The sequence below is a fragment of the Bos javanicus genome, chromosome 4, assembly GCF_032452875.1.
Source record: "Bos javanicus breed banteng chromosome 4, ARS-OSU_banteng_1.0, whole genome shotgun sequence".
In the NCBI taxonomy this organism is placed as follows: Eukaryota; Metazoa; Chordata; class Mammalia; order Artiodactyla; family Bovidae; genus Bos; species Bos javanicus.
Genome location: NC_083871.1, coordinates 65392610 through 65464698, shown reverse-complemented (window position 1 = coordinate 65464698; position 72089 = coordinate 65392610). Strand labels below are relative to the sequence as shown.

At 41.5% G+C, this 72089-nt stretch overlaps 1 protein-coding gene across 2 annotated transcripts; it reads left to right on the top strand.

The window, feature by feature from the left end:
• Nucleotides 1-20806: 20806 nt before the first annotated feature.
• Nucleotides 20807-41513, top strand: PPP1R17 (protein phosphatase 1 regulatory subunit 17). Of its 2 annotated transcripts, XM_061414195.1 has the most exons (6): nucleotides 20811-20947; nucleotides 26494-26600; nucleotides 30285-30437; nucleotides 31741-31893; nucleotides 39080-39190; nucleotides 40677-41513. In XM_061414195.1, the coding sequence occupies exons 2-5, from the start codon at nucleotides 26519-26521 to the stop codon at nucleotides 39157-39159; spliced, it is 468 nt and encodes a 155-aa protein (XP_061270179.1). In that variant the 5' UTR covers nucleotides 20811-20947; nucleotides 26494-26518; the 3' UTR covers nucleotides 39160-39190; nucleotides 40677-41513. The 2 variants fall into 2 exon arrangements, with proteins under 2 accessions (XP_061270180.1, XP_061270179.1); XM_061414196.1 differs by lacking the exon at nucleotides 40677-41513 and having other exon boundaries at nucleotides 20807-20947; nucleotides 39080-40623.
• Nucleotides 41514-72089: the final 30576 nt, after the last annotated feature.

Here is a 72089-nt window from a genome sequence, read left to right as displayed (position 1 = left end):
CAGATGTTTTGATTAGCAAATATAATTTAAAAATAAAAGCGTACAAAATGCCTCCAGCCCCCATCCTTTCAAATTCGTTCATTTTTCTCCTAGAAGAGGTTTGCTCAGCAGAGTACTGTGCTCAATCTTGGATTGTGTCACTCTCCTCTGGGACTCCTCCAGCCCTCCTCCCATCTCGTGACAGGTCCCAAGGTATCTCTTCACTTGACCCAGTTATTTCTATGTCAGGAGCCAATCCACCTTGAAAGTATGAGTGATCTAATACCTTGTGTTTCAGCCAGCTCCAAGCATTCATATACCACATGCCCACTTCTCCATAAAACTGAGCTACACCCATGCACTGGTGATCTTATCAGTCATTTCAGAGCTTGTTTATCAATTCTAAACCTGCCCCTGCTTCGGTGCAGTTTTCTTCCAGCTTTTCTTCTTTGTGATACTGTGCATCCTCCTGTGAAATTTGTTTTGCTCCTAATCTCTCTAACTGGTAACTCTTGTCTCATAATAGCATAGATTCTAGGAAAGTCAAATTATGCCTTAAAGTAGACTGGCAGATAACTTAAGAACTTCAGATTCAAGCCCTGCCTACAGCTGCTATGGGATTATCCAACCACCTGTGTTACAAAGTCTCATTGTCCCTCACTGGTCACTTATTGCTCTGTCCCGTGGTGATAGCCTCACGTGTCTTCTGGGTCTCTAATAGTCAGCTAACTGCTGTGCATTCCCCACTCCACACCTCTACCCTCATCTCCAGACTGGGGCACACTGGAATGTCTGACTCTCCTCAACATCATACTCAGGCTGTGGGGAACCCTGGAACCCTGTCTCAGACCCTTTCTCCACCAAGATCCACCATGCCAGCACTTCTGATGTGCCCACACCATATAGCCACGTGGCAGACACAGAGGTGCTCAACCAGAAGATCACATAGGAAGCATGGTATAAATCCCCTGAGCTCTGGGATTCCCAAACGTCTGTCAGGGAATCCCAGAGATCTCACAGGGCTCTAGTAGCACAGCAGGAACAGGACACAAAACCCACTGAATCTGAAATTATTTTTCCCCTTTTATCTCTTTCCTAGCTTCTCCTACTCCTGACTCTGCAAAGGCTTTTGTGCTTGTGTGGCGAGAATGTTCCTTTTGTCATAACTTACATTATTTCATGGTCCAAAGATTGGTTCTTGATTTGTGGAGAAAAAAAAAAAAAACAGTTTTGGAATTTTCTAGAAAATTATCTTTTTTCTTTCCTAAAGCCCTGTTTTTATGATTTTTATCTTGATAGCGATGCTACAGTGCTCAAAGCTGAGCTATGACTTCTACATTCTAAACACTATCAGTTCTGCCCTCTCCTGGGTCAAGAATCCTCAAAGTCAGGACCAGGTGTTTATGTCAAAAAAAAAAAAAAATGTGTGGCAAGAGGGCAGGAGGTAAACTTTACCAAGAATATATTAAATGAGCTTTCAAAAAATTACACAATTGCAGACATGAACATCATTTCATGACTGCATCAGTCATAATTGTTTTCCAATACTGGTAATTTCCCATGTTGATACATAGATAGCTTCTCATGTTTCCTTCTTATTAACAATGAAAAGATATCTTTGAACACAGGCCAGACAGTTTTGATAGATTAAATTAATAAAAGTGGGATACCCAGACCAAAATGTGAACATTTTTAAAGCTTTAGATACATATTACCAAACTATCCCCATTTCAAAATAAACTCACCAGCGATGACCTTTATTACATACTCTTCATAAATCGTTATCATTCAACTCCACCAATCTGATAAATGAGTTTGGTTTGCATTATCTGAATATTAGTGAGATCAAACATATTTACATTCATTTCTGACTCATTTCTTCCTTTATTCTCGTTTTTTCTTTTTTCATTTCAATTGCTTATTCATAGTCTTAGCACGTGTTTCGGAATGTGGAAATAAGTGAAGATCACTCAAATGAGAACAAGCAGAGACTATTCATTTCAGAGCTTCCTATAATGATGGAGTCGGCCAGCAGCACTGTGTTTGGCAGTGGCTCTAGGGCAAGCAGGGGAGTGGGAAAGCTTTGTAGTGAAATGAGTGGAGGCCTTCGAGAACACTGTGATTGAAAGTTGTTGGCATGGGGAAGCTGGAAATGAGCTAACTGGAAAGGAACTAGTTTGGATGATTGGTTTGGGGAGCATAGTTAATTTTTCTGGTTGGTTCTAAGTTGGAACTGGGGTAAAAATTAAGGAAGATGACAGTAATTATCAACTTAGGGCCATCTGGGGCTGATTGTTGCAGGAACTGTGAGTCAGAATTCCTTTTATTTTTACATATGTTGTTGGTTTGTATATTCAGTCTTTGGGGAGGGGGAAAATATCTCTTTCTCTTTAATATGTAAGAGTTCTTTATAGGATAAGGAGATTCAATCTTTGACATAAATGTTGCACATCAATCATGAGTTTTGAATTTGTTTAAATGAGTTTATATTATATCAATTTTTAAATTTTATATAAACTAATACTTTTCATAACCTCTGCTTCAGTTAGCTAGGAAGATTCTTCACATTCAGATATTATACAATATTCACTGACATGTTCTTTTAATATTTATACTATCTTTTTGAACTTTTAATGTATTTGGAATTTATATTGGTATAAGGTGGGTGGTAGAAAAATAGTTTTTCTCCAAATTAATATGTAGTTGCCTCAATGTCACTTATTAATAAATTCATTTGTTGCCTATCAATAGATTCCCACCAATAGTTTTGGTTTTGATTAAATTATAGTATCAGCCTGTGAATTTTTAATTAAATTCTAAGCTTATGAAGTGCCTCACAGAGCTTTAAAGGGTAAGAGTCTAATATGGGGGAAGGGCAGGGAATAAATACCACTGTGGGCAATTTAAAAGAAAATCCAGAACTAATTGTTGTAGGAGTGTGCATCTCATTCACAAAAGCTGTGTCCACATTTTTTTCCCTTTAAACATAAAATGAAATGTACCAATCTTAAATATATCATTCAACAGCTTTTGACAAATGGGTACACCTGTGCAACTCAAGATACTATCAAAATAACGAACATTACATCACTTCAGAAGTTCCCTCATGTTCTTCCCCAGTCAGCCCTGCCCCACCCTACAGAGGCCAGCACTGCTCTGATTTTTTCCCATCATTCATCTGTTTTTCCTGTTATCCTCTACAACATACTTTGAAATACATCAAAAATTAAAAGACAGAGGAATGAGTAGGTTGATAGCTATACAATAAGCAAATATAGTAAAGTGTTAATGATTAAAACTGGGTTGTAGTTATACATTTATTCCCTGTAAAATACTTGCAACATTTTATGGTTGGACATTTACATAATAAAATGTTAGGGGAAGAAAAGCAAAAACTCAAGGTCTGAAACACTTCTGCAGAAGATCAAGATCAAGGAATACTGATAAATATCCAGAAAAATATAAAAAACTAACCAACAACAGAATAGAGAACCCCAAACAAGCTCATAAGTAGCAGAAACTTTACTCATGGAAACAGCATCTTGGATTGGTGGAGGAAGAGCAAACTTTTCAAGAAATAGTACTTGGACAATCAGTTATCCATGTGGAAAAATAAAACAAGATTTGTTCCTGACAGCATAATACCAAAATGGATGAAGGACTTAAATGGGAAGGCAAAGCTGTAATAGTTTTAGAGGAGGTGTGAGATGCAGTTGACCGATGCTCAGAAACCATTCCTACTTTCTTCTGATGTATATCCCTGCACTGCAGAAATCTTAAAAAAAAAAAAAAAAAAAATTTCTTAAACTCCCAATAGCTAAGACCCAGGATACAAATTAGGTCTCATCAAATAGGTATGCTCACACGAGATTTAGAAGGTGGCAATGAGGCCAAGGCCACCCATCTGCTGCTTTAGGCTATTTTCTGCTCAAGCAAGACCATGGCAAAGGGAGCAGGCCTCCTGCCCACCTAGTGGAGGGCCAGTTGCAATGGCAGTGGTAGCTGGGCTCTGTCCCAGCCTTCAGTCACCAGTTTCAGAGCTGTTGAGATGTGGTTGATTTGGTGTCCATGACAGCTATGTGATTATGACTTCCTCCTACATCATGGATTTCATTTTGATCCTGGATCTAGATTTTATTAGAACTCCCTCTTTTGAACACTTCTTTGTTAAAATACTTGTATTATTGTTGCCTGTATTAAATACCCTATTGCCTTTTTTTGTGGGAGAGTATTTCTTAAAGATGTACTAAACAAGCCATAAATCAAAGTATTGGGTTGGCCGAAAAGTTCATTTGGATTTTTCCATAAGATGCTATGGAAAGACCTGAACAAACTTTTTGACCAATCCAATAATTCATGTTTAATTTCTGTTCAACAAAAGACACCGTAAGTAGAGGAAAATATTCACAACAGAGCTGATAGTTTTTGCTACACATATTTTTGGTACAGATTACAATCAAAAATAGTTTTAAACTAGTATGAATCAATAATAGAAAGTAGGATGGTTAAAATGCAGAAACAAGAGGAAAGTCTAATTAATATCATGTACAGATTTGAGAGTTGGACCATAAAAAAGGCTGAGCACCCAAGAATTGATGCTTTCAAATTGTGGTGCTGAAGTAGACTCTTGAGATTCCCTTGGACAGCAAGGAGATCAAACCAGTCAATCCTAAAGGAAATCAACTCTGAATATTCACTGGAAGGACTGATGCTGAAGCTGAAGCTCCAATACTTTGGGCATTTGATGCGAAGAGTCAACTCATTGGAAAAGATGCTGGGAAAGATTGAGGGTAGGAGGAAAAGGGGGCGACAGAGGATGAGATGGCTGGATGACATCACCAACTCAATGGAGATGAGTTTGAGCAAACTCTGGGAGATAGTGAAGGACAGGGAAGGCTGGCAGACTGCAGTTCATAGAGTTGCAAATAGCCAGACACAACTTAGTGACTGAACAACAACAACAAAACACTTAAACTATATTTAACCTCCTTGGAAATCAACAAAATCCAAATTAAAACCACAAGATAAAATCTCATCAGATTGATAAACATTTAAAAAGTGAATAATACAAAATTATATTGTTCAGTCAGTAACTCGTGTCCAGCTCTTTGCAACCCCATAGACTGCAGCACGCCATGCTCCCTGTCCTCCACTATCTCCTCTAGTTTGCTCAGATTCATGTCCACTGAGTTGAATGCTATCTAACCATCACATCCTCTACTGCCCCCTTCTCCTTTTGCCTTCAATCTTTCCTAGCAAGGGTCTTTTCCAATGAGTCAGCTCTTCATGTCAAGTAGCCAAAGTATTGAAGCTTTAGCTTCAACATATTAGGATATGGAAAAAAACAGAATTCTAGAACGCCCCTAATAAGAATATATTTTGCTGCAGCCACTTTGGAAAAGAGTCTGGATTACCTACAATAATTTATCATGGGCACACTGTTGTCCCAGCATCCCATCCAGTTATCACATTCTCTAGTTCTCAATTGCAAAGTGGTTTTTTGTGTCACCCTAGTTTTGCATAGCTTCCCAGGTGGCGCAGTGATAAAGAACATGCCTGCCAATGCAGCAGATACAAGAGACGTGGGTTTGATCCTTGGGTCAGGAAGATCTCCTAGAGTAGGAAATGGCAACCCACTTCACTCTTCTTGCCTGGAGAATTCCATGGACAGAGGAGCCTGATGGGCTACAGTCCATGGGGTCACAAAGAGTCAGACACGACTTAGTGACTAAACAACAACAACAAATTTTGCACAACTCTATATATAAATTTGGACACAAATTAAAATGAATAATTTCGTAGAAAAATGCAGACGCAAAATTAATCACAGCAGAGACAGAAAATCTAAACAGGACAACTACTGTAGAAGATAAAGAGAAAATAGTTTTACGGATTCCCAACAAAATAAGCACCAGGACCAGGAAGTTTCAGGGAAATTCTACCAAACTTTTTACAGATAAAATAATACTAGTATAACTTAAACTACTCCAGAGCACAGTAAAAAGAAAGAAAAAACCTTCCAAATTCAGTTTGTAAAAAGAGTAGGGTGTGTGCATGCTGAGTCATATCTGATTCTTGATCCCATGAACTGTAGCCTGCCAGGCTCTTCTGTCCATGGGATTTTCCCGTCAAGCATACTGGAGTGGGTTGCCATTATTTCCTTTAGGGGATCTTCCTGACCCAGGGATCGAACCCATGTTTCTTGAGCTTCCTGCATTGGTAGACAGATTCTTTACCACTGAGCCATCTGGGAAGTGTACACTGACACCAAAATTTGAAAAAGATTAACACCAAAAAGAAAACTAGAAAACTATACAACCATTCTCACTTATGATACTAATGGTACTATACAACCATTCTCACTTTTGAACATCAGTGCAAAAATCTTAACCTATTAGCAAATAGAATTTGATGGCACAATGAAAAATCAAATATAGTGAGTGCCCCTAGGAATATAACACTTGTTAATTATTAGAAAGGCTTTAAAATTAATCCAGCATACTAATAAAAATAAAGAAAAAGAGTATATTTTTACCTCTGAAAGAGATATTTGATAAAATTTAGGACCCATCATATTAAAAATACTCAATAATAAAAGAATTAATGATACTTTCTTAATAATGTAACCCAAGTTAGTATAGTATAGTATAGTACCGTGTGCGTGTATGTGTGCACGCTCAGTTGTGTCTGACTCTTTGCAACCTCATGGACTGTAGCCCATCGATTGCCTCTTTCTGTGGAATTGTCCAGGCAAGAATACTGGAATGGGTTGCCATTTAGTACTTCAGGGGATTTTCCCGACCTAGGAATTGAACTCCATGTCCCTTTCATCTCTTGTGTTGACAGGCAGATTCTTTACCACTGTGCCACCTGGAAAGCCAGATACATATTTGGAAAACTTCCAGACTTTTCTTCTAGTCAGGAACAAGAATGCCCACTATCTCCTCAACTATTAAGAATTGTTATCATGCTGTATCATCCAGTACTATTCATAAAGAGAAAACAGATATATAAACTGAGAGGAAAGAAGTAGAACTATCTCTACTTACAGATGAAATAATCATATATCTGAGAAATTCAAAGAATCATGGGAAAACTGCTGAAAACCACAAGAATTTGATAAAATAGCAGCTTTTAAAATCAATATGTAAAAATTATAGCTCTCATATTTATAAACAAAAACTAGCTAGAAACATAGTCGGAAAATTCCCCATTTACAATGGCAAAAAAAGATAAAGTCACAAACCTAGGCACAAACTTAATAAGGAATATTCAAAAGCTACATGAGAAAAACTATAAAACAGTCCTGAAGGACAAAAAATAAGTAAATTTGAGACAAAGATAGCCAGAAGATCCCCGAAAAACAAAAGCAATGAGAGAAGGGAATAGTCTTATTATATATAATAAATCCTCCATAGTTAAATCAGTGTGATACTCGCACTTCAATAGCTGGAACAGACCAATGGAACAGAACAGAAATTGCAGAAATAGACCCAAATGCAAATAGAAATTTAGAATATGATAAAAGTGACATCTTAAGGGTGAAGAGAGGGAGTGAACTTTTAAATAGGTGAGATAACTAGATAGTCATGTAGAAAAGATGAAATTGAATCCATTTCTTTCATGATATACCCATTTCTAAGTGAACTGTATGTTTAAATGTTAGAAAATGAAACCACAAAAATACCAGAAAACATGGACAAATTCCTCTGTAATGTAGAAGTAGAAAAATCTTTTCTATGATATAAATTCCAGATGCAACTGGGGAAAATGATATATTTAATTATATAATTTTTTAAAATTTCTGCACGTCAAAATGAGAAGGAACTGTCTACATAAATAGCAAGCTTCAGGAGAGTGTGTGCAACTTCTATCGTAGACAAAGGCATAACACTAACATAGAAGAGCTACTGAGAAAAGGGTCAGAAGTATGAATCGATTATTCACAGAAAAGAAACGCAGTTGGCTCTTTACTGTATGAAAGAATGTTCAACCTCACCCAAATGAGAGAAATCAGAAGTATATTGAGATATCATTTTGGAAAAACCTGTATGTTTGACAACTATTCTGTTATTGGCTATGAGGAAACATTCTCTCAACACTAACAGTGTGAACAGTGGACAATGGCATATATTTTCGCTCTTTAACTATGCCACTTCTAGGAATCTGTTCCCAAATAAGATGTAGAATATTTACATCAATTTCAGAAAGTTCCCTTGTGCCTATTTTAGTTAACTATCTATGCAAGCAGCTACTCTTCTGATTTCTTTCACCATAAATTGCATTTTTCTATTCTTGAATTTCATATAATCATGCAATAAGTATCTGGATTTTTTCATTTAACAAAGTGTTTTGAGATTCATTTACACTGTTGTTGTAATAGTTGTGTACTCCTTTTCATTGTAGTATAGCATTCCACTATGTAGGATGCTACAAATTTTTTTCATCATTTTCCTATTGATGGACATTAGAGCTGTTACTAGTTTGAAATTTTTTTCTGTTAGAAAATTCTTGTTTCAGTTTTGGTTTTTAAGTAAATATTTAGAAATGGGATTGTACAAAGGATAGATAGTCATGGAGCCTTACCTCTTACTGGTTGTTCTCATATATGATTTTCAAAGCTCTACTGACCCTCCAAATACACATTTTTGTCTAAGTTGATCCATGAGGTTTTTATTTGACAAAATTAAACTTGATTTTATCATTTATGGGGATTGGAGAATAAAAATTAAAGCAAAGGACAAGGGAAGAGGATGAGTATTTATTAGGGAACTGCTATGAGCCAAGGCACTGTATCAGATACTTTTATGTAGTCATCTCTCTTAGTACTTATCCCGACTGTATAATATGGGTATTACTATCCCTGTTTATAGGTGGGAAAATGAGGTCTCAAGATTAAACTGCCTGTGGTCACCCAGAGTGTCACCAGACATGATACAGATTTAGCCGCAGTTCTGTATGATTTGAAACCATGAGCTTTCTTTTGCAGTATATTATATGCTTGGGACAAGAATATGTGGGGAACACGGAGGAAATCATTTAGACAGTAGTGTTAACCTAGTGGGAAAGGTGAGATAGGATCAGATCAAGTCAGCCTTGATCCGAGATGAAGATGTTCACAATTGACCTTAAAGGCAATTGGTATCATTTCAACTTCCTGGATAGTGATGAGAATGTAAGAAAAAGTCCTTTGGAAGCACTGGCAGAGACAAGGGGCTGGTTGACTTAGCCTCCCCATAGTGTGTACAACCAATCCAAACCCAAATGAACATGCAATCTAGTAATAACCATGCCTTGCTTTGCAAGTGCAACTTTGAGGCAGAGCCTCTAACCTCCCCTTCCAACCACAGTGCACCCTGGGGCTGCTCCTCTATCAGCATGCTAGAGCTGCCAGGCCAGGGTGTCCTGGACAGACAGGAAGCAGGGCCAGACTTCTGCATAGATAGAGGCCCTTGCCAGAGACTGAGGCGCTGACCTTCTCGCTGGCAAAAGGCAAGAGAGTTCCCCACTGGGCTTTATGTGTGTGGTAATATGAGGTGTGTAATTTCCTTGAAATCAAGTGCAGAAGTTATAGCCGCTTTTTTCAATACATGCTGGGTTTAAAATTTGCTTTCACATATTCCTAAATGGTGTGTCATTTTTCATGACACTGAAACTAAAGAGGCCAAGTCCTAAAACTTTAAAAGATTTTTTCCATATCCTGAAACCTTAGTCAACACTTTCATATGCTCACAGAAAGTTAATGAACTTACTTACTAATATTTTTGTAGCATGATTCAAATGTGATAACCCCTCATTTAACTACTTCTTTCTGAGCAACAAAAGCTTTAAACCACATGGCACATACCTTAAAATTCCATGTGCCCTTTGGGAAAATATACGTGCTTGCTCCCTCTGTGTTTAGAAGCCCCCATAAACAATGCAGCGTGTTGCACTGCTATTACCATCTGGTAGCTGACATCAATTCCCTCGCTGGTTTCCTCCAACCAGGCAGCCTCATATGAATGCTTGCAGTAACGTTTGAAAGGTTTTGGTGATGCAGTGGGAATTAGGCTCAGTTCCCTCATTGTGTTGCCTCTAGTGGAAATTTCTCAGAATCTGAACAAGTCTCAGATTTGGAAAACACTAATAGCTTAGCTAGAAGGAAGCAAGCATGGAAAAGGACTATGAATTCATTCTCCACAGGCATGTTCATACCGGAGAGGTAACCAGTGACCAGAGAGCATTTGGGTGCCCTTCATGACCCAGATAATCACTATGGTGTGATCACTCACCTAGAGCCAGACATCCTGGAATGTGAAGACAAGTGGGCCTTAGAAAGCATTAGTACGAACAAAGCTAGTGGAGGTGATGGAATTCCAGTTGAGCTATTGCAAATCCTGAAAGATGATGCTGTGAAAGTGCTGCACTCAATATGCCAGCAAATTTGGAAAACTCAGCAGTGGCGACAGGACTGGAAAAGGTCAGTTTTCATTCCAATCCCAAAGAAAGGCAATGCCAAAGAATGCTCAAACTACCACACAATTGAACTCATCTCACACACTAGTAAAGTAATGCTCAAAATTCTCCAAGCCAGGCTTCAGCAATATGTGAACCATGAACTTCCAATCTTCAAGCTGGTTTTAGGAAAGGGAGAGGAACCAGAGATCAAATCGCCAACATCCGCTGGATCATGGAAAAAGCAAGAGAGTTCTAGAAAAACATCTATTTCTGCTTTATTGACTATGCCAAAACCTTTCACTGTGTGGATCACAATAAACTGTGGAAAATTCTGAAAGGGATGGGGATACCAGACCACCTGACCTGCCTCTTGAGAAACCTATATGCAGGTCAGGAAGCAACAGTTAGAACTGGACATGGAACAACAGACTGGTTCCAAATAGGAAAAGGAGTATGTCAAGGCTGTATATTGTCACTCTGCTTATTTAACTTTTATGCAGAGTACATCATGAGAAACGCTGGGCTGGAAGAAGCACAAGCTGGAATCAAGATTGCCAGGAGAAATATCAATAACCTCAGATATGCAGATGACACCACCCTTATGGCAGAAAGTGAAGAGGAACTCAAAAGCCTCTTGATGAGAGTGAAAAAGTTGACTTAAAGCTCAACATTCAGAAAACAAAGATCATGGTATCTGGTCCCTCACCTCATGGGAAATAGATGGGGAAACAGTGGAAACACTGTCAGACTTTATTTTTTGGGGCTCAAAAATCACTGTAGATGGTGATTGCAGCCATGAAATTAAAAGACACTTACTCCTTGGAAGGAAAGTTATGACCAACCTAAATAGCATATTGAAAAGCAGAGACATTACTTTGCCAACAAAGGTCTGTCTAGTCAAGGCTATGGTTTTTCCAGTGGTCATGTATGGATGTGAGAGTTGGACTGTGAAGAAAGCTGAGTGATGAAGAATTGATGCTTTTGAACTGTGGTGTTGGAGAAGACTCTTGAGAGTCCCTTGGACTGCGAGGAGATTCAACCAGTCCCTTCTAAAGGAGATCAGTCCTGGGTGTTCTTTGGAAGGAATGATGCTAAAGCTGAAACTCCAGTACTTTGGCCACCTCATGCGAAGAGTTGACTCATTGGAAAAGACCCTGATGCTGGGAGGGATTGGGGACAGGAGAAAAAGGGGACAACAGAGGATGAGATGGCTGGAGGGCATCACCAACTCGATGGACATGAGTCTGAGTGAACTCTGGAAGTTGGTGATGGACAGGGAGGCCTGGTGTGCTGCGATTCATGGGGTCACAAAGAGTCGGACACGACTGAGCGACTGAACTGAAGTGCCTGAATGACTTAGAGTTGCCTTAGCATATTTTCAGCATGTATCTCATCTTTAGTACAGTGACTTAATCGAGCATCAGAGAAGCCATGATAGAATTAATATTTGAACAAAGCTTTGGATTAGTAACTGAAGAAAAGCCGCATGGCTCTCTTGCTATTCTACTGAGTGGTGATCACCGTTTTAATGTCCAGCTTTGAGAGCATGTTGCTCAAAAAGAATAAAACACTTGGTTTTTACGAGGAAGCAAAGTATGGGTTGTATCTGTTTGCTTCATTGCTGCAAGAGAATGAAGCATGGGAAGACCACCAATGCAGAGACAACTGGGGACAGTGTCACATGCATTACAGGCAAGATAGAGAAAAGAACTTTGACTGGGGAAGAGAGATGTGGGTTCAAGCCACTCCCTTGCTCCTTAGCAGCTATTCAGCATTGACAAGTGACCTAGATCTCTGATAATCAAGTTTCAAATCTGTAACATAAAATAACACATACCTAGTGGGTTGTGATGAGAATTCATTGGAATATAGTTAGATTGAAATGAGCACTTAATAAAAGGGTGTAGGGCAGGGTGATGATGTCTGTTTGGATCAGAAGAGTGCTCAAGAACAATTAGTGTGATTGTGATTCTCTGGGTTAAAATGGCACTTAAGGTCACTGGGACTGTGCCCTCTTTGGTCAAAATGATGCTCAGAACCTCATGGTTCTGGATCTCAACTGGATAAGACAAACCAGTATAGGCCAGGGCCTGGAGTCTAGAGAGAAAGGCACATAAGTGGGGCAAAACTTGGAACAGAATCAGCTGCAGGAATGAGAGAAAATCAATGTAGAGATGACAGTGAGATAAAAGACGGGGTGTGCCTGGAAAACATGGGTATATCACAGATCAAATACCCAGTCAGGTCTTGGAAAGCTGCGGTGTCAGGTCCTGACAGATGATGGGCCCATCCTATGAGATATTCAAGAGGGTCAGCTGACATCAGAGAGTAGGGACACCACTGTCATTTAAAGGCAGTCACCCACATTCCTGGGGAGATGTCATCACTGAGGCCAAAACATCACAATAATTCAAAGTTTCATTTAAAACTTGACAGTCCTTAAAATGATGTTACACTGTTCCTCCTGAAAGAATGTCATTTTTTGTTCTTTTTCAAAAGGATAGGTAAATAGTTGCTGTAGTCTTACAACTTCCAAAATTCAACTGTTCTTGGCTATCTGCCTGAACCATATTTCATGAAAAGGACTTTGAAATTATAGTGACACTGTATTTTATTCACTATTGTATCTGTTGTACCTAACATTGTGTCAGAAGGAAGGTTCAAAGGAAATTGGAAAACACCTAGAATTAAATGAAAATGAAAATACAACACATCAAACTCTGTAGCATGCTGTTAAAGTAATTCTGAGAGGGGAATTTATATCATTAATACATTTAAAATGAAGAGAGAAATGAAGAAAATCAATAACCTATTTTCCTATTCCAAGAAACCAATAAAAGAAAGACAAAATAAATCCAAATCAGGTAGAAAAAAAGAAAATAATACAGATAAAAGTAGAAGTCAATGAAATTGAAATAACAGAACAACAGAAAAAAAAAGTCAATGAAACAAATAGCTTATTCATTGGGAAAAAAATCAGTAAAATTGATATACCATTAGAAAGACTGACAAAATAGAGAGAAGATCACCAAATCACCAATATCAAGCATGAAACAAGGAATATTACTATGTATCCTACACCCACTTAAAAGATAACAAAGTAATAACTTTATGCTCAGAGTTCAGTAATTTAGAAGAAATGAACCACCAATCCTTGAAAACCAACTATCAAAATTTAACCCACAGGAAACAAGTCATCTGTATAAACCTAGAACCTGTAAATAAATTGCAACTGTAATTTGAAAGCCCTCAAAGAAATGTCTAGTCCTAGATGGTTTCAATGGAAAATCTTTAAATAAGACTCATGAAATTTAAAATTTTGCTTTGTGAAACTCATGTGAAGAAGATAAAAAGATAAACTACATACTACAAGAATATCTTTTCAAACCACATATCCAACAAAAGATTAATATCTGGAATATGTAAATAATTCTCTAAACAGTAAACATTGGACAATTAGACAATAAGCAAATGGCACATGTAGACACTTCACTGAAGAGGATAAACAGCAAACTAAATACATGAAAAAATGTTCAACATCATTAGCCATAGTTCAGTTCAGTTCAGTTCAATCATTCAGTCGTGTCTGACTCTTTGTGACCCCACGAATCGCAGCACGCCAGGCCTCCCTGTCCATCACCAACTCCGGGAGTTTACTCAAACTCACGTCCATCCAGTCGGTGATGCCATCCAGCCATCTCATCCTCTGTCATCCCCTTCTCCTCCTGCCCCCAATCCCTCCCAGCATCAGGGTCTTTTCCAATGAGTCAACTCTTCGCATGAGGTGGCCAAAGTACTGGAGTTTCAGCTTCAGCATCAGTCCTTCCGATGAACACCCAGGTCTGGTCTCCTTTAGAATGGACTGGTTGGATCTCCTTGCAGTCCAAGGGACTCTCAAGAGTCTTCTCCAATACCACAGTTCAAAAGCATCAATTCTTCGGTGCTTAGCCTTCTTCACAGTCCAACTCTCACATCCATACATGACCACTGGAAAAACTATAGCCTTGACTGGACGGACCTTTGTTGGCAAAATAATGTCTCTGCTTTTGAATATGCTATCTAAGTTGGTCATAACTTTCCTTCCAAGGAGTAAGCGTCTTTTAATTTCATGGCTGCAATCACCATCTGCAGTGATTTTGGAGCCCAAAAAAATAAAGTCTGACACTGTTTCCACTGTTTCCCCATCTACTTCCTATGAAGTGATGGGACCGGATGCCATGATCTTCGTTTTCTGAATGTTAAGCTTTAAGCCAACTTTTTCACTCTCCTCTTTCACTTTCATCAAGAGGCTTTTGAGTTCCTCTTCACTTTCTGCCATAAGGGTGGTGTCATCTGCATATCTGAGGTTATTGATATTTCTCCTGGCAATCTTGATTCCAGCTTGTGCTTCTTCCAGCCCAGCGTTTCTCATGATGTACTCTGCATAGAAGTTAAATAAGCAGGGTGACAATATACAGCCTTGACGTATTCCTTTTCCTATTTGGAACCAGTCTGTTCCATGTCCAGTTCTAACTGTTGCTTCCTGACCTGCATAGAGGTCTCTCAAGAGACAGGTCAGGTGGTCTGGTATTCCCATCTCTTTCAGAATTTTCCACAGTTTATTGTGATCCACACAGTTAAAGGCTTTGGCATAGTCAAGAAAGCAGAAATAGATGTTTTTTCTGGAATGCTCTTGCTTTTTCCATGATCTAGCAGATGTTGGCAATTTGATCTCTGGTTCCTCTGCCTTTTCTAAAACCAGCTTGAACATCTGGAAGTTCACAGTTCGTGTATTGCTGAAGCCTGGCTTGGAGAATTTTGAGCATTACTTTACTAGCCTGTGAGATGAGTGCAATTGTGTGGTAGTTTGAGCATTCTTTATTGCCTTCCTTAGGGATTGGAGTGAAAACTGACCTTTTCCAGTCCTGTGGCCACTGCTGAGTTTTCCAAATTTGCTGGCATATTGAGTGCAGCACTTTCACAGCATCATCTTTCAGGATTTGAAATAGCTCAACTGGAATTCCATCATCTCCACTAGCTTTGTTTGTAGTGATGCTTCCTAAGGCCCACTTGACTTCGCATTCCATGATGACTGGCTCTAGGTGAGTAATCACACCATTATGATTATTTGGGTCGTGAAGATCTTTTTTGTACAGTTCTTCTGTGTTTTCTTGCCACCTCTTCCTTATATCTCTGCTTCTGTTAGGTCCATACCATTTCTGTCCTTTATCACACCCATCTTTGCATGAAATGTTCCCTTGGTATCTCGAATTTTCTTGAAGAGATCTCTAGTCTTTCCCATTCTGTTGTTTTCCTCTATTTCTTTGCATTGATCGCTGAGGAAGACTTTCTTATGTCTCCTTGCTATTCTTTTGAATTCTGAGTTCAAATGGGAATATCTCCTTTTCTCCTTTGTTTTTCGCTTCTCTTCTTTTCACAGCTATTTGTAAGGCCTCCTCAGACAGCCAATATCATTGCACACCTATTATAATGGCTAAAATAAAAACTAGTGTCAACGTCAATTGCTGGTAAAGATGCAGAGAAACCAGATTGCTCAGACATTGCTAGTGGGAATATAAACAGATATAACCACTCTAGAAAATGGCTTGGTGACTTTTTAGAAAATTAAACAATGCATTACCTTGTTCCCATGTGTTCACTGAATTGTGTTCTCATCATACTGAAATCTGTTTTGAGAGGTGATTGGAATAAAAAGTGTTGCACATTTTTTAAAAAATCAGATATTCAATTGCTATACAGAACAACGGTTGCACCCCTTTGCCTTAATCCCAGAGAAATGAAAACTTAGGCTCACACAAAAGCCTGTACATAAATGTACACAGCAGTTTTATTTGTAATAAATGGTAACTGAATTCAGCCCAAATAGCCTTCAACAGGTGAATGGTTAAACAAGCTGGGGTATATGCATACAATAGAATACTCAGCAATAAAAAAATAACATGAACTACTGATAACATGAATAATCTCCAGAGAATTATGCCAAGAGGAAAAAAACTAGTACCAAAGGTTATATACTATATGATTCCATTTATATAACATTCGGGAAATGACAAAATCACAGAAATGGAGAACAGATTAGTGGCTACCAGAGGGCCAGAGATAATATAGTGATGGAACAGAGACCACAGGAGTGGGAAGTAGGGAGAAGGGTGTGGTTATAGAAGAGCGAGAGGGACCTTCCTGGCAGTGGATATATTCAGTACCTCAACTGTGATTCTAGATACACAAACCTACACAGGTGATAAAATTGTATAAAACTTAATACATACACACAGCTGGAGAAATTGGAATAAGGTAGGTGAATTGTATGGGTATCAATATCTGATTGTGATATTGTGATATAGTCTTACAAAATGTCACTCCTGGGAGAAACTGAGCACAATATAGAAAGGATCTATCTTTCTGTAGCATTTCTTATAATTTCATGTGAAGCTATAATTATCTCAAGTGGATAAATAATATTACCTCTAATTTCTATAAGTACTTACTAAGTATTTGGCAATTTCTAGAAAGTTAAATACAGTTTATATTTTTATTTCAGATGAGAATAAATGATATCAGCATTTTCTTATAGATTATCTCAAATCATCCTCCATTATAAAGAGTTAAAGTTGTATTCAAAGCTTCCCACAGACACTATTTACCAGAAGATATTGATCTAAAACCGTAATTCTCCTCTCTGAGGATTAAAGAGATAACCAAAGTGATCCAGCCAGATCTCTGGGATTAAACACCAGCCTACAAATGTTCAGTGCTCTCTCTCTTTCCCTCTCTTTCTCTTAATTGAAAAGCTGGAGCCCCAACACCCATCAACACAGAGCTGCCTTAGATTGCTTTTGGAAGGCAAATATTTCAAGTGCACATTTTATTGGCTATTGACTGAAATAAACTGTCTGAAAATGTCCATCACTGTGACCACTCTTATTCATAAAGATTGAACATTTGTGATTAAAATAAAAATACATTCATTTAAAGCTATTTACCACTAAGCATTCATCAGAAATGAATCCAGAAGCCAATTGAGCCGCACATCAGAGGGCTCCTGGATCCACAAATCATGTCACAGATACAATGGCTCCTTGCACTTAAACTGGGAACACTGTAGGCCAAGGGTCCATGACTTCAACACTGCACATATGCGGCTGTTATTTCAAACTCTCCGAGGTCTAGATTTACATTACCATCTGCCATCTCAGTTGCTGTTTACATCTGCCTTAAGGGGGGGTTGGGCATAATCAATTAAAGTACGCATAGAAAGCCCTGGGAAAAAAAATCATCACCACCAACAACCTGAACTTGGGAGAAATAGATGTCTATCCAAAGGGAAATAAAGAATTCATACTCTCTTCTCTCTTTGAAAATATTCCCTTTGAACTTGGGAAATTAAGGGACAAAAGACTGTTTTAAAATTCCTAACATTGTTCAGCTTCACTGAAGACCCCCAGAAATCATCTCAACTTATGCTTTATAGCTAATCTAATGATATATACGATGGTAAAAATTAAAACTTTTGCTCTACAATAGACTCTGCTAAAAATTGAGAAGACAAGCTATAGATGGAGAAAACATTTGCAAAAATATATTTCTGATACAGAAGGATTAGTATTTAAAATGTATAAAGAATTTTCAAAGCTCAACAGTTAAAAAAAAAATCAAACAACCTAATTAGAAATTGGGTGAAGGACATGAAGACAAATTTCACCAAAGAAACATTAAGATAGCAAACAAGCATACGAAAAGAGGGTCAACAGCATTACTCATTAGGGGAGTGCAAATAAAATGATGATGAGATAATGTTACACACCTATAAGGATTACTTTTAAAAAAATCAAACACCAAATGCTGACAAGCATGTAGAGGTACTGGATCATTCATAAATGACTGGTGGAAACATGAAATGCTGCAGCCACTCTGGAAAACAGTTTGTCCATTTCTCATAAAATGAAATATGCAATTGCCATATGAGCTAGGAATTGTACTCTTGGGCTTTGTTTCAGATAAATGAACACTTACCAAAGCCTGTACATCTATGTTCATAATAGATTTATTTTTAATAGTCCAGCATTCCCCTGGAGAAGGGAATGGCAACCCACTCCAGTATTCTTGCCTGGAGAATTCCTGGGACAGAGGAGCCTGGTGAGCTACAGTCCATGGGGTTACCAAGAGTCAGACACAACTAAGCAACTAACACACACACACAAACACCAGGTAGAATCCTGATATTCTACAACAGGTGAATATGGAATACTACTCAATGATAAAAAGGAATAAATAACTGATGCATGAAATAACTTAGATGAATCCCTAGGAACAATGCTAAGTTAAAAATAAATAAATAAAAAACTCAAAAATTTGCATACAGTATGGTTCTAGCTGCAAAACATTTTTGAAATGACAAAATAATAGAAAGTAGGCTAATGGTTGCCAGGGATAAGGAGTAGGTTAAGGGCAGGAAGAGTGAGGAAGAGAAGGGGAGGGATGGCTAACATGAAGCAGCCTTGGGATGATGAAATTGTTCTGTATCTCAGCTGTACCCATAATAGTACACCGGTTGAGGCATTGTACTATAGTTTTGCAAGATAGTAACACTGAAGGAAATTGATAAAAGGTCACAGATATTTCTGTATTATTTCTTATGACTGCATGTGAACTTACAATTAACTCCAAAAAAGAGTTTAGTTTTAAATAAGAATTGAAAAGATAGGAAGAAAGTATAATTTTTCCACTTAGGTTTGCAGATGAAGATGCTGCTAACCCACTGGCCAACAAGGCTGTTGATAAGAGGATAAAGCAGGCAGTTCAGAACCAAGAACTGCTTTTAGAGACTTCCCCCAGCATCCAGGGGATCTCCTTTCCTAGTCAGGAGCATTACTCTTCGGCAGCCTCTTCTCTCTCCTAGCTTCCAGTAAGGGCCAAGACAAGCTGGATCAAACAGGGAAGCCTACTGTCTACTGATTCATTACCATGCATGTGAAGAAATTCTCACTCTAGGAGCCAACCTCAGAATGAATTTACTATGGTTCTCGCTCTGTGACTGGGATGCTGGCAAATATCAGAGACATTGACTAGCTCAATACTGGTAGCTAACAGGTAGATGAAGCCAACAAGGGGCTTCTCAGGACCCCGTGCCACATGCATCCTCAGGAAGGAAAGAAAACAATGTGCATGGAAAGCAACCAGACCTCTTCTGTGAGAACCCATTTTTTGGGCCACGTTGGTGGATAGCCCTCCTGAGTGCCCTCAGGGATCTCAAGCCCTTCCAGGCTGTGCTGACCCCTATGTGACCTCCCAGACTAAACCCCTGATCCTTCTGTTCCTCCGACCAGCACAGGACCTTCCTAGAGTGAGCTAATGGAAAACATGGACTCTTCCTTTCCATCTGACAGTGCGTCACCCCCCAACACACACTGGCTTAAATGCCCTTTGACCCTAAGCCTTCCCTGGAGTGAGTGTGGATTCCTAACACTAGAACATATGGTTTAGTTCCTTTGAAGGAGCAGATTTGCCCTGCCCTCCACACCCCACCTGTACAGTGAGGGCTGCATTCTTTGTTATGTTCTGTTTCTTTCTAAAACACTCTCATTGGTGAACAGGACTGCAAACTGGTTTAGAGCATGGACTCTAGCAGTCAATGCCTAGTTCAAACCCTAGCCTCACCCTGTACTAGCAGTGAGAACATGGGCCCTGGGTTTTGCATCAGTAGGATGGGCATGATGACAGCAACTGGGCATGACAGCAGCAACTTATCTTGCAAGGTTGTTATGAGGGTTAGAGTTGATATGCCTGGAGTGCCTGGCAGTGGGAAGCCTTATGCAAAGCAACTGCTACTATTCTTCTTAAGATGCAACAGTAGGTAGTGAGAGTACTCTGAATTTAAATTCAAATGGATTCCAGGGTGCATGGATTTGGGGGCAAGTCACTTAAACTCTCTGTGCCTAAACGTCCATATTTGTACAGTCAGGTCAAAACATTCTTATGCATAGGGTTGTTATTGTTGTTGCCTCAGGGGTAAAGAACCTGCCTGCCAAGGCAAAAGACATGGGTTCAATCCCTGGGTCAGGAAGATCCCCTGAAGGAGGAAATGGCAACCCACTCTAGTATTCTTGCCTGGATAATCCCATAGACAAAGGAACCTTGCAGGATACAGTCCATGGGGTCACAAAGAGTTGGACATGACTGAGCATGCACATGCAGGGTTGTTATTGGGATTAAAGGACCTAGCTGGTTTGTCTGGACTTCTTGCACACCAGGTACTCAAAGCACTATTCTGTGCATTGTTTTTGTAATGGACAATTATTACAATTGGGAGCAGTGGCTGTGAGATGAGTCCTCTTTCCCTCTCCATCCCCCTTACCCTGGCGCCTGAGAAACAGAGCATCCCCATGGCAACAGCAGCAGCTGGTCCCTTGATAAGAGGAGCTGGAGACGGGCAGCAGCAGCCACTGCCACTGAGGAGCCGGCCCAGCTTCAGAGAGGAAGCGCTTCCTTCCCATCCCTTGCCTTCTCATCTCAGCACCTGGACTGCCTGGTAAGTGCTTCAGGTCTTTACTCTGAGAACATTTACGGCGAGAAAAGCAAGTTTCCCGTAAGTTACTGTTTTGTGGTTGCTAAGACAAAGAAGGCTGCAGCTGGTGGTACAGGGGGTGTGAGGGATAAGGGTACTTTCTGGAGCAAAACTAAGCCGGGGCTAGATCGGGACCTGGGAAAGTTACCACTTTCAAATCATTTTTCCAAGAGAAGTGGAGTCCTGAGTTCTGTAAAAACTAGAGCCCTCACAAATTAAATTGCGAAGTTTCACAATGAACACAAGTATATCTGTGTATTCACACAACAGTGTGGAGAGGCTTATCTTCCAAAGCTGAGAGTGTCCTAATCAAAAAACCTTTCTATGCCCTACTTTGAGTAACAGTCATTCCTCGAGGAATACTGCAAATTTAGGTCTTCTAAAAGAACAAATTTGATTTTAAAATGTGGTATTTTTGACCTGAATTCAGCCCTCAGGTTCAAAATAGGTTTGACAAAAGATATGAATTTTTATATAACCAGAGGGTACGTTAATCAGATATCACATTGGGCTGTGGACATAACCTTCTAACTTTTCATTCCGTCAAGTAAATCCAAGCCTGACTAATATAGGGAAATTCTTTAGAATATCACATGACTTAGCTAAGTGTCACCTTGCTCCTCAGAATCAGTGTTAGCATGTTCCCAAGGCCTGGAAAAGGGTGTGTTGCAGTTCATTTTTATCTTTGTCTCTCTTTTTTTTTTGTTTTGCTTTGAAAAATAAAAGTGCATTTTTTTAATTAATTAATTTGTATTGGAGTATTGTTGGTTTACAATGTCATGTTAGTTTCTATTGTATAGAGAAATGAGTCAGCAATACATATACATATATCCCCTCCCTTTTTGGACTTCCTTCCCATTCAGGTCGCCACAGTGCATTAAGTAGAGTTTCCTGCGGTGTACAGTATGTTCTACTTTGAATTGTTCTTATCTCATCATAGCTTCAGAAAAGGCCAGAAATGGGACAAGGAAATTATTCCAGTGGTTCGATGTACATGTTGTAATTACAAGAAGCAGACTAAAAGGGCAAAGAAAACAACTCACATTCTTGAAATGGTAGCATATACTGAGAGCTTGACATACATTGTATTATTACTTTCAATAGCCCTGGAGAAGAGCCACTACCCTGCCCGTTTCACAGATGTGGAAACTAAGTTTCCAAGAGGACGTATAACTTTCCCAAGTTCACCCAGCTAGAGAGTGAGACCAAGCATTTGTTTCTACCTCATATTACCTGACAGCACCGAATGCTTACAGTCAGTGAGGGATTTTCTGTCTATGAATTAAACCACATATTCTAACACCCACCTGAGAATCCACTCATTGTTAAGGTCAAAATGCCCAGAGCCTTTTCTGACCTCATACTCAACCGATCTGTTTAGCCACAGAAATAGCATGACTGTCCTCCTGAAATAGGAATCAGCTCTGAGCTAGTGGGCTCCCCAGGTGGCTCAGAAGTAATGAATTCACCTGCCAATGCAGGAGATGCAGGTGTGGGTTTGATCCCTGGGTAGGGAAGATCCCTTGGAAAAGGAAATGGCAACCCACTCCAGCATTCTTGCATGGAGAATCCCATGGACAGAGGAATCTGGCAGACTACAGCCCATGAGGTCACAAGAGTCAGACACAACTGAGCGACTGTTGACACACACCTGAGCTTGTGGAGTTAGGGTCCCTCCAGGCATCCTCGGCTTCCGCAGGCTGCTCTGGCAGCCTGTCTTGCAACCATGCACTTCCTTCCCTGCAACTCAGTTCCCTAGACCTTTCTGTTTCTGTTCTCAAAAGAGAAAGACATCATTGTCATTAATAACCCCTAGGTATTGACATCAGTTAATGTAGCTCCTCTCAATTGCATTTGTATTTACAAGTGTGTCTCTGAGAAGAGCAATGTGAGAATTAGCAAGAGGAACTACAACAGTTTAGTGGTCAGGGTCCTGAAAACCTCCTTAAACCCCTGAAATACCATCACCTGGTCTTTTGCACATGTGTCACCAATCCAACCACATTCTCTCAAACAGCAAGGAAAAAAGTCAGACAGACCCATGCTTTCTTCTCTAATGGGAAAATCCAAAAACCAAAATTTTTTTGTTGTTAAAGTCAACATAAATTCATTCTGTAGCAAAATCTGACATAAAAGATACATGATTTTATGGTTTAGCGTGAATGCTCGCATTTTTGCTGCAGAAGTAGTGCCTGTGATTGCGGCACTTCCTGTGACCCCTCTGGACAGGCTACATAATCATAGTTTCCTGATTTCCACCACACAGGTAGCCCCAGGCTTTTCAGAAGAAGGTGGGAGGGCCGATATTGACAATCACAGTGGCAGTTAGAGTTGTCACTGTGTGAGTATTAAAATTCAGAGACCACACTGAACCAAAAAGTGGAAAAGAATGCTAAAGAATTGCAAATCTTTGACTAGAAAACAGTTTATAAAATGCCCTTAAGGCATCTCTTCAGTCCCTAGCCCACCAGGTGCTTAGGTATGAAAGAAAGAGCTGATGCTTCAGAAAGTTCCCAAATAACAGGGAGCTGCTGAGGGAGCTGCTGAAAACTTCCCTGGACAGCATGACAAAGGCAACATCCATTTGTCGTGCTTGGTGTGGGGACTGAATTCAAGAGAGGAATGCATGGGCACAGTTAGGAATAGGAAGTAGAAATGTTCCATTTATTAGTTTGAGAATGAGGCCAGCTCCTGATTTACAGCAGCTCAATTATCTGGAGCACCCCTTCTCACTGAGGGTAGAAAAGCAGAGGGAATAAAGATATGGAGAACATCTTCTATTATGTGCTAAACAGGCACATAAAATGACAATCCTGTCAGGCGATGCTTAACTCCAAATGTCTCTCTCTTCTGTGCATTTGTTCCTTTCTTTGTGTGAAGGTTTTCTGCCAAGAAGATTGTAGTGACATCATCCATAATAAAAGTAGCTTCTAATTCCATGGGCAAAACACATCCCTGCCCAGCACGGGGTGGTTTTGTGATGTAAAATCCCAAATGTGAAAAATCATCTCTCAGACCCCTGCAAACAGAGGCTTACCATCATTCTTTCACTCACACTGATTTAAAATAGTGATGTTTTCCCCATAGATACTAGGTGCTGTCTTGAGGAGCAATCATGTGTCAGTTTTATGACTAATCACCAGGGAGCCTTGCCTTGTCCAGGGACTTCTGAACCTCACACAGTTCACCCGCCTAGGGCAGCCTCCTCTTTCTCAAGTCCTGTACTGTGAGAGCCAGTTTTCTCAGATGAGGGCTGGCCATCCCATGGTTCAACATCCAGATGAAAATGAGTCAATGATTTTTCGAATTTTTTCAGTTCCTCAGCTGGTCTTCCTTAGCTAGATATCTAGGAAGGTATAGACAACGTTATGTTACAGTGACTGCCATCAGTTCAATGCCTACAGCACAGAGCTACTGTTTAATTGTCACAGTAACTCTACAGGATCATTACTATTAAGTCTATTCTACAGATAAGAAAACTGAGGCTAAGAATGGGAGACAGAGAGAAACATACCTCCCCAGGTACCAGTCTGTGGGTGTCCCAGTAGGATGCTGACTTTGGCAAATTCTACCACCGAAGCTGCAGCCTGTAGGGAGAAAGGACAGAAATGATTGTATTGCACTTGGGCTTCATCTATCCTCATGACATCATCATGATTTAGTCACTTCATCAAAGTTGTATAGCTTTTAGTTAAAAGACTGAGATTTAACCTAGATCTATTTGGCTTGAAAGCTCAGATTCAAATTAAATAACCAGTTATTGAGCACATAGGAGCAGCCATATGATCCAAGTGAAAAGACCAGCTTACCATAGATTGGAGAAGAGCGGGTACTCCCGCCAGAGAGGACCTAGAGTAGAAGGTAGGAGGTCTGGGTTCAAGTGATGATTCTGACTCTAAGTATGTAATTAATTGTAAGTCATTTTAAGCTCTTTGAGTCTCCATTTATTTTTCTAGAAAATGAATATTTTAACTAGATCCTGCATGGGGTGACCTTCAGCCCAAAGTCTATGAAAGAGCCCATGAATTTCTGCCCAAAGAGATGAAAGATTGAGTAGGTGCACAGTCCATATCTGATGACTTTGCCTCCAGACCTCAGCCCTAAGTTCCCTCATCCCGAATGACGGTCCCATAGCTTTCTTCTTCATGAAAGCAGGTAGGAACCGGCCTCCCAAGTTAGCAGTGTACTTCCTTATGGTTCCAGGGAATTGGCAGTCTCCATACAAACACTAAAAACAATGGCCCGAATTGATTTCTGCTGAAGTCACTCAGAGCAGTCAGTCTTCTCAGAATGACACTAAAAGCTGGCTCAAGTAATCTGTTAATGGCTGCATCTGCTCCGCAATGATCTCAGCTTGTAGGGGGAGAAGCCCTCTAGCCTTCCCAGAGAACATTGGCTTAGTCCTCAGAAGACAACTGAGTTGAACTAATTCTATGAGCTTGAAATGTTAACACAGTTGGTGTGTGTATTCTTCTGCATACCGGTGATCCAAGAATCTCAAGAAAAGAGGACAAACTGGGTCATTTAAATAGTATTCCTCTCCAACCATTATTGCTATGGTAGAACATGAGTAATAAATTATCCAAAAGAAATAGAAGATAGGCAGACTCTAATGAAGATTTCCTATAAATCTCATCTAATGCATTCCTCATTCAGACCTGACATATGTCCATTCGGAATTTCTACTCCTAGTAGACAATGGCTACAACTAATAGCTCTGAAAAGTTCAATGGATTTGCGGTTTAGGAAAGATGGGCAATGGCAGGGGGGCGGGGGAAGAGAAACAGATTTGCTCTAATGTCAGAAATCTCTAGGGAGAAAATAATAAAGATCTATTTCGAGACCTGGATATTTTCCTACAAGAATTGTAATATGAATAGGGAAGAAGTCTCAGTACTTCATAGTTACAAGCATGTAATGGTAGAAAAGCAGAAGCCTTGTTCAATGTGGATTCAAAGGAACCACTATTTCAAGTGTCTTGGGGTCACTAGTGGAAGTTTGCAGAAAGAGAGATATATCCAAGCGTGGCTATTTAATAAGTGTGTGACTGAATAAATTAATTAAATTTTCTGATCCTCAGTTTTCTTACCTGTGAAGTAGGCATAATCCTACTTTGCAGAACTCAACCAAAAAAAAAATAATAATAATAATTCAGGCAAGATTTAATTAAGATTTCCTGTAACTCCCAGATAACTCATTTCTAATTCAGATTTTATAAGGGTTCATTCTAAAACTCACACAGTACTTCTGAAAGATGGCAAATATTGAACATTTGATACATGACAATTACTGACAAATCCATATGTGTGTGTGTGTGTGATTCATTTATTTTGGCTTAAATATTAAGTTTAGAACTTCTAGTAGCTAAGTAGAAAAAGCAGACTTAAAAATAGGATTGAATTGAGAGCATAGCAGTAAATGTTCAGTAAATATACTTATTTAATAAGTGAGTGAATAAGCAGAAGACATACTAATGGTCTTGTTTCTATACTTCTGTGGTGCTGGAGAAGAAATCCACACACCTGCTCTCCTTTGATGATGTCTACTGAGCAAATGCAGCCTCTGGAGCTCTCAGAAGACAGACTGGACAAGCTAGACCCTCGCTGCAGCCACCTAGGTAAATGATACAGTGTGAATGTCTGTGGTGAAAATCAGAAAGGGGGCGTCTCTGCCATTCAGTTTGCAAGCAAGTCAGAGGGAGGTTCCCTGAAACCTGATAGTTTGAGATTTCTGGTGACAGCCAACACCAGATGGACAGGCAAATAGCCCATGGGTCTGTGGGGTCTGTCATGTAAATATTAGCTGAAGCACTGGAGAGAAGTTCATTAGAATTTAAAAGAGAGAAGAGGCATTGTCCTCTTTTTCGGGTCTGTCAGAGTCCCAGGCAGAGCATTTTTGAGGCCATAAATGGAGAGTGGCAGTCTAGCTTGTTTCCAGTATTTCCGACACACTTACACCCCATGTGCAGTGCCAATAAAATATTTCAAATATCTCTCTTTGCCTATCAAGACAGAATTTTAAATAGCCTTTTTCTGCTTTATTGTCAATCTGTTTCCTTTCCAGAACTGACTTTCTGCATAACCTTTGTAATGAAAATACCAGAAACGTTTCTGCCTCTACCCATTTCTAAAAATGAGACACTCAGACTTTTGATGGATGGGCCTTTTGCATATTCATAGCCTTTGTTTATGCCTCGCCTGGTTATGACTCCGCGCCCCCCACCACCTCTCCCTTCTCCCCATTTACTATCAAGATATGTTGTACTCAGGATTTCTCCAAAAATCTGGGAAATGCATTTGAAGTAAAAGTTAAAATTGAAGGAAATGTCTTGCTCTCTGTATGGTGCATGAGTGGCACCCTGGGGTTGAATGGTGACCTGTGACTGGTCCATAGCCAACCTGTACCTCCAGAGACCCCACAGCTGGGCAGTACCCATTCTGAGCTTTCATTCATTCAGCAAAGGTCTATAGTATGTATAATGTGGGGGGAGATTAACTGTGCTCTGTGGTAGTAAAGTTTTGAAATTACATTTTCAGCCAGGCATTGAAATACATAGTCCCTAGAACCTGGTTTTAACTCTGTTGCCATAACCTACCAACAGTGGAATCTTTAGCCTTTTAGCTGGCCTTCTAAACCTGTTTCCTCATTACAAATTATGGCTAAAAATACCTTTCCTTGTGGGCATGATATAAGAACTAAATGAGATAACGTATTTAGAATGGTGAGAGTATTTAACAGCTAGTAAAACAGAGGCATTGACGAATACTAGAAGGTATTGGTCTATCCCACACATGAAAATGAGGTGAAATCACCAAGTTGATAAGTAGCACTCAGTAAAGTCCCCCTTTCATCTCCTTTCCTGTGTGCACAGAAACTTAAAATCATACAGGCCAATGCCTTACACATAGTACAATTTAAATAAGTGTTTATTAAATTGAAATGATTGGATGAAATTATTAAAATCTCCTAGGTAGAAGGAAATATTTATTACTATTGGCTGAAGAATGATGCTATTTCATTTTTGGTTATGCATTATGATCTTTTGATGATGCAGGCATAATGATGTATGGTTACTAAATATGTCTGGTGATACGTTCCTCACACATATTTGTGTGTGCTCAGTCACTCCGTTGTGTCCGACTCTTTGCGACCCTATGGATGGACTGCAGCCCGCCAGGCTCCTCTGTCCATGGGACTTCCCAGGCAAGAATACTGGAGTGGGTTGCCATTTCCTCCTCCAGGGAATCTTCCCAACATAGGGATCAAACCCTTGTTGCCTGAGGTATCTGCATTGCACACGGATTCTTTACTGCTGAGCCACCTTGGGTTTTCTAAAACAAAGAGTCATCCAGATATAATGTCCAATAGACCATAAGTAACTTGGAAACAAAGTATGTTTTACTTCTAGTTTTAGTCCTAGCTCAATGTCTGGCATATATAGTAGGAGCTTTATCAACATTCGTTGAATAAATAAATGAATGAATAAAACAGGCTATGTCTAGACCCATAAAACTAAAGTGAAAATGTTTGGCACATTTAATCCTCCACGTTTTAAAGAAGCTCACCTGAATGTTTTCATTAAAAAAAGAAAGATAAAGCAAGAAAAGACAGATAAGAGGAAGGGAGGGAGGGAAGAGGGGTTGAAAAGATCCAATTACTCCCTAAATTTCCCCAACTTCATTCATAATTATGGATCTAGCCAGGCAATATCCAGGTGATAGTGAGTTTCCAGAGAAAACAGATAGTTTCATTGTTTTGCAGCTTCTTAGAATCCTAAAAGAAGAGCTTTTTATACAAAATATATTTGAGTTCATTCATTCAAGCATACATTCAACAAATATCTATTCATTGTTATTAAGGAGATAAAACACAAGACACCTGTCATCAAAGAGGGCAGGGAAAACATATGCATAAATAATAACTAGATTATCCTTTAAAGGTGTTACATGAGTAAAAATGCTGTGGATATTTATAAAATGAGAAAGAACATGCAGGACTAGAATTAGTGAGGTAAGATAAAGATGGGGTGGGGTGAGAGGGTTGGGCTTTCCTCTGAGCCTTTGGGAAAGTATTGGGGGTTAGCAATGGCCAGAGTGAGAATTTTTTAAGTATTTGAAATATATCAAATGTATCAAATGACTTACCATCATCAACAAATTTAATTCTCTCTGTCTTTGTCTCTCTCACACACACACATAAGCGCGCACATTGATTTAATATTATCCCCATCTTATAAGTTGAGAGAATATTAAAGTTCCTAAGTATTAAGACTCCCCTGCCACAGAAAAAAAAAAAAAAGAAAGAAATTCTTGACAAGTTCTCAGAACTAACAAGAAACAGAGTCAAAATTTTAACTCATATCAGTCTAACTCCACCTAATCATTGTTTCAACATGCATTTATTGGTGGGAAACACAACTAAGAATAAAATTATCGAAAGGAGGTATAACCTTTAATCTCCAAGAAGGCTCTATCCAGCTCAGGAGATAGATCATTAGGGAATGAAGTGCTGAAACAATGACAGAGGAGCTCAAAGCACAGCCACAGAAACCAAAGCACAGAGGAGTAAGAGAGCAGAGAAAATACGTTAATGGGCAACAGGGTATCAGATGGAATTAATTGTATACAACGACATCTGATGGACCTGATGCCGAATCCAGACTTCAAAGGCTCTGGTGAGGTAACGCAGTGGACTGGGGACTGTAAGGTGATGAATAAGAAGATAAGAAGGCCCGGGTTGGGATAAGTAAATAGGAGGATTGTAAAGCCAGGGGGCAGTGTAAAGACCAGTGCTGAAGTGCAAGCCTTAATCACTGGTGTGACTTGACCAGCCATAGAAATGAAAGCTGTGAGGAATAGACAGAACCTTGCTGTAAGACCAAAGAGAGAATAAGGCTCCCTACGGGCCCTTGGGCCTTCCAAAGAGAGTAAGGCTTGAGTAAAGAAAATCCAGGAGGAACATTCTGGCACAGGGAATCTGTTCCCCAATCTGAAATGTAACTTAAACCCACTCTGTGGCTTGCTTAAGTGTATTTTAAAGTTCCTCTTTGCCTTGATTATCCATCCCATTTGAGTTCCCTTCATTTGGAGTTTTACAAAATTCTACTTTTCCCTTTTATTGCATATATCTGTGCATGCAAAGTCCTCCATAGAAGAGGCCACAATCAATAAATGCTTTTCTTTCTCAGATCAAAAGATTCCTCCCTCCCATCAGATTTAACTGTAAACCAACCAGTCTGTGACTGAACCTTTGCTCATGTCATATTCTTTTTTTTTTTTTTTTTGTATCTTGTCAAAATCAGATGATCTTTCAGACCAGTTTATTAAGGATTGTGATCTCAAAAAGAAGCCTATAAAGGGGAAAAATGTACAAGTCACCCTGAATGTTGAGTCAGACCAGAAAAAACCAAGGAGAAAAGACACACCAGCCCTGCATGTTCCGCCTTTCATACCAGGTAATGGACAATGAGGTCAGTTTGCATGTCTGTAAAAGGGAGCTACTGGCTTCTAGACCACATGGATCTTACATTTTTTTCCCCTTAAATAGTTCAATATTTTTCAATCATTGGTACAGTCTCTGTATTTATCTTAGTTACTCTAAGGAAGGTCACTATAACACGTAAATTCTAAAATATGAGTGGATAACAGAATACAAATTTACTTTTCTCTCATCAATGGAAGTTGGGGGAAGTGGAGAGGCAGGCTTTGCTCCAAACAGTCATTCAGGAACTCAAGACAATGGACACCATCAGCATTTGGCTTCTAAAGTCACCATAAGGGGCATCCAGCAGACCCAGGGCAGACAGAATGGAGGGTTGGCAGGCGCACACACTTCCTTCAGTCACTTCCTCACCTGACTGCAAGGGAGGCTGAGAAATGCAGCCCAGGTCTGAGGCAGGAGCAGAGCAAAACAGTCTTGGGAACAGTTAATGAGTCTCTGTAACAACCATGCATGTGACTTGTGACACTCTCTTGTTTCCAAAAGTTTTGTCTTATTTCCTCTACCCCTTCCTTTCAGGCCATTTATTTAATGTCCTCTCTATTCACAACCTACTCTTAGGGAGACAAAAGAAATAGAACTTTTCCTTTCTGGAAAGAAACTTTCCATTTTATAAAACGGAGATAAGAGAAACACATAAGCAGCTGAAATATGCAGTAAGAGATAACATCATAAAGGAGGGCCTCAGATAAGGACCCTGGGAGCTCAGTTTGGGCTATGAACTGTAGACTGGTTTTCTAGAGGAGGCTGTTTTTAGAGAGTTTGTGCATAATGGAGAGAACGTTCATGTGTAGAAGAGGGGAGAGGAAGCAGGTGGTAGAAGCAGAGAACTAGTTAAGCCAGTGAGAACTAGTTAAGCTACATAGTAGCACATAGCTTATGGAACAGCAAATGCCCCATCGCTCTAGCAAGGGTAGGCTTCAGCAGCAGACAAAACTCAGCTCAATTCCTCCAGCACATCTTTGCCTCACTTTCTTCAGCAAAATAACAGTGGTAGTATTAAAAAACCTCATGGTTTTGTGAGGCTAAAATGAAATCAGTCATGTAAAAACCCTTTGTATAAAGCATGTTATCTAGTGTAGCCTCCATAGATATGAATTCTTATGATAAAGAACCTGCTTTTATTAAGATATTTGAAAAGTTGATTATTAGATGTTTGCACATCACCAGATGCATGTGCAAATATGGACACACTGTCCTTGTGTTCTGAGACATATGTGTTTCACCCTGTTTCTCCCTCTGTTCTCCTAACTATGCAGACGTCCTTTCAGAACATTTAATTACAAGATACGATGTCCAAGACATACAACCAAAGGGCAAAATGAGTCCAGTTCTTCATAACACTGACCTGGAACAGAAAAAGCCAAGGAGAAAAGACACACCTGCCCTGCATGTGTCCCCCTTTGCAGCAGGTAAAAGAGCTGGTGCAGGGCATTTGCAAGGGATGATGGGAACAGGTCAAGAGCCTTACCATCTGGAGTGCCACAGGATCAGCCTCTGTCCTGGCCCGGCAGTCTGTGTCTCGCAGGAACATTCACGGGAGGAGTATTTACTGCTGCCTCTCAGGTTTGCCTTCCTTGGCAGTTTCCCTGGGGCTGGCTTGGAGCTGGGTGAGGATCAGAGCATAACTCATGCTTCAGCAGAACTGGTTAGATCCACTGAGTCAATAAAATAGAAATGTCAGTGGGTCCTTGAAAAGAATTTAAATACCCTCCTCCCCAGTCACCCAGGGATCTTACATCCTATGACTGATGGTTGATTCTCCCAAAACACCTGGATATATTGACCAAATCCTCAAAAGAAGAGAGAGAGAGGGAGAGGGAGGGGGAGAGAGAGAGCTGCAAAAATAATGATAGCTCTGTCTATGTGAGTCAAATCAAACCAAAAAATCTTGCTGAACTATGGGCACAGTCCCACACTATAGGGCAGCCAGTGTGTGAGATATAGTTTTGTCCCTGAGAATTTTAGGTACAAGTTGGGAAATTGGGGAATGAGACGAGTAAGTCATGGTCACAGTATAAGATGGGAGTGTGTGTGTTTGTTTTATACAGATAGTCTGGGGTGGGAGAATGGCAGAGGAGAAAATGCACTAATGTTTATTGAAAGCCTACTAAATGTTAGGCACTGGATTTGGCATGTCTCATGGATTTTCAAAAAATCAACTGAATAACACAATGAAATAGATATCATCTCACTTTACAGATATAGAAATTGAGAGAGGATTTAAGTAACTTAGCTACTCTAAAATCTTTTGTTGATGAAATTGATGGATAGATAGCTGATTGGCTAATTGATGATGGGATGATTAGAAGGACTGATGAATGGATCAAAGTGTGCTCATGATCAAACACTGTTATGTGACAGAGCTGGGGCTCCAATCCAGGTTTGTCTCATCTGTGAGCAGTTTTTCATCGTATCATGCTATGGTTTGGACCTATAGCATTACAGCAGTCCAGAAGGGACACTTTTGGGAGACGATGAGATTTAGTCATTATTATAAGACTGTGTTTTCCCATGATTTCATCTAATAACAAAATTGAAAGATGGCTCAGAAGACATCATAAAAAGGCAATCAGGGAAGAAGACTAATTTCTGAGAAAAGCCAGGCAAAGAGGCATGAAGCATGAGGAGGCACTTGTCTGGAGAAATGGACCGAGGACCCATCCATAGGCTGTGACTCTGCCTTAGCCATGCTTCTCATAGTTTTCATGCATCCCTACCTGCCCCTTGATCCTCAAATCCATCGCGTGTTTCCTCCAAGCTCTGCCTTTGTCCACATCTAGTCACCTTTTACGACAGCCAGCTCTAGGTCTCTACCAACAGACACCTCCAAGTCCAGAATGAATCTTTTTAATTCTAAACCTTTTTTTTTTTTTTAATTCGAGCTGGATGTGCAAATACCAAGACTTTGCCTTCTCTTTTAGTATTGTCCTTATCTTTCTTGTTGCTGTTACTGTAGCTGTTATTTAACTGACTTACATCTAAGACTTTTTGATGAAGTCATTAGAAATGGCCTGGGATTGCCTTATGTTGCTGGTATTGACCTTGATAACTGGTCCAGTCCCTCCTATGTAGCCCCCACTCCGTAAGTATCTGTTGATTTGGTATTCTATTTGGCAATCATGATTCAGCATTTAAAGTTCTCCATTAGGAGACTGTTTTCTGCTCCTTCTTTATTGAAGTTAAATTTTATTGAAGTTTTATTGAAGTCCTTTATTTTATTGAAGTCCTTCTAGGGGAAGACTTGGAAGAGGAACAAAACTGTTTATGGGCAGAGAATTACTTTAGTACACAGCATTGAACATGGGTTTTGGAGTCAGAAAGGTGTAGGCTTGATCTCTGGTTCTGCTTCATTCTAGCTTAATGACTTTGGGCAACTAACATAAACTAGAAGAGCCTCCTTTATTTTATCCACCTCTCAAAGAAAAACCATAAAACGCATCTCCCAACATTGTTAAAAAACTTAAATAAAGTGTATAAAGCACCTAGCACACTTCCTGGCTTATTGAAAGTCTTCAGTAAACAATAGTTTGCCTCCGTCCTCTTTTCAACATTATATTCTTTGAGATGTTAAACCATCTCTAAAGGTGAGAATTTTTCTAGCCACAGTGTTTTACCTCTCCATGGAAAGCTGCTGATTCAAGGAACTTCCTAAAATGTTGAGCTCTATTTCTCCGGCAGTGGAGGCTCCCTACATCCCAAAATCAATATTCTAAGAGAACAAGCTTCCTGAACAAATAAAAAATGTTTATCAAACTGTGCAGAGTACACAAGAGTGTTGGGGGAGGGGTTGCTGTATATTCATAGACTATACACATTATTGAATTCCTTGAATCAGCAAATCTCTGTCTTGCAAGTATTTGCAATTATCATGTTCTATGATTCCAGCTTTTAGCATATTAGCTAAAGTATTTATTTTTGAAGAGCCTTTTAGTATCTAAAGATTTGGCAGTAATCAAAATGTTAGTTAAGCTGATAAGGATAGAGCCTTCAGCAGATGTTTAGAGAGACTCACATTGGTTTTAATAAGGATGTTGAGAGGAATTTGCAGAAAAATGCTCTCCAGAGACATCTCCTCTCATTAGCCCTTGGCAAGGGAAGGCTGGACAAGGATTCACTCTCTCCTTTAAATTTCCAGCTAACTACCTTCATTCCTGGAGGTTAACGAGCTTTTGTGACAGATTCCAACCACCAGACAACTCCTCTGAGCAGTAAGGAGTCATCTTGGGCTTCCTCTCCAGCCCAAGCTTTGCTCTCAGTGTGACCCGAGGTTGCCAGGGCCAAAGAGCTGAGGGGCAGGGAGCATTGGGTTGGGATTGGTTAGATCTGAGTAGCCAAGATCCACTTAAGAATCTTTAGTTGAGATCTGTGGCAAAAGAAACCCTAGAAAGTACTGAATAATTTGGCTGAAAGTCTTAAAGAGAAGCCTCCTAGGTAATTGACCCATGAACTGTGAACACTTGGAGATCAAAGCTCAATATTGTGCTTGTAGAAAGGAGACAGGCTTGTCCTTTGAAACTGATGTCTCTTCTGTCCTGCCAAGAATAGAGCACTCTCTCTGGTGTGGTTGACCAGGAACAGTGGTATATTAGGTCTGACTGCCTTAGATCCACACACATCTGTGATGCAGGTGACCACCTTTGGATGGTGCTCTGGCTGGGATCATAACTGAAGACAGGTTGCTGCAGAGCTAACTGACACTTTAGAGGTCTTGGACTGACAGCTTCAGCCTTAAAAGCACATCACGTTCTGAGAAGTAGCCAAGTTCCCTAAACTTGCCTACAGAAAGAGTGGAAGGGAAAGAGTTAACATTTTCTAAATCCCTACTATATTCCAAGTCTTGTGCTGGATATTAGAATATCCTCTGAGACTCTCATAATTTGGTGGGCATACAGATGTCTTGTCCAGTAATTCCTACAATGTGAAAAATATTTTAACAGAGGTTCATGTAAGGTGTGAAAGTGAAAGTATTAGTCACTCAGTCATGTCTGACTCTTTGTGACCCCATGGACTGTGGCCCACCAGCCTCCTCTGTCCATGGAATTCTCCAGGCAAGGATACTGGAGTGGGTTGCCATTTCCTACTCTGGGGGATATTCCCGACCCAGGGAACGAGTCCAGGTTTCCTGCACTGCAGGCAGATTCTTTACCATCTGATCCACCAAGGAAGTCTTCATGTAAGGTGTGGTTGAAGCCAAAAAGAATGTTTGACTAGATCTTTACTGATGGGATCACCTCCTGTGGTAGGTACAAAGTATGTTTCCTCCAGTTTTACAGATGAATAAACTGAAATTCACACAGGTTGAGTTACCTGCTCCAAACTGAATGAATGGCCACTGAAAGCAAAGTTTTCCAGCTCTAAAGCACATTGCATTGCTAACACACCTTAGCTTCTACAGGAAAATGTGAGGATCATGATCAAGTTAAGCCAGTTAAACCAGACTAGTGTTTATCAAAAGTCATTCATCTTTAAATAACCAAAGGTAATAAAATGAAGCATCAAGAGTAAGAACGTAGAGATGACATATAAATGCTACTGATTTAAGCCTCATCCTAAGCAACAAGATCCATGAAATCAAGACTGTGACAAGTTACCACATTTTTTTTTCATTCTAAGACATTAAAGTGAATGCTTAACTACACTAATATAAATGTTAGTTCACTTTCCATTTGAAATTATCTCCTGTGTCCCTGTGGAAAGCCTAGCCTACTTTGGGAAGGGCTGACCTCTTCCTTTCCCTGAAATCTCAGTACTTTTTCCCCCTGCCCAGATGCTTGTATAACTTGGTGTCAAGGATACTAAAAATAACCAGAAAGTTGAATTTAGAACATGTAGAGGAACCAGATGTCAAAATGCCAACATCCAGTGGATCATCAAAAAATCAAGAGAGTTCCAGAAAAACATCTATTTCTGCTTTATTGGCTATGCCAAACCCTTTGACTGTGTGGATCACAACAATCTGTGAAAAATTCTTAAAGAGATGGGAATACCAGACCACCTGACCTACTTCCTGAGAAATTTGCATGCAAGTCAAGAAGCAATAGTTAGAACTGGACATGGAACAACAGACTGGTTCCAAATAGGGAAAGGAGTATGTCAAGGCTTATATTGTCACTATGCTTATTTAACTTATATGCAGAGTACATCATGAGAAACGCTGGACTGGATGAAGCACAGCTAGAGTCAAGATTGGTGGGAGAAATATCAATAACCTCAGGTATGCAGATGACACCACCTTTATGGCAGAAAGCGAAGAACTAAAGAGCCTCTTGATAAAAGTGAAAGAGGAGAATGCAAAAGTTGACTTAAAGCTCAACAGAAAACAAAGATCGTGGCCTCTGGTCTCATCACTTCATGGGAAATAGATGGGGAAACAAAGGAAATAGTGAGAGACTTTTATTTTGGGGGCTCCAAAATCACTGCAGATGGTGATTGCAGCCATGAAATTAAAAGACTCTTGCTCCTTGGAAGAAAGCTGTGACCAACCTAGACAACATACTAAAAAGCAGAGACATTACTTTGCCCACAGAGTTCCATCTAGTCAAAGCTATGGTTTTTCTAGTAGTCATGTATGGATGTAAGAGTTGGACCATAAAGAAAGCTGAGCACCAAAGAATTGATGCTTTTGAACTATGGTGTTGGAGAAGACTCTTGTGAGTCCCTGGGACTGCAAGGAGATCCAACCAGTCCATCCTAAAGGAAATCAGTCGTGGGTGTTCATTGGAAGGACTGATGCTGAAGCTGAAACTCCAATACTTTGGCCACCTGATGCAAAGATCTGACTCATTTGAAAAGACCCTGATGCTGGGAAAGATTGAAGGCAGGAGAAGGGGACGACAGAGGATGAGATCGTTGGATGGCATCACCAACTCAATGGACATGAGTTTGAGCATGCTCTGGGAGTTGGTGATGGACAGGGAAGCCTGGAGTGCTACAGTTCATGAGGTCGCAAAGAGTCAGACATGACTGAGTGACTGAACTGTCTGTCTACTTTGAATCTACCCAAAATTGGATTAATGTGAAGAAATATCAAGGCAAGAAGGATGGGATACTTGGGAACTCAGCATGGCTAACTCTATGTTCTCTTACCAAGAGAGCATACATTCCAAATAAAAATTCAAACTTCTATGTGGCTGATATAAGAGAAAATATCTCCCACTGTGTTTCATAAGTGATTTATACAAAAGCCTTAGTTTCAACCAGACTCCTGAAATTGTTTTTCTCCTCCAATAAATATCAGCTAATTGGTAAAGAACCCATATAAACAAACTAGCGACTGAATCAAATGAATAGTCATTAAGATCAAAGCACAGTTTTCATTAATTTGCCACTGTTGAATGGAGTCCAGTGTTGTAAAAAGGCCTCTTGTGGTGCACAGCTTTCCTCCCTTAAGTTTAGATCTTTATGAAATGCTTCATGAACGGAAAGATCTCTAATTACAGAAAGGGGTGGGAGATTGTGCAAGGCAGTGGTGGGAAAACAAAGCTGATAGATGGAGTGAGATGATAGAAAGCATGGAGGACTGGTCTTGGATCACAGCTCCCTTTCCTTTTATTAAAATGATCCCATTTCATAACTCACAGGATGAGCAGAACCACCCAGACCTTGAATGGCCTTTTCTGGGTTGACCAGTCCAGAAAATGGTTCTCAGGCTTCTAAATTCCACAGATCAGTAAACTTTTAAAGCAAGATATTGTGGAGTCTAAAAGAGGGATCACAACTTTGAGCTTTGCCTAGTGAGGATGCTGAAAATACAGCCATCGAATATCCCTAAAACTTCATAAAAGAAAGAATATTTTGATCCCTTAAAGAAGAGAAAGAATTGTTTTAAAATAAGGACAATTTTTTAAACTAGAGCCATAGAGCTGTATGAAAAAATTCACTGCATTTTTCTTATTTTCTCATTTTGCTCTAAACCACATGAACTTTATCAATCTACTAGCACTGACATTTGGAAATGGCATGTTCAGAGTCTCAGTTCAGTATTTTCCCCAGATGTTAGTAAAATATGTGTAGTTGGACTTCGTGAGGTTTACCAGTTCTTTTCTAAGGGAAAATAAACTAGCAAATTGTGCAAGCAAAGGAAACACTAAGTTGCTCACAGGTACAGCACTGGGCTACGCATTATTTCATACTTCTTATCTAATTGTCACCATAACCCTTAATATAAGTATTAATGCCCTCATTTTATATACAAGAAAATTTCAGTCTGAAAGTGTAACCTGGCCCAGTACAGATTAAGTGAGTGGTAGAATGAGAAATCCAAAGCGGTTAGACTCCCAAATTTGTACGTTTTCCATCCTAACTGCTGCAAGCATAATTGCAGAATGTAGAGAAGGGGGTGAAGGTTGCCTGTGGCTCCCAGGCTGAGCATCTCTTCTAACCAGAGCAGTATTCTCATTGAGCCACAGCTCCTCTGGGAAAGCCAAATAAGGCCACTCAGCGCTCTCTCTCTCTCTCTGTTGGCATCTTTAGCAGTTAGCTTTGCAGCCACTAAAACTTTTCAGGGTTGCCATGCTCCTGTGGACTGTCTGTGCTGTAAAGTCATCTACTATTTTAATTAGAGGCACTTAATTGCAGATGTGCTTTGTTTTTCAGGTGTGACACTTCTCAGGGACGAGAGACCCAAAGTGATCGTGGAAGATGATGAAAAAGATGGTGACAAGATAGCTATTTAAAGATATTTCCCCTGAGACCACTTGTAAATAGGTTAGATTGGTTTCCTATGGCAATCTAGCAAAAAATAGGCTTGTGTCTGCTCTCATTTTGTCATAGTCCACCTTTAACATCCAGGCACCTTTTCCCCAGGAGGCACACTATATCAGATCACTAGTCACCTCTTTGTCTCTTCTTTCTTAGATCTAGTTTCAATCCCACTGCTTGAATTTTCATTTTTCTGATGAAAAGTGGAAAGAAAGCAGACCATCTTAAACTCGGTAGATAATAGGGAAAGCTTTAGTGCTCAGCCCCTGCATCAGTTCATGGAGCAAAGAACATGGATAACAGGGGAACTGTATATTTTTTGGTTTGTGCTGCCGCATGGACTTGACTTCACATCATTCAGCACCAGGTCAAGTGGGGGTTCCCTCGTGCCAATTAGGGAAGAGAATGTTTGGGTTCTAACCCACTGATTGCTTTGGAGAACATAGTCTTTTATCTCTTTTATCCTCTCTCAAGAGTCCAAGTGTCTCTGCGTACATACCTAAGAGCCTTGTAACTGATACCCCTTAGGGTGTAAGTAGTATGTGAGCTGGGAGAGTCAACCTAGGCAACCATGCCTTGGCTGAAAACACCACGCATAGAGAGTGTTCATCTATCTGGAGAGCTTAGCAATATACCCTAGTTATTTTTTAAAAACTTAACCATGTTGACCTGAAATTTTGTGTGTTGTGTCACAAATGAACCTTTACTAACGATAGGTAGAATACCAATATTCACGATGAATTTACTTTTTAAAAAGTTAAATAAGATCAATGGGAGACCATTCCTGTACTTCTGGCAGTCTCACTTGTTTAGACCCCAGTGAGCTTTCATGGGTGAGAGGGGAAGGTGTAGTGCTGGCTAGTAAGCAGGAGTCTATGCATAACCCTGGTGGCAGCCTGCAGTCTGTGGATGCGGTGGAAAGGCTTTCTGCCCAAGGGCCTCATCCTCTGGGTGATGGACATGAGGAAAGATGAAAGGTATTATTCAAAGGTATTAGGGTGGATATTCAAAGAGATGCTGGCTGAAAGCAATCATTTGGAAGCTTTGTTTACACTCTGACTCTGCTGCTGCTGCTAAGTCACTTCAGTCATGTCCGACTCTGTGCGACCCCATAGACGGCAGCCCACCAGGCTCCCCCGTCCCTGGGATTCTCCAGGCAAGAACACTGGAGTGGGTTGCCATTTCCTTCTCCAATGCATGAAAGTGAAAAGTGAAAGTGAAGTCGCTCAGTCATGTCCTACTCTTCGCGACCCCATGGACTGCAGCCTACCAGGCTCCTCGGTCCATGGGATTTTCCAGGCAGGAGTACTGGAGTGGGTGCCATTGCCTTCTCCAACACTCTGACTCTATCAGTTTGTTAATCCTTTCTGTCTTTCTGTCCTTCTCACAAACATGGAAAAGATACAGGACCCTGCTAGTAATAAAGATGCTTCTGGTAACAGGATGCATCTCTGTGCACATTTCTCCTAAAATATCCTATTTTTTTTCGCAGGAAGAAGAGGTTGCAAGAGAGACTTGAGAATTGTCATGTTTGTTTTTAACTCACAGAGATTTTAAAATGTTTCAACCAACCATTAATATTTAATAATCCAATGAGTGGAATTTACATAAAATCTTAAATTTCCAGATTCTCTTGAAAAAACACTTCAAGATCTGGCCACCTTAGCCTGATTTAGAAGCACAGTGACTGTCAGTGGGTGCTAAGCACCAGTCCTTTTAGGAGAAAATACATTCTCCAGCTCACCATCTGCCCCACCACATGTATTTCTCCCTCTGACTTCACCCTCCAGCCTTCACATTTGAGTCTGGAACCCCTGGTGATGATCCCTACTTTGAGTCCCTAAGGATCTCTCCCTCTTTGATCCCAGTAGTCACTCCACTTTCACAGCTTTGGGAGGAGGGGAATAAAATTGCGGCCAGGATGCCATTTGAAGCATAAGTGGTGAAACAAGCCACCATAACATCTTTCACAAGCAACATGCAATTACAGGTATTAGATAAATAGGACTACATCAGCACCAAGGGATTCTTAGTAAGAAAACACAGATGAACTATCATCCTGTCAGCTTCTCTGTACATGCCTGGCATACCTGAAGCCATGCCCACAGGGTGTGCTCAATAAACTCGCAGGTGCTCAGAAAAGCCCTCCTCGTTTCTGACTTCCTGGAATGCTGTGGAAAGTAGACTGGCAATTGTAGAGACAAAGGACTTGAGTTCTTGCCCTGAATGTGCAACATTGAGCAAGACCTTAGAATTCTCTGAGTCTGTCTCTTTATCTTGAAAATGAAGGCAATAATCCCCACTATACCTTCACAGTCTGAGAATTACATAAGGTATTAATAACAACTCTATTCATCTGTAACAGGATAGTTTTAAGATGTATTCAGAATATGGACTGTACCTTTTCTGTTGCCAAATCCCCATTGCCTGGTATTTAAGTCAGTAGCAATTATGTGGACTTTATCACAGCCTCTGAAGAAGTACTTCAAGAGGGAGATCCGGTCCCCTTAACTGAAAGACTAGTCCTCCTCTTTCCAGGAAGATGGTCTTTGTAACACTCCCAGCCTCAAAGAAGCACTCACAGAAATGGTGAGGGACAATGCTAGTCAGAACATCTCAGCAACTCCGGATGTCACTGGGCAATTTGGATTGAAGCCAAGTCTCCCTCACTTCCCTTGATGCATGTGGCCCTTTTCTGAGCAGGTAAATTAGAAGTTTAATGATTACAGTTACATTCGGATTAAAGTTGTTTTCAACACATTTTGAATAACTTCCCTCCAGCTAAATAATTGTCATATTAAGAAAATAGGAGGATTACGTGGTAGCCTATTCAGAAAGAAGGCCCAAATTAAAGGCAATCCCAACAGAACTGGTAAATCAGTTGGCCTTTTGTTCACTCTGAAGGCATCTATCCCAAGCCCAGGCTGCCTGAGAGGAGGAGGGACTAGACAGGAAACTCTCAGCTGTCTTTCACAAAACCCACACAGCACTGGTGTCTTCATTTATCCAGATCTTCTTTAAAAGCTGCTTTCTGAGTTCACACAGTTCAGTTCAGTCGCTCAGTCGTGTCCGACTCTTTGCCACCCCGTGGATTGCAGCATGCCAGGCATCCCTGTCTATCACCAACTCCCGAGCTTGCTCAAACTCATGTCCATTGAATCTGTGATGAGTTCACATAGCCAGCTTCTAATGCCTAATTATCACCTGGAAAGGCAGAGGCGGATGCTGACAAGATGTGGATAGGACCACAAAGGACTCAAGCAGAGTTTCCTTTTAAACACTGCTAAATGAATTTTCCCTCCCTAGCCTGTGTTGTCCATACTGTTTTCTTAAAACAAGGATACACTGAGATGGCATGTGGCCGTGAGAGTAGGTTGATGGAGCAATTACTTTCCCTAGCTACAGGATGAATATGTAGACTCTCTGTAATCTAGTGTGAATGAAGCTCCCTTAAAACTTGTAGTTTCTAAGTGTGAGTTACTCAGAAAACTCCCCAAGGCAGTGAATGAATGCACAGGAAACAGATGGACTAAAAATCTCCTCCTCCTGAACACAGGATTGCCTTTGTTTTTTCTTTGGTTTGCCAAATAAATTGCTTTATTCTGAAGAGTCAACCAGGAGTGTAGCTGCCACAGCAAAACATGTCATTGGACTTGAAGAGGAATGGAGCGGTGGAAAAATTGCCTGCTTCCCAAGGAAGCAGGGGGAAGGGGCTGGGCATCCATGCCCAGACTTGAGCGTCTCCTTCTGGACAGGGGCGAGAAGACCTCCTGACTTGTGTCTAGGATGGTTTGAAAGTATCATCTCTATAGCAGTTCAGAACATGGTAAGGACCATAATCCCTGACCCAAAAACTCAAGGCAGGAGACTCTCCTCAGATATCTGTATTCATAAGGGAAATAATGTAGTATTTGAAATGAGTTATGCCATTGAGAAATCCAAGATACCAACTTGCCTTTCTCAATAAGAGAAGGATAGGTTATTTCCTAACTTGCAGTAGCATGTCCTTCCTCCAAGATAAGATTCCTCATCTTTCAGGAGACTTGTTGAGAAGCAGCAGAAAATGGAAGATAATTGGGCTCAACCAAACCAACATCACTCTTCCAATCTGGTGCCAAATGTGAGCTTTGAGAGTTGAATGAAAACCAGTGAACCACAAATTTTCATGTCCTTGCAATTAAGTGTTAGAACTTCAGAAAAACATGCAAAATGTATTATTTAGTCACTACTTAAATAATGTCCTTAATGAAAAGAAGAGTGTGCTCTGTGCCCTCGTATGTGTTCATTTTCCTCTATCATCCCATTTGATCCTCAAAAGCAATTATAAGAAAACTAAACAGCCAAGGAAATTGACATAGAGGAGGAGCCAGGATGGGAATTCAGGCCTCTGTACTCATGTGTGCTGTGGTCCTGGCAGTTGGGTATGGAAGAATGACTGCTGTGTGCAACCATCTGCAGCTCCTAGCTGCCAGGCACCCAGGGTAGCTCCTACAGGCTTGTCATGGGTCCTGGGATCACCTTAGAAGGAAAGTGTCTGAAATGCTCTCTGGTGTAAGTAGAGTCAAGATTGTGCCCCTCCTGAGGTTCTATAACCAGAGTTTTTATACCAAACTGATCCTCAATTATCAGCTTGGGGCTGCTGAACAGCACTAATAATGTACACAAAGTCAGATTAGAAGACAGTAGTTGGAAAGGTGTGTGAAATCGGGGGATAAGGTGGGGAGGATGTGGAGTGGGGGAGAGGCTGAGCCCAGTGGTAGATGTAGGTTCTGGAATCTTAAATATCTGAGTCCTCTTTTCTGTGATTTCTCTAACATCTTACCAGAAAGGCTTCCTTATGGCAACCTGGCATTGCCTTCCCCCTGAACATTCTGAGGCTCCCAGCTACCTTCAGCAATCAAGAGGATACATGCTGGTGAGAGTCCTGAAATTTAAAACTGATTGCTGGAATTAAAAGATGAACATTAATAACACAAGAATACCTATTTCAGGAAGTTCAAAAAGGAAGACTTCCCACAGTTCTTCTCATGCTGACGAGGTTGTCCTTCACTGCTGAGTGACTGGCACAACTCTTCCTCCCCTGGTCAGCACTATTATAATCTCTTGATGCCAGGGTCTCACATGTGCCAGGAAACACAGATCTTTCCTTGATCCGTTTCCTCCATCCTCTCCCCAGTCACATGTTGCTCTCCCTCCCTATCCTACAGACAGTAGTTGGAACAAGAATGAATCTCACATTCATTGAAACAAACCATCACGCATAGGAAGGGCTTGAGGCATACCAGCCAACACCCATTGCTCTAAGGCATCTGCTCAGAAAGAAAACAAGTACCATGGCCTATCCTGCTCTCCCTAAGCCCCTTAATCCCATAGAAAAGTGGCATGCTTCCCAACTGACAAAGAATTAATCTCAAAAATATACAAGCAACTCCTGCAGCTCAATTCCAGAAAAATAAGCGACTCAATAAAAAAATGGGCCAAAGAACTAAACAGACATTTCTCCAAAGAAGACATACAGATGGCTAACAAACACATGAAAAGATGCTCAACATCACTCATTATCAGAGAAATGCAAATAAAAACCACAATGAGGTACCATCTCACGCCAGTCAGAATGGCTGCTATCAAAAAGTCTACAAGCAATAAGTGCTGGAGATGGTGTGGAGAAAAGGGAACCCTCTTACACTGTTGGTGGGAATGCAAACTAGTTCAGCTACTATGGAGAACAGTGCAGAGATTCCTTAAAAAACTGGAAATAGGACTGCCATATGACCCAGCAATCCCACTGCTGGGCATAAACACCAAGGAAACCAGAACTGAAAAAGACACATGTACCCCAATGTTCATCCCAGAACTGTTTACAATACCCAGGACAAGGAAGCAACCTAGCCCAGGACAAGGAAGCAACCTAGATGTTCATCAGCAGACGAATGGATAAGAAAGCTGTGGTACATATACACAATGGAATATTACTCAGCCATCAAAAAGAATGCATTTGAATCAGTTCTAATGAGGTGGATGAAACTGGAGCCTATTATACAGAGTGAAGTAAGTCAGAAAGAAAAACACCAATAGAGTGTACTAACGCGTATATGTGGAATTTAGAAAGATGGTAATGATGACCCTATATGTGAGACAGCAAAAGAGACACAGATGTATAGAACAGACTTTTGGACTCTGTGGGAGAAGGTGAAGGTGGGATGATTTGAGAGAATAGCATTGAAATATGTATATTGTCATATGTGAAATAGATCGCCAGTCCAGGTTTGACGCATGAGACAGGGTGCTCAGGGCTGGTGCACTGGGATGACCCTGAGGGATGGGATGGGGAGGGAGATGGGAGGGGGGTTCAGGGTGGGGAACACATGTACACCCATGGCTGATTCATGTCAATGTATGGCAAAAAAACACCAGAATATTGTAAAGTAATTAGCCTCCAATTAAAATAAATAAATAAAAATAAATAAAATTTTTTTAAAAGAAAAGTGTCATGCTTCCATTATCCAGTGTTTGGGGATGATTTTTTTTTCTTTTTAAAATTTTATATATTTAGTTTCTTGGTTGTGCTGGATCTTTGTTGCTTTGCGTGGGCTTTCTCCAGTTGAAGCAAGTGGGGGCTACTCTTGGTTGTGGGGTGTGGGCTTCTCATTGCTGTGGCGTCTCTGGTTGCAGGAACAAGACTTTAGAGTAAAGGCTTCAGTAGTTGCAGCACATGGGCTCAGTAGTTGTGGCCATGGGCTTAGTTGCTCCACACCATGTGGAATCTTCCCAGACCCAGGATCGAACCTGTGTAACCTGCATTGCAAGGCAGATTTTTATCCATTGTACCAACTGGGGGGATGCTTTTGTTGAAGGGAAATCATATGGAGAAGGCCAGTACATAGAACAGGTAGAACGTGACGCACTAAGTGGGTAGCGTGTTAGCGGGAAGCCCTATGTTTCTCCCCTCCTTCCTTTCTCTTCCCTATCACTTCCCTTGGTGGTCTTTAAGGAACTCATAGGACTTTGCCAAGCAGGGTCAGAAGCCCTGTAATTGGGTAATTAGGGAGGCCAAGCATTCCTTCAGCTGCCTCCAATGTGAAAGCCCTCCATTCACACTCAGCCCCAGGCCTCCCACTTGGAGTGGGATGAGGGTTTTCATTGTGCTGGTAATGTATGGGTTTTAATATACAAGTTTGCAAGCTCCGTCTTTGATATACCCCATGCATTTCTGAATAGGAACAACGTCCCTGGCGATTCCTCAGTCTGAGCAGCGGCCAAATCTGCAGTTGCTCTCCTATAGAGCAAAGCAAAAAGCCAGCAATAAAAAAACTAAATAGCAAATCAACAGGGTGTAGTTCTTGAACAAATGCACATTCATAATTTGTAACTGTGTAGTTATAAATCCCCTCCTAGAGCTTTGCTCTAACGACCCAAAGCAGAAAGGAAGTTTTAATTTTTTTCCCCTCCATTTGGGTATTTGGTGACAGAGCAATGTTCATTTGCCAACAGTACAAATATTTATCCTTTTTACTACTTTAAACCACTGTTTCAGATGTAGTGGAATTACAGAGAATCAATGCTTAACTTTACCAAACCCTGCATCTCCAGAAAAAAAAAAAATTCTATCAGGCACAGGTACTAATTTTAGAGAGAAAAGAGTATTCTTGGTCTATCCCGAGAGGTTAAAAGAATCCAACAAGAATGCTTGTATGTGCATATGAGTGTATGCATATAAATCTCAACCCAAAATATTTAACCAAAAAGTCAAGTACATAGTAGCTTGTCAAGAGGCAGACCCTTCTGGGGTCCTTTTCATTACAATCTCAATCCTGACTGAAAGAAGCAGGAGAAGCCAACAGAAAGAGAATTCTAGAGCAAAGATCCTGTTTCTCATCTACAGATGATAGGATGTCAATAGGGGTCTTTTACCATGATACTCAAATTAGGAAATAATACTCAACTATTTGAAATGGGACTGAACAATAGAACTCCCTGCGATGATGGAATGTTCGTGGTCTGTGCTGTCCAATATGGTAGGTGTGTGTGTGTGTTAAGTCATTTCAGTCATGTCCAGCTCTTTGCGACCCCATGAACTACAGCCCTCCAGGCTCCTCTGTCCATAGGGATTCTCTAGGCAAGAATACTGGAGTGGGTGGGTTGCCATGTCCTCCTCCAGGGGATCTTCCTGATCCAGGATTGGAACTCAGGTCTCTTATGTCTCCTGCACTGGCAGATGGGTTCTTTACCACTAGTACCACCTGGGAAGCCCCTTGTGCCAACTGAGCGCTTGAAATGTGTCTAGTGAAACTGTGGAATACAATGATTAATTTTATTTAATTTTGATGTATTTAAATAGTCACATATGGGTAGTGGCTACAGTATTGGGCAATGCAGGTTTGGAAGTTAAGATATTAGGAGGCTGTGGTTGGAAGTAGAATCAACCATGCAAGCAGTCAGATGGAGGACATGGGGTGAAGACTTTTAAGTTGGAATATATCTTAGCATCCACATGTTGCAAAGAGTTTAGGAACTTCAGGTTAAATGCTAGAGGTTGAATAACCACAGAATGAGATTTCATAGATTTCCAGCAAAGTTTGGGCAAGCTCTAGTTAGGAAACATCATCCCTTATGTGAACACCTGCTGAGATGCCAGACCACGCACTATGATAACTGCTTGCTCCTGCTTCATACTAATATCCTCTTCCTTTATGAGCTTATTTTAAAAATCTTCTACCTAGTCCAGTAGATATGCTTCATCTCTGTGAGTTTTCCAGCCTGATGCCTGTTTGCTTACCTTCCTCTGGTATCTTCTTCTTTTACTGTGTGCGAACTCATATTTCCTGCGATATAACTGCTTCCTTAGCTACAAACTTGTACCTGAGGAACAAGTTAAACGTAAGCCTAATTTGGTCCCCTCCTGATGATTTGGGCAATTGGAAGGACCTGCCTGGGGAGGTGGGGGTCCTCTGTTCTTGACTTCTGTGAGTTAGCCCACCCCAAGGGACTCTGGGCCTCAAGGAAATCCCCTTATGCAGGAGCTGTGTGCCCCACCCACATGTAATGAGCCACTCTGGGGACCAGTGGGCACACCTGGGAAAGGAGGACTAGCGGGAGCAGCAGGTCCATCTATACCTGTGGTTTCCTGTACCTTGTCTTGGCCAGGCTTGATCACGGAGCTCTGTGATCAAGAGAGCTCTACATCAGAGCTCTGGATCAAGAGAGCTCCACATCAAAATCCACATCAGATTTTTGGTTGCCACAAAATGGTCACAGAGTAAGAATTTATACAGGATAATGGGGTGGGAGGGCAGGAGAAAAAAAGATGCAACATAGAGGCTTTTCTCTAGCTTATTCTCATCCATCCACAGCATCCTGGTCTCTCTAGCTGCTCCCATCCGTTCCCAACCTCCAAATACAGAGACACAGATCTACACACCAACCCGGTACCTATCATCAGTCTCTCGCAGGGGTTCTCACCATGTTTGCATTGCTTTCTCAGGTTCTTCTACCTTTTTATTCATTCTGTGGCCTCTTTAGCATCAGGTTTAGAGGAAGAAGCCAGTGTCCCTACTGAATCACCATTTTACTGCTTTTTACTTTTCCAAGTCTAACTGGTTTAGTGAACCACCTGAACCCAATGGCTACAGTGAGAAATGACTTATAATTTCTCCTGCTCTGCCATCTGATGCGCTCTACCTTATCTATGTCCCACTTCTCTGTGTCAAAAGGGACTGGATTGCTTCCATTTCCTGGCATGATAATATACTATAGTTATGCAAAATGTTACCTGTTGGGGGAAATGGGGTAAAGAGTATGTGAAATCTCTCCCATATCACTTCTTACAACTTCACATGAATTCACAGTGATCTTAAAATGAAAGTTTAATATAAAGGACTGAAGATCATCAGGGTCAATATTTTCCCTTTATCTGTTTTTACTGAGTGTATAATGTACACTTCCTATTGCAGGTCAAAATTTTTCTTATAGAAGCAACCTCTGATTTATGGGAGAGAGAAAAAGAGAAATCCTGAAAAGTGAGGGGAAAAACAAATTATGTTTATTCCCACTTCATTAATTTGATGATAGAACCCACGTGGTGAATATTTCACATGGCTTTCACAAAGTTAAAAATAAGACTCCTTGTATTATATTTTATATTATGCTTTTAGAATTAGCAATTGAGAAACAAATAGAAAGCAGCTCCTGATATTGATGCTGAGATGCCCGGCAGTTACCTGTGGGTGTGCCCCTTCACCATGATGAGTGATAAGCCTGACTTGTCCAGCTACAAGTGAGTTTCTGTTGGTCTTTTGCTGAAAGGCACTGATAAGCTCTATTATGAGCATTCAGTTATTCTATCACACATGCCTTTCACTTCTCCTTTTAAATAGCTGCACATATTCCATTCAATGAAAGCATCGTGATTCACTTGACCCTAATAATGGACCTGAGCTATTTTTCAGTTTCTCCATAATGATGTGCACTTTGTTACAAAAATATTTCTGATATAGCGTGCATGTTTTTAAGGTCCTTGATGCATTTTATCTCTTCATTTTATGGAGAAGAAAACTGAGGGACAGAGACAGAAAGTGACTTGTCCAAATGCAAACAGATTCAAGACCTATGTTTCTTGTAAGTGAAGGCTGTAAAAAAATTTTTTTGAGATTACAACTACAGATGTGTATATAACCAATTGCTTCCTGCGTGGTGAAGTGGTAAAGAAGCCCCTGGCCAATGCAGGAGGCTCAAGAGACATGGGTTCAATCCCTGGATTGGGAAGATCCCCTAGAGAAGGAAATGACAACCCACTCCAGTATTCTTGCCTGGAAAATTCCATGGATAGAAGAGCCTGGTAGGCTGTAGTCCATGGGGTCACAAAGAGTCAGACACAACTGAGCACAACTTAGCACGCACACTGAGCACATGCAATCAATCCATTTAACATTTCAGGTCCTGGCATTTTGCCTGGCTCATAACCACTGAAATTGTAGAGACCATCACAGGGGTTAAGTCCTCAGTCGGGCTGATGTTCTCCGGAATGGTCTTGTACTCAGTCTCTCAGGCCACGATGGACAAGAATTTTTGGCACTAATCCTACAGCCAGTGGCCCAGGAGAGCCTGGAGCTGCCACCTGTCCTCTGGGAAAGGAAATAAGCCAGCACTTCTCTGTTGGGTGAATATCTCCTAAGGCATGTGGGGCCACCAACCTCTTTCTCCCATTTGTTAATAAGGGTCATCCTAGGCCAACCAAATAGAGAGATGTGGCATTGCTTTTATCTGGTTCTGTTTTTTAACAGTGTTATTTGGCAGTTATTTCACAATCCATGTCAATTTTCTGTTCTGGTGCTTGGTAATTTATATTAATTCAGGTGCATGTGGACCATCAATTGTTTTCTGAGCTCTGGAGTTTCAGAGATAGAATCAGACACAGTCTCAGGCTTCCCTGAGCTTACACCATCTGGGAGGGAACCACCCCCAAGTACCACACATAATACTGTATGATAATACTGCATAATACTGACCTACTAAGTTCAGTGCTAAATAAATGTCAGTCCCAGAGCCCAGAAGACTTGGGGGGAGGGGGTGCTAAGTGCTGCCAGGAGCATCTTAGATTTCACAGAGAAGGTAAAATTTGGAAAATAGAGAGTATTTCAACCTAACATTTGAAATACTAGGTGTCAGTATTGATTTATTTAATTAATTTATTTGGCTGTGCCAGGTCTTAGCTGCGATGTTGTGAAATCTTCAGTGTTCACTGTAGCACATGAACTCTTAGTTGCAGTATGGGATATCTAGCTCCCTGGCCAGAGATCAAACCCGGGCCCCCTGCATTGGGAGTGTGGAGTTACCTTGAGTTCAGTGGATTTTATTTGTTCATTTAATACTTAGGTGTCCAGATCTAAGGACACCTAAATGAAAACAGAGGGATGGACCTAAAAGACTATTCCATCTCCTATGGGGATAAATCTTTCCCATCTAGAGCCTGTGGTTTGTGCTTGTGATCAGGTGGACTTAGCTCAGTGTCAGGCACCACATCACTGCCTTGACATTTGACCTAAGACTTGAGTCTTTACTTCCTTGGCGTCTTGCTTCTTCACTAGGAAAAAAAACCCGATAAATACAGACTTTGTTAGGCTTTGGTGAGGATTAAATGTAAAAAACATATGTGGAGACTTCCCTGGTGGTCCAATGGCTGACTGTGATGGCTAAAACTCCACACTCCCAATGCAGAGGGTCCAGGTTTGATCTCTGATCAGGGAACTAGATATCCCATGCGGTAACTAAGTTCATGTGCTGCAACAAATTGCAGTTTCCACAATGCTGCAACTAAGACCTGGCACAGCCAAATAAGTAAATAAATAAAAACATATGTGAAGGAAAGACAAAAGTGAATTTTCTGTCTTCATTGCACTGTACAAGTAAGTTTCCAGGGGGCCTTTCTTAGAAATATGACACAGTGACAGGTCTTGTCTGGGGTTACCTTGGATTCAGTGGATTCTATTTGTTCAGTCTCAAAAGATTTGCTCTGGCAGGAATGACAAACTTCATAAAAACTCAACTCCTGATACAGCACAAGGCTGCCCAGAGTAGGCACTTGTTGAGGACCCAACCAGTGAGAGAAAGGGGTATGATAAGTTTTGTAGTTTTGAAGATTTTCCCTGTTGCAGGATACTTTTTAAACTGAACAATAGTAGTAAATTTAATCTCATAGATGCTGGCAGGTTTTGAATCTAAAGCACTCAGTAGGTGACATCCCTCTTTCCGTTGGAGGAGAACTGCTCACAGCAAGAGTGTTGACAGGGCTACCACCCAGATGATTCCCACCCAGATTGTTGACAGGAGGCCAGGTCCATGTTATGCTCAGTCCAGTGAGGAAAAAAGGATCTGGAAAGTGAAGGTTGCTTGGGCTTGGATGTCAGGAGATCATCTCCATGTAATCCAGGATCCACCAGTTTCTGAGTTGTGTTCGACTCTTTGCGATCCCATGGACTATAGCCCGCCAGGCTCCTCTGTCCATGGGATTCTTCAGGCAAGAATACCAGAGTGGGTTGCCATTACCTGATCCAAAGGATCTTCCCAGCCCAGGGATCGAACCTGTGTCTCCCAAGGCTCCTGTGTTGCAGGTGGATTACCACTGAGCCACGGGGCTTCCCTGATGATACACGAGACCTGTTTCTCTGATTGTGTCACCTTTGGGAAACAACGTATTTTAAACTGTCCTCAGGACTTTCTAAATAGAGAGCATCCAAACATAATTTGAGAGTACAAATGCACATCTGGGGAGGGTGTGTGGTACAATGAGGAGCTTTGGAACCAGACTTGTGGGGTATCACTAACCACTCAGTCATTTACTAGCTTTGCCTATGTGGCAAGTTTCTCTAACTCTCTTAGCTTCAGTGTCTTTATCTGTAAAAACAGCTGGGCTATACCATCTTTCCAGGTTGATGTGACAAATAGTTCAGATAATGGATTTAAAGCCTCTGGTTTCCCTAGACATTTACCCAATCTTAGTTCACCTCTTTCCCATCACTTTCCTCTTGGTGTCCGAGACCTTGTTTACATCAGTTAGGTGGTTCACCAACAGATACTGTGCTGCACAAACTCACATGTGTGTGTGCACAAGTGCACATTCAACACACACACACATACCCACACACATCATTCTTTCAGCTCAAGCAAAACAATTCAGGATCACTGCTCTCCAATTCCAGCTCTGTTCCCTTCACTCTACTTCCTTTTCAGCCCCTTCACCAGCCAAAGAAACCCCACAAAGGATGGACAGAAAAAGAAAATGACACTGCAGAGGGAGGGAGGAAGCAACATTAATAAAGGAGACCCCCAAATCTCCTGGCAGTTCAGAAAATCTACCTAGACCAGAAAATGGAAGATTAGGGAGAATAAGATGAGAAAACAATATGGAGGCAGACCATGGAGGGCTTTGCAGACCATGTACAGGACGTGGACCTTCATCCCCTCGACCGTCAGCCGTGGAATGGCACTACAGAACAAGATGACACTGTGTGGTTTGTGTTTCACTGCATGCTGGGGGTGGACAGGACATCAGTGCCTAAGGGAGGCAGTTAAGGACATCAGGAACCACAGCTCGCAAGCTAAGCTCACTGGAACCTGTAGGACCTTAAGGATGGAAGGGAGCCTGAGGACCAATGGGTGGGTTCCTTTAGCTCTTCTCAGAAGTACCATCCAGTCACTGGCTAGAAATCACCTCCTAGGGGCTTCCCTGGTGGCTCAGTGGTAAAGAATCCGCCTGCCAATACAGGAGACATGGGTTTGATTCCTGGGCTAGGAGGATCCCACGTGCCGTGGAGCAAATAATTCTGTGTGCCACACCTACTGAGCTTGTGCTCTAGAGCCTGGGAACCACAACTACTGAGCCATGTGCCACAGCTACTGAAGCCCGTGCACCCTAGAGCCTGTGTTCCACAGCGAGAGAAGCTACTACATTGAGAAAACCTCACACCACAAATACAGTAGCCCCTGCTCACCACAATTAGAGAAAAGTCCTTGCAGCCACAAAGACCCGCACAGCCAAAAATAAGTAAATACATATTTTGTAATGAAGAAATCACCTCCTAGTACAACCAAGCACAACATTTTGGGGGAGATGGGGAGAGGGAATTACATTTTTCAATAAGCAGCCAAAATATTTCCAGGGGTACCTTTTTCACAATACTCCAGGCATTGGTCAACCTTCCAACAAGTTAGCCTCTTCCCACTAAGCTGATCTAACCCATGTTATGGCTGAGGGGGGAGAGGGGGTGGGGTGGGGAGTAGAAGGGCATTACTTTCCCTGAGTGACCATTTTGCATTGTTTATTTCACCAGAGCTCCAACCCTCCTCTGGATCGGATAAAGCAGTGTTATCCAGAAAGGACTCGCCCCACTGGAGGAGGAAATGTTGATGAAAAAGGTGCATCCACCCAAAGATTGATTGCCTTGCAGTGAACACACCAGTGCAGATGTTTCCACACCTACCCAGATGTTCCCATTCAGTGTGTGGGGCCAGGAAACAGGGACAGGGGGTGCTGGAGGAGGAACACTGGTATTTTGTTTTCCTAAGACAGCTGCCTGGGAAAGCTCCTCCATCCTGAGTCTTTTCTCCCACTTGATTTTATTCATCTCCTGGTGGTACCAGTTGAATTACAATAAGCAGCCACTTTTAGGCTGTTATGGATGGCCTTAGTTATTTTTAGACACCAGTTCAGATGCTTGACTTATGTGTCAACTTGGATAGGCTAACATGTTCAGTTTTTTGGTCAAACACCAGTCTAGATACACTAGGGGATAAGTTTTAGATGCCACTCACATTTAAATGTGCAGACTTTGAGTAAAGCATGTGGGTGGGCCTCGTCTAATCAGTGGATGGAGCTGAAAACAAAGACAGAGGCTTCCCAAAGAAGAAATGTGGCTTCAAGACTGCAAAACAGAAACCCTGTCTGAATTCACAGGCTTCCAGCCTGCCCTGCAGATTTCAAATTTGCAAAACCCCACAGTTGCATTCCTCAAAACCTCTCTCTCTCTGTGTCTCTGTGTTATTGGTTCCATTTCTCTGAATAATTCTGATGAATGCACCCATACACACAGAGTTTTTCATTTCCACAGAATGTTTCTGGTCTATTTTAGATTTAATAATCAATACAGCTAAAATCAGAGCCACCCTGGTGGCTGAAACAGTCAAGAGAAGGGTGGGAAGGGAAATAGCAATGGAGAAGGACTAGATTCCAATTCTAGGACAAGTGCTTACTACCTGTGTGGATTTGGGCAATGGTGGCTTGCAATGCAGGAGACCTGAGTTTGAGCCCTGGGTCCAGAGATGCCCTGGAGAAGGGAATGGCACTCCAATCCAATATTCCTGCCCAGAGAATTACATGGACAGAGGGTGGGCTACAATTCACAGGGTTGCAAACAGTCAGGCACAACTGAGTGCCTAGCACAACAACCACAGCTAAAATCAATAATGAAGAACGATAAACCTAAGGGGCACCTTGAGGATTCACTGGCAGATGTTCTTGAATCTGATTCCCAAAAGAGAGTTAGTAGGGCCCTGAGGTCTCATTAATTAGGGGACAGGAGGACAACTGACTTATGTGGATGGACAAAGGGATTCATCTTGATACTGAGGTGAGATTGGAAGATGGTTCAATTGTTTAAGGAAGAGTATCAGGTTCTGAGCTTGGAATTTTCATTTTTAAGGGAAAGCCATTCCACACTTTGATTTGTTCCAAGGAAAGGATAAGAATGACATTCTGCTGATGTCCATTTTCTTCTGTTCCTTAAATTAAGGTGAAAGATTCTATCTCAAAGGATACATAAATATGAAATAAATTGACTTATGATGCCTAATTTGTTACCTCTCACATGGATAGAGACTGAGGGTCCCCTTGAGTTCTCCTAATGACTGCTCTCCAATTACCTGGATCACATCTGAACCCCGTAATTAAAGTAGTGACGCTGGGCAGGGAGCTCTACTCCTGGTTATGGTTTTGGGAAGCTGCTGGCATTTACTGGACAGAGTGGACAGCGGTAGTCACTCTTCTGTGGAGGGGGCAGTGAGAGGACTGTGGTGGGATGACGAGGATGCCTAACTCACAAAACACACTCACACACGGCACCTGTTAAAATATTCACAATTACTCCATAGGCAGAGAGTAGCTGTCGTGATTCCCATTAAACAGATACAGAGACTGAGGTACAGGAATCAAGTGACTTGCCCAAACCCACTGGAATCTAGTCCTTCTCCATTGCTATTTCCCTTCCCACCCTTCTGGAATCCCATGGTACATATGTCTCTCCTTTTAAAATTACTGATGGGGACTTCGCTGGTGGTCCAGTGGTTAAGAATTCTCCTTCCAATGCAGGGGACGTGGGTTCGATCTCTGGTTGGAAAACTAAGATCTCACACGCTGCAGGGCAACTAAGTTTGCACCACAACTAGAAGCCCACACCCCACAACTACTGAGCCCGCGAGCTCCAGGGCCCATGCTCCGTGACTAGAGAAAGACGGAGCGCCACAACGAAGACCCAGTGCAGCCAAAAATACAAAAAAATAAAATAACTGACGAAACACTGGCCACTAAAATGCTTTTACCAAACTTGAAAATTTTTTGGATATAAAAGAATTAATAAAATCTCCATCTACCCCACCCCACCCCCAACCCCCTGGGAATTGATCGAGACTTTCAAAAGGCATTTACTGTAAAAGTCTTTATTGAACAACAACATATGAGGAAGGTGATATGGGGTTTGATGCTGAATAAGACTCAGCCCCTGCCTTCTAAGAGCTTAATCTTACAGGAGAGCTGAGACATGTGTACAGATCATAAGAACCACAGATATTCTATCTGAAATGTTAGAGGTCACTTCATGTGGTCCCCTCTCTAGTCAGAAAAAGGCCTCAAGACCTTGGCAACCTTTTACAGTGATTTAGTGAAAGAGTCTCTAAGCTCCTATCACAGACTAGCAATGTTAGATTGCTGCTGTTCTCTAACACAGGCAGGTTGCCCAAAAGCCACAGTTTTCAAACTGTGGAGTGCCTTGGGATAGATTTCAAAGGAGATCCAGCAATGCTTGATATCTGTCAGTCTCTGTGCAAAATATGAATTCCAGTAGCTCACAATTTCAACAGTGCACTGAATTTCTTTTGATGATGTCATATCTTTTGGAAGCTGGGTGTTGCTGTCCTAAGAAGCCAGCATCATAAAAGATCAATATGAAATAGGAAAGGAGGGCCGTGGCGTCCACAATGATCTCAGGGTTTGAGAAGTTGTGCAGGGCAGGGGCACAAATCCCACTTATAAGTAATGGTGCTTATTTAAGAATAAAATAAACATATTATAGTTTTCTTCAATTATTATATACATAATTTCTTAATGGCTACCCAGCTGCTAGAACATAATATTTAGTAAGGTGCTTTGATCTAACAAAAAATGGAATAAGAATTTCTTTTGACCTAAGTTTCTGAGAAAAAGCTGCTGAGACAGTGAGAAAGTTTGGGAAATTGTGCAGATTAAAGTCTTGCTAGTCAAAGTGATACCAGCACCTTCCATATCCCCTGGGAGCTTATTAGAAATGCATACTTGATTCACTTTTGAAAAGCACTGTATTTAAGCATCATAAGGGCAGTACCGTATAAGCAAACAGCCCAGGTCTGCTCTCCTCTCATCAGGCCACACAGTATCCATCGATGCAGTCAGAATTCAGATCCTGACGCTTTCTAGTTATGGATCTTGGGTAACATTGTGAACTTTGAACCACAATTTCCTTACTTGCCAAGTGAGAGTGATGGCTGATCCTGACTCTCTGAGGTGATAAAATAAAGGTTAAATGAGACAGTGCTTACAAAAGAGAATGCCTGGCCTGGAGGAGAACAATAAACTGTCCTTTCTTTCTTCTTCCAGGGTCTGTGGCTCTAGGGCAGACGATTGTCTTCTTTTTCTGCACCTTTGAAAGGTCACAACTGTGGAAGGGAGAAGTGGAATTTCATAGTAGGTCATTGGATTGATGACCACACCTGCCATAATAGCCAAGTAAGTGAAAAACAGACACTCTCTTTCCAGGTCTCCAGCCCAGAAGGCTGCCTGAAAATACGGGTAGTTTTGCCTTAGGGATTTCACTGTGTCCTACAGAGGGTATACACTGCAGACAGGCCCACGGGCAGAGAACTTGTGGTGGGGTTTTTGTGTATGTGGTAAATTACACATAACAGAGCAATTACCATCTAAACCATGTTTAACTGTACAGTTCATAGTATTAAATATGTTCATATTGTGCAAACATCTATCCCTGGATTTCTTTTCATCTTGTAAAATTGGAACTTTGTAACTAAACGCTAACTTCCCCTTCCCCTCAGTTCAGTTAATTCGCTCAGTCGTGTCCGACTCTGCAATGCCATGAATCGCAGCACGCCAGGCCTCCCTGTCCATCACCAACTCCCGGAGTTCACCCAGACTCATGTCCATTGAGTCAGTGATGCCATCCAGCCATCTCATCCTCTGTCGTCCCCTTCTCCTCCTGCCCCCAATCCCTCCCAGCATCAGAGTCTTTTCCAGTGAGTCAACTCTTCGCATGAGGTGGCCAAAGTACTGGAGTTTCAGCTTCAGCATCATTCCCTCCAAAGAAATCCCAGGGCTGATCTCCTTCAGAATGGACTGATTGGATCTCCTTGCAGTCCAAGGGACTCTCAAGAGTCTTCTCCAACACCACAGTTCAAAAGCATCAATTCTTCAGCGCTCAGCCTTCTTCACAGTCCAACTCTCACATCCATACATGACCACTGGAAAAACCATAGCCTTGACTAGATGGACCTTTGTTGGCAAAGTAATGTGTCTGCTTTTTAATATGCTATCTAGGTTGGTCATAACTTTCCTTCCAAGGAGTAAGCGTCTTTTAATTTCATGGCTGCAATCACCATCTGCAGTGATTTTGGAGCCCAAAAAAATAAAGTCTGACACTGTTTCCACTGTTTCCCCATCTATTTCCCATGAAGTGATGGGACCAGATGCCATGATCTTCATTTTCTGAATGTTGAGCTTTAAGCCAACATTTTCACTCTCCTCTTTCACTTTCATCAAGAGGCTTTTTAGTTCCTCTTCACTTTCTGCCATAAGGGTGGTATCATCTGCATATCTGAGGTTATTGATATTTCTCCTGGCAATCTTGATTCCAGCTTGTGTTGCTTCCAGTCTAGCGTTCCCCTACTCTCTGGCAACTACTGCCTTCTATTTTCTGTCTCAGTGAATTCCAGGACTCCAAGTATTTCATAAAAGTGGAATCACACAGCAGTTGTATTTTTGTGAGTGGCTTATTTCACTCAGCGTAGTGCCTTCAAGCTTCATCCATGCTGCATCATATATCAGAATGCTCATCCTTTATTTCAGGCTGAATTATACACATAAACTTTATTTTGGGGGGCTCCAAAACCACTGCAGATGGTGACTGCAGCCATGAAATTAAAATCCTTACTCCTTGGAAGGAAAGTTATGACCAAGCTAGATAGCATATTAAAAAGCAGAGACATTACTTTGCCAACAAAGGTCTGTCTAGTCAAGGTTATGGTTTTTCCAGTGGTCATGTATGGATGCGAGAGTTGGACTGTGAAGAAAGCTGAGTGCCGAAGAATTGATGCTTTTGAACTGTGGTGTTGGAGAAGACTCTTGAGAGTCCCTTGGACTGCAAGGAGATCCAACCAGTCCATTCTAAAGGAGATCAGCCCTGGGATTTCTTTGGAGGGAATGATGCTGAAGCTGAAACTCCAGTACTTTGGCCACCTCATGCGAAGAGTTGACTCATTGGAAAAGACTCTGATGCTGGGAGGGATTGGGGGCAGGAGGAGAAGGGGACGACAGAGGATGAGATGGTTGGATGGCATCACCGACTCGATGGACATGAGTTTGGGTAGACTCCGGGAGTTGGTGATGGACAGGGAGGCCTGGCGTTTTGCGATTCATGGGGTCGCAAAGAGTCAGAAATGACTGAACGACTGAACTGAACTGAACTGATACTCATATACTACATTTTGTTTATCCATTCACCCATCTATAGGCACTTGGGTTGTTTCCACATTTTAGCTATTTGATTAGTGGTACTATGAGCATGGCGTACAAACACCTCTTCAAGACCCTACTTTTAATTCTTTTAGGTATATACCCAGAAGTGGAATTGCTGGACAGTACGGCAATTCTATTTTTAATATTTTGAGGAACAACCTTGCTGTTGGCTATCACGTTACATTCCTATCAACAGCACAAAAGATGTGGGGTTTGTTTTTTAAACTCTTTAAGTTCTTTTCCGAGAGCAGCACAAATGAATGACCCAGTCTGATAGCTGAGGATGACCCCTAAGACTGGGAGTTCCCCAAGCTGGGACAGCCTGCCTCACTCCTACTGGCTGGCTCCACTGTACACCTAGGGTAGTGCCTGGAAAGGCTAATTTGTCAACTTAAACGAATTGTCTCCAGCCAGCTGGAGAAGGCAATGGCAACCCACTCCAGTACGCTTGCCTGGAAAATCCCACAGACGGAGGAGCCTCGTGGGCTGCCGTCTATGGGGTCGCTAGGAGTCGGACACAACAGAGCGACTTCACTTTCAGTCGGACACGACAGAGCGACTTCACTTTCACTTTTCACTTTCATGCATTGGAGAAGGAAATGGCATCCCACTCCAGTGTTCTTGCCTGGAGAATCCCAGGGACGGGGGAGCCTCGTGGACTGCCGTCTATGGGGTCGCAGAGTAGGACACGACTGAAGCGACTTAGCAGCAGCAGCAGCAGCAACAGCCTCCCACCACCTCTAGCCAGAGGGTAGCTTTTCTTCCTACACAGCACCGCCACCTGCTGGAAGAACTCTCACATTGCAGTTTCTGGGCCTTTGATAATCAGCAAACGTTGATTTTGCAATACCGTATTCGGATTTTTGTGATCCTTTAGACAAGACTGAGATTTATTTTCTGCTTTGTCAAGTTTTTTTCTGGGAGATAAAAATGCAATAGAATTAAGATTTTGATTGCACAAAAAATGTGTACAAGAGAAAAAGAACCAGGATAACAATGCAAATGGTGAGAATGGTGTGAAAGGACACAGGAGGCCAAGACCAAAGCAGGTCAGCCTCCACGCGTTTTAGAGGTGGTCATTTAATGCAGCTGACATTCTCATCACTAACTATTTGTTCATTATAACAACCCCTCTAACTGTAGACATCGCTGCAGGGAAAAATTAAATGAACCCCTCCACCATTAACCTAGTTTGATCTCTTTGTCTTCATGTACAATAAAAACCATTCCTGTTGAAACCTAGAATTTAGAATTTAGCTTTCCAGTAGCTCAAACTGATCTCCCCTAAATAGTAGCCTAAATTCATTTTCTCACAAATAAAATGTCACCCCTTCTCCAAAGATATGAGAATGTACCACAGGAAGTCTAAAGTCTAAACCTGTATCTCTTTCTTCTGACACAACTATTCTGAAATACTGATTTTGGTCATTATTAATAAGAAGAGCAATGAACAGTTGACTTAAGCCTTGCCTGAATCAAACAACTGTAATGTTGGTTAAATAAGACAATTCAAAGCCTGAAAAACATAGTAGATGCTCCACAGAAATTTTTTTGCTTTCTCAGTGGGCTGGGATTTCTCTCTGCATCCCCATCTCTGCCCCATGGCCTCCCTGCCACCACCACGAAAGCCAAGGCCACACTAGATGCCACAGGTGATGAGGTGGGTCCTAGGGAGTTATCAGTTCACAATTTCTTCCAGCAACTCAGCCAAGCAGGTCAGGAGGAGGAATTGTGTAAGCTGAGAAGGAGTAAGGAAAAGCAAGGATAAACATAATCTCATTTCAAATAGATTTTGCCTGAAAAGAAACAGGGCCGGGAGAGGAGGCATTTCTGAAAGGCCACTCTAAGGAGGCTTCCCTGGTGGCTCAGACAGTAAAGAATCTGCCTGCAATGCCAGAGACCCAGGTTCAATCTCTGGGTCAGGAAAATCCCCTGGAGAAGGGAATGGCTACCCACTCCAGTATTCTTGCCTGGAGAATTCCATGGCCAGAGGAGCATGGTGGTCTACAGCCCATGGGTCACAAAGAATCAGACACGACTGAGCAACTGACACACACACTCTAAGGGGAGTAATTCCCACGGCACCAAGCACTTCATAAGAGGCCCTTACAGGGCCAGGAAGACATCAAATCCACCGGTCCCTGGGGAGAGGGTGAAGCCAGGGCTTTGGGCTCAGACAGGCCGGGGTTCAGCTGTCGTCAATCCTGTGGCCTCATGCAGGGCACTGGATCCTCTGAGCCTTTGTTTTCTCCTGTGTAGAACAGGGATGGTCATTCCTACTCATGACAAGGTGAGGATATAATGAACTAACATGTGAAAGCCTGTCCCATAGAGACTTTCTTACAGGAAGAGTTCAAAATGTGTTTGTCCCCTTTGGAAAACACCAGGTGTCTCCCCAAACCCTGGTCTCACTCCCGAGCCCCCAAAACATAAATGCATACTTCACCTCACCGCTAACCTCTATGGATGCCCCATCTGCCAGCCTGCCATCCTCAAATCCTTGGCCTCCAAACTCAGTGTCAACTTTCTGCTCATACTGTACAATAATCTATTGACATCTCTTAGGATTCTTTTTCAAAGATTTCCTGTCCACTGATTCCATTGACTAGCAGTCAACAGTAATATACACACACTCACACACACACACACGCACACACACACAGCAGTTTTTCAGAGGAAATGGTTTCTTGAAGAACTAAATCACTTGTTCAAGGTTATAAAGCTGACAAATTGAGCAGCGGTGAAGACATTCTGATACTGGTGGTGTGCTAGGGAGCCCAGGGCACGTGCAGGAGTCCTGCTGAGCACACCCACAGCACAGGGTGGTTCTTGAGCCCTCTGACCACCCTGTCTCATGTTCTTCTCAAAGAACAGCATTGCTGGTGCTCTCAGATTGTGACCTTGACTTACAGTGACTGCAAGTCTTCACTCAGGTGAGAGTTCAGCCAGCTCAGCCTGACCAGAGGCTGCCCCTAGCTACTGATCCCTGTCCCACCTCACCCCCAGCCTTGGCTCCCCAGCCAACCCAGACCAAGCACAGGGACCAGGGCGTGCAAAGCCTGTGAACCCCCGGACTCTTGGTGTTTTCAGCTGCAGGAGTTTAGGGAGCGTGTATGGGAAGCAAGAAGGCAGAGACCACAGAGGGCACCCGAGCTAGCCTCAGCACTCACTCTGTGTTCTGAAAGCAGTGGGGTCTCACTAGAGGTTCTAAGCAGGGGAAGTGACTGCATTGACTTTGTAAAGAAAAATATCACTCTGTAGTTCTAGCAGCTGTGACTTTGAATTCACCTGTCAGTCTGCCCTTTTATTCCCTAATCCAGGAGACTGTTTTTAGGCGCTTGACAAGTTTGTGATGAACTACAAGTGGTATCCATCTTAGAAAATAGAACTCAATTTCTGATTTGATCTAAAAATAAAAAATTTTCTTCTTTGTTACATGCTGTGGGTTCTCCACCTGGATTGACAGTGCTAAGCTTACCTATAAGTAAAACAAAAGAGTTAGCTGAAATTATGGAATTTTTGAAAAGGGAGCAAATGTTAGAGATTTTTCTAAGTTAATGTTTCTCTGTATTAGTATTAAGAACGTCTCACCTCCTAATTTAAATGAGGTATCTCTATGTAAGTGTTAAAGGCAACTATTCTGTGGTGCTCTCAATTATTATTTACTTTAGGTTATGATCATATGGCACGCCACTCCAGTACTCTCGCCTGGAAAATCCCATGGGCAGAGGAGCCTGCTGGGCTACAGTCCATGGGGTCGTGGAGGGTTGGACACAACTGAGCGACTTCACTTTCACTTTTCACTTTCATGCATTGGAGAAGGAAATGGCAACCCACTCCAGTATTCTTGCCTGGAGAATCCTAGGGATGGGGGAGCCTGGTGGGCTGCCATCTACGGGGTCGCACAGAGTCAGACACCACTGAAGTGACTTAGTAGTAGTAGTAGTATGATCATATGAATGGAATTTTGTCTTAAGAAACTTGGAGAGATCAGACATTAGTAACAGTGTACTGGTTTATGAGGTATGAATCGTCTCTATTATTTAGTGATCAATGCTATGAAAGTTGCCTGTTTTAAGTTTGAAGATGAATGGGATCCTTTGCCCAAATCCTCTGAAATGTCAGCTCCCATTCTATGATGATCTGGAGTTTAGAGTTTAGATGTTGGATCAATAGAGAGAATCATGATATTAAACAGGCAGACAAATTCTCAATGAGGCTTGCTGCTGCTGCTGCTGCTGCTAAGTCGCTTCAGTCATGTCTGACTCTGTGCGACCCCACAGACAGCAGCCCACCAGGCTCCCTCATCCCTGGGATTCTCCAGGGAAGAACACTGGAGTGGGTTGCCATTTCCTTCTCCAATGCATGAAAGTAAAGTCGCTCAGTCATGTCCGACTCTCAGCAACCCCATGGACTGCAGCCCACCAGGCTCCTCTGTCCATGGGATTTCCCAGGCAAGAGTACTGGAGTGGGTTACCATTGCCTTCTCTGCAATGAGGCTTGACCAGGCAATAAATCATTGTGCAGAAAACTCTTTTTTTGAAAGGACTATTTCATTCATAGTGATTAGGTGAAGACTAATCATCCAATAAGATTTTAACACTTTGTCTTGAGTGTGTTTAGGACATCTTAGTGTTAGGGAAATATATGTATATGTGTGGGCTTACCTGATGGCTCAGGGGGTAAAGAATCCGCCCTCATACAGGAGATGTGGGTTTTGATCCCTGGGTTGGGAAGATCTCCTGGAGGAGGGCATGGAAATCCACTCCAGTATTCTTGCCTGGAGAATCCCATGGACAGAGGAGCCTGGTGGGCTATGGTCCATAGAGACATAAAGAGTCAGACACAACTGAAGTGACTTTTTTAGCACACATGCATTCATGTATTCATATGTGTGTGTTTTTTCCTCCACATGTGATGATCTTGACCACTGGTCTGTTGTATTATAAGATGTTGTAATATATTAAAGTATTTTTTTACACTAATAAGACAGTCCTCAAAATAAAGTCTGACACTGCTTCCACTGTTTCCCCATCTATTTCCCATGAAGTGATGGGACCAGATGCCATGATCTTTGTTTTCTAAATGTTGAACTTTAAGCCAACTTTTTCACTCTCCACTTTCACTTTCATCAAGAGGCTTTTTAGTTCCTCTTCACTTTCTGCCATAAGGGTGGTGTCACCTCCATATCTGAGGTTATTGATATTTCTCCTGGCAATCTTGATTCCAGCTTGTGCTTCTTCCAGCCCAGCATTTCTCATGATGTACTCTGCATATAAGTTAAAAAAACCAGGGTGATATATACAGCCTTGACGTACTCCTTTTCCTATTTGGAACCAGCCTATTGTTCCATGTCCAGTTCTAACTGTTGCTTCCTGACCTGCATACAGATTTCTCAAGAGGCAGGTGGTCTGGTATTCCCATCTCTTTCAGAATTTTCCACAGTTTATTGTGATCCACATAGTCAAAGGCTTTGGCATAGTCAATAAAGCAGAAATAGATGTTTTTCTGGAACTCTCTTGCTTTTTCCATGATCCAGTGGATGTTGGCACTTTGATCTCTGGTTCCTCTGCCTTTTCTAAAACCAGCTTGAACATCTGGAAGTTCACAGTTCACGTACTGCTGAAGCCTGGCTTGGAGAATTTTGAGCATTACTTTACTAGCATGTGAGATGAGTACAATTGTGCGGTAGTTTGAGCATTCTTTGGCATTGCCTTTCTTTGGGATTGGAATGAAAACTGACCTTTTCCAGTCCTGTGGCCACTGCTGAGTTTTCCAAATTTGCTGGCACATTGAGTGCAGCACTTTCACAGCATCATCTTTCAGGATTTGGAATAGCTCAACTGGAATTCCATCACCTCCACTAGCTTTGTTCGTAGTGATGCTTTCTAAGGCCCACTTGACTTCACATTCCAGGATGTCTGGCTCTAGGTCAGTGACCATACCATCGTGATTAAAATCACTGCAGATGGTGACTGCAGCCATGAAATTAAAAGACGCTTACTCCTTGGAAGGAAAGTTATGACCAACCTAGACAGCATATTCAAAAGCAGAGACATTACTTTGCCAACAAAGGTCCATCTAGTCAAGGGTATGATTTTTCCTGTGGTCATGTATGGATATGAGAGTTGAACTGTGAAGAAGGCTGAGTGCTGAAGAATTGATGCTTTTGAACTGTGGTGTTGGAGAAGACTCTTGAGAGTCCCTTGGACTGCAAGGAGATCCAACCTGTCCATTCTAAAGGAGATCAGCCCTGGGATTTCTTTGGAGGGAATGATGCTGAAGCTGAAACTCCAGTACTTTGGCCACCTCATGCAAAGAGTTGACTCATTGGAAAAGACTCTGATGCTGGGAGGGATTGGGGGCAGGAGGAGAAGGGGATGACAGAGGATGAGATGGCTGGATGGCATCACCGACTCGATGGACGTGAGTCTGAGTGAACTCCAGGAGTTGGTGATGGACAGGGAGGCCTGGCGTGCTGCGATTCATGGGGTTGCTAAGAGTTGGACATGACTGAGCGACTGAACTGAACTGAACTGAAGACAGTCTCACCTTCATATGAGTAAGTTAGATGTTTGGAAAACATTGAAAAAATTAACAGGAAAAATTCATTATAATTTCAACTATATTAAAGGTATTTTTATTATCTACACTAGCATCCACAAAGATTCAGGAGGAATATAAATATCTATATCTATATGTAAATATAGGTGTGTGTATCATAGGCTTTCTTTTGGTAAAGTCTTTCTTTGTAAATAAAACATTATCCAGTCCATGATGGGGAATAAAATAAAATATTACTACCACAAAAATAATTCTTGAAATATTTTTAAAGTAAGCAGATTCAGCCATCTAAAGACCAACTGGCTTGTCCTTCTCCTCTACCCCAAAATATGAATACAAAACCTGAAGTACAAGGACAGTGATAACACATATAAGTCATTTTATCACCAACCAGAGTCTGTAAGGGCATCCCTGGTGGTTCAGATGGCAAAGAATCCACCTGCAGTGAGGGAGAACTGGGTTTGATCCCTGGGTTGGGAAGATCCCCTGGAGAAGGAAATGACTATTCACTCCAGTGTTCTGGCCTGGAGAATTCCATGTACTGAATAGTCCATGGGCTAGCAAAGAGTCGGACACAACTGAGCAACTTTAATTTTCAGAGTCTGTAAAATATAAGTAAAGGTTGTATAGTTTGGATCACACAGTTTGCAGAAACTGGAAAGAAAAGTTGCTCATCAGGGTGTGCTAACTTCTAAAGTAAATAGCCCCAAATCTCAGTGGGTTGTTACACTTAAGGATTGATTCACATGTTGCCACTGTGAAAGTGGGTTGGTAGCCTGGAGAAGGCTTGGTGGGGAGAGGGGATGCTTTTTTATACAGCTTCCACCTCATGGTTCCACCAACCCATAGAGCTTCAGTTCCCTCCTCTGCACCCATTGTATTTAGGGGATGACAAAAATTGTTGAGAATTGAAGAGGAGATTTGACCGCCAGAGCTGCAGGCCACATACATCACCTTCCCCACATTGCTTTGGTCAGAAATCAGTCACCTAATTACAGAGGGCTCTGAGAAAGGAAGTCTAAGCATGTGGCCAGCAGGAAAGGAAACCAATTGGTAAACAGTCAATATCAGCATCCCCCACCAAAATAGGTAAAACCCTAGGATTAAAACATCGTCATCCAAAAGGAACCAAGCAGGCGCCAGCCCTGGAGTCTCAAAGAGCAGTCCTCAAATGTGATGCGCCAGCCGAGTATCACAAGGACTTTCCAAGGCCATGTGGACATAGAGCACTTTAAGTGACTCGATTTCCAGACTTTTAACTTGATTGTCTCTCCTAAAAGTGAGCTGTCTGAGACTGGATCTGCATGTTCACATGGGTTTCATTTCCACATACCCTGCAAAAGGAAGCATGTCACAGGCAGACCACAAAGCGGCAGTCAGCCAACCAAAGCATTCTGTCTTTTGCTGTGTTACCTGGCTGCCCTGCATGTAAAAAAGCTAGGTAATTGAATGTTAAATTTTACAGCTTCTCTAAAAGAAGTGAAAAGGAAAGGGCTTAGAAATGGACGTTACGTGAGCATATGGGCATACTAGGGATAATAAATAGAAATTAATGGTACTGTAATTAAATGGTAATTGATGTAATCAAACAGTACTGTAAATAGATTATTTCCATATTTTAAATGTCATAGGAATTGTCTTTTTTTATGCTTTAAGGTTAACAATCTTTTAATGTATTAACATTTTTACTTACAAACATACAATTTGCTTAGATAGGGAGAAACAGGTACTGAGGACATGACAAAATACTAGAGACAGGCAAGCAATTAGAAAAAAAGATCAACTCTAGGGGAAAAAATAGGAACTGCCTTCATACTAGTGTCTACATAAACTTGGGAAGGAGAGAGAAAGATCACACAGGATCACAACTAATGTAGACAATAAACATGGGTCACTCTGTCTCAATGGCAGGAACTTCTCCCGAGACCAGATCTCGCGTCCTGGCCTGGCCGGTTTCATGAGTGATGATCTGAAACACAGCCACTGGTCTCTTCTTCTCCTTACATCTCAGACTCTGAAGTTAACTGAAGGAATTAAAAGAACAGAGCTAAGAAACAAGCAGACTGGCATGTGTGCAACGTCAATAGTTTTTTTTTTTTTCATATTTTTATTTATTTTATTTTATTTTTTAACTTTACAATATTGTATTGGTTTTTCCATATATCAAAATGAGTCCGCCACATGTATACATGTGTCTTAAAGCACATGTGAAAGTAAAGTGCTTACTACAAGTTCCTTCCAACTCACCTTACTTTTTGATTTAGGATTACCTAAGCAAAGTGACTCATTGGAAAAGACTGATGCTGGGAGGGATTGGGGGCAGGAGGAGAAGGGGACGACAGAGGATGAGATGGCTGGATGGCATCACTGACTTGATGGACATGAGTCTGGGTGAACTCCGGGAATTGGTGATGGACAGGGAGGCCTGGTGTGCTGCGATTCATGGGGTCGCAAAGAGTCGGACACGACTGAGCGACTGAACTGAACTGAAGCAAAGTGACCAAAAGGTTGGCACCTATGAGAATTGGAGCCAGGAAAATATCTTTTGCGTATTGTGTTTTATTTAGAGTTCTGTCTTTTTCATGTTTACCAGGATTTCTGCAGTTTGTCTCCCAATATGTCCCCCAATTCTATTTCAGTTTCTCCATAGATTTTTTTTCAGTTTGTTTGTGGATTATTATTATTTTTTAAACAGTAGGACTCCTCAAGAACCTCAGTCCTATGCTCTGGCAGGGTAAACCTATTCAGAAATGAAAGTGGAAGTTGCTCAGTTGTTTCCGACTCTTTGCCATCCCATGGAATCCTCTAGGCCAGAAAAATGGAAAACTGGAATTCTCCGGGCCAGAATATAGGAGTGGGTAGCCTTTCCATTCTCCCAGGGATCTTCCTAACCCAGGTATCGAACCCAGGTCTCCCATATTGCAGGGGGATTCTTTACCGACTGAGCCACCAGGGAAGCCAAAGAATACTGAAGTGGGTAACCTATCCTTTCTCCAGTGGATCTTCCCAAGCCAGGAATTGAACTGGAGTCTCCTGCATTGCAGGTGGATTCTTAACCATCTGAGCCACAAGGGACAATCCATTCAGAATGAAGCAGCGCTATTAGGAGAAAGAGAGTGGTTTTCTCCATAAACACCTTCCCTTTTATTTCAAGTTTTCTTTTATTGTGGTAAAAGTCACATAATACACATCAACTTAAAAATATTCACAACCTGAAAGTTGAGAATTGTGTTTTATTTGGTGGAAATTTTTAGGACTTCAAGCCTGGAAGACAACATCTCAAGTAACCCTGAGAGAACTGCTCTGACGAGGTAAGGGGAGGGGCCAGGTTATATAGAAGTTGTGCAAGAAGGGCAGGTAGTCTGAACATCAAAAAATCATTGTTAATTAAAGAAAACCAGATATCCCAAGTGAAGATATCCCAGCTTCCTTCCCAAGTGAAGGAAGTTAGCACTTCTCTATGTATGGGAAGGTGCAAGGGTCTGGGCTCACTGAAATCATTCCTGTGATATACAGATCAGCTCTCTGGCCAGTATCCTGTATTTTCACATCCTGAGCTTCCTTTTCTCAGGGTCCAGCATAGGAGGTGAGTGTAGTCTGATGGCTGCTAGATAACAGGTATTCTTCTCCCTCCTGAGTCCCCTTAAGGCTCACCAGAGGACTGCAATTGCTGTTGACTGTGCCATCCTTATTCACTGATGTGGCAGGAAATATTCCATTTCTTTTACAAAATATGCTATTTTAAGCACTGGACAGTTCAGTGGCACTAAGTACACTCACACTGTTGGGCAACTCTCAAATCTCTCGAATTTTTAAACTTCCTAAACTGAACTCTGTCCCTGTTAAACACTAACTCCCCATTCTGCTTGCTGAATTCTCCTGGGTCTTTAATGGTGATAATTTTTAGCTGGATGAATCTTAGAATTTAAAAATTGTTATTGCTTGGGGACCCCATGGATGGTAGCCCTCCAGGATCCTTTGTCCATGGAATTTCTCAGACAAGAATACTAGAGTGGGTTGCCATCCCTTCTCCAGGGGATCTTCTGGAGCCAGAGATTAAACTTGCATCTTCTTGGCAGGTGGATTCTTCCCCACTGAGCCACCAGGGAAGCCAGGATTTAAAAGAGAACTTGGCAAATAGCTTATGCCTCTAAGAGACACCAGGGGTCAGTGCAGCACAGGAAGTGACTGGGTCTAGTTAGATTGGATCCACAAATTTATTCCATCAAATTGAATAAAGTGTGCCTAAATCCTTGTGCTACAAATTCATCATGGTTTCAACCTTATTTCTGGAAATGAGCCACTCATGGTGCCCTCTGGGTGGCACACAAATCATTTGACTTCTTAATATTCAAGTTCTTTTCAGATAGGAGATTGTTTACTAAAAACACAGCTGTGTTGTCTGATGCAACCTCACCCAAGGCATTTTTAGCCTATTTTAGGAAATGATGGCATCACCAGCTTGATGAATATGAGTTTGAGCAAGCTCCGGGAGTTGGAGAAGGACAGGGAAGCCTGGTGAGCTGCTGTCCATGGGATTGCAAAGAGTTGGACACAACTGAGTGACTGAACTGAACTGAATTGAATTGAGGAAATGATGAGATCACACCCTCATATTTGTTTTCCCAATCTGGATCAAATGGGACCTCCTTGTTTGGGGGGCAGGATGACTTAGGCAACTGTCCACTTAAAAATTATTCACAACCTAAAAGTTCATAGCTATATATTATTTGGCAGGAATTTTTAGGACTTCAAGCCCTCAGCAGCATCTCAAAAAACCCTGAGAGATCTGCTCCAAAGAGGTGAAATAAGGGAGCCAGAATATACAGAAGTTTTGCAAAAAAAAAAAAAAGGGCAGGTAATCTGAACATCAAAATACTATTGTTAATTAAAGGAAAAACACATACTCAAGGAATTTAGTGCTTTTCTATGTATGGAAAGATGCAAGAGTCTGGGCTCACTGAAATCATTCCTTTGATATACACCTCTGGAGGAGAGCATGGCAACCCACTCCAGTATTCTTACCTGGAAAATACCAATGGACAGAGGAGCCTGGTGGGCAACAGTCCATAGGGTCACAAAGGGTTGGAAGCAACACACCACAATACGCACCTCAGCTATCTGGGAATGATTTCCTATGTTTTCATGTCCGGAGTTCCTCAGGACTCACTGTAGGGAGTGGCTGCAGTGTGATGGCTGCTAAATGGCAGGTATTCTTTCCTTCCTGAGTTCCCTCAGAGATCACTAGCTCACCATCCATGGTGGCTGCAATCCTTGATGACTGTGATATCCTTTGTTTACTAATATGATAGGAAATATTTGAGGTCTCAAAGAGGTAGACATGACTGAGCATCTGAGCACAATGGTAGACAAAATTCAATTTCTCACTACCTACTTTTAAGGGCGAGGTTGTAAAGGCTAGAGCTATATTCTTTTCTTCTCTAGGAATTTTAAATCCAAAGATAAAATAGAGACCATATGAATAGTAAAGTAGATTTTTTTTTAAAGGAAAAGTCTTGTTGTTTAGTCACTAAGTCCTGTCCTGTAGCCCGTCAGGCTCCTCCGTCCATGGGATTTTCCAGGCAAGAATACTGGAATGGGTTGCTAGTCCCTTCTGCAGGAGATCTTCCCAACCCAGGGTTCGAACCCAGATCTCCTGCATTGTGGGCATATTCTTTACCACTGAGCCACCAGGGAAGCCCCCTTAGTTCAGTTCACTTTAGTCGCTCAGTCATATCCAACTCTTTGCAACCCCATGGACTGCAGCATGCCAGGCCTCCCTGTCCATCACCGATT

What these genes read in the sequence shown, in the direction of transcription:
- PPP1R17 (XM_061414195.1), top strand. Translation starts at nt 26,519, where the DNA reads ATGATGTCTACTGAGCAAATGCAGCCTCTGGAGCTCTCAGAAGACAGA. An exon ending in CCCTCGCTGCAGCCACCTAG is followed by an intron (nt 26,601 to 30,284) that starts GTAAATGATACA and finishes TGTCAAAATCAG; the next exon opens with ATGATCTTTCAGACCAGTTT. An exon ending in TGTTCCGCCTTTCATACCAG is followed by an intron (nt 30,438 to 31,740) that starts GTAATGGACAAT and finishes CTAACTATGCAG; the next exon opens with ACGTCCTTTCAGAACATTTA.